We start from the raw sequence: 60948 nt of genomic DNA, 5'->3' as shown, positions 1-60948 counted from the left end.
CTCCCTCCCTTCCTCCGTCCTCCCCCCCAACCCCTCTCTCTCAGATGTATCTGTCTATTTATTATGTATGCAGTGTTCTGTCTGGGGCACCATGTGATTGCTGGGAATTGAACTCAGGTCCTCTGGAAGAGTAGTCAATGCTCTTAATCTGTGAGCCATCTCCCCAGCCTTCTCACTATCTTTCTTTTTTGTCCAGAGGATCCACACCAAGTGGGAATTTAAAAGATAAGCAGGTTCTCATTCCTAATGATTTGTCTCTGCTTTCATGGAACATACTTTCTGGATGGCATGAGTATGGCTGATGTTCCCAGGTAATCAGTGCTCACATTTTGGCCAAGTTATGGATTCCACATGGTGAACTGATCCTCTGGGGTATGCTCTGATGCTGTACTGACCATTGTATTCTATTTCCCTTGGATACCCAATGGGAAGAGCAGTTTGTGTGGCTCAGCCTCATACATGTAGTTTGTGAGCTGCTGTTCAGACATCGGGCAGGAAGTCTGTGACCCTCTCTGACCTCTTTGGTGACATTCCAGTGATAGTCATGTACAGTGGCATGACTAGGCCCCTCCATGTTAACTACTTCCTCCTCTCAAGTCTCTTCATTTTTCTTAGACAAGTAATTAATATTAATAAAATATTTATAGAATACCTGCCAAGTGCAGTGTACTGGATGAGTCAATGTGGAGGCCATAGAAAAGATTCATAGATACATTGTGTCTGTCAGGAAAAAAAGAGGATCTGTAAAGGGCTCTGAGATATGGTGGAACATAACTAGTATTTTTATCCATGAGTCACTACCTTACCAACTTTTTTAGTAGAATCTGATGTGATGTAATTTAATAGTCAGGATTGTGTTAGATTTGGGATTACTTACTCAGAGGATGGAATGTGTTGACTTGAGTCACTAGCAAATCTGAAGATAGTGAGGCAGATGGGATTGAAATTAGAGCTTCAGGATTCTCTGGTCAACCTGGTCTTCTTCCTTTGTGTATGACTTTCTTTTTAGGCAGATTCTGTCTATTTTTTGTTTGTTTGGTGTTTTCAAGACAGGGTTTCTCTATGTAATAGCTCTGGCTGTCCTGGAACTTGCTTTGTAGACCAGATTAACCAGATCCACCTGCCTCTGCCTCCTTAGTCCTGGGATTTTTTTTTGTTTGTTTTGTTTTGTTTTTTTGTTTGTTTTTTTAGTCCTGGGAATAAAGGCGTGCACCAACACTGCCTGGCCAGGCAGATTTCCCTTTAGTGACAGCAGCATGGACCCTACTAGCCACTTACATATTAATTAGGTCCAGGATGTACTCCACCCCAGATAAAGTTTCAGCTACTCTCCCCAGTCTGCATCAGTGTTTGGCTCTGCTGAAATTCTGCTCTCACCTGTACCAGTGTTTGTACCAGGGCATTAACATACTGTGGTGGGCCACTCTGGGTTACGTGCTCACTGTTGGTTGCATAGATGGAGACTCATGGTTGACACCCAAGCAAAACTATTTGGTATTTCAGAAGGAGCAGATTCTAGTGAAAAGGATGGAATTTGTTAGTAGGAGTCAAGGAGAAGGAATGGATATTGAAAGCAAGCAAATTAAAAGTAGGGGTTTATAACACAGTAATAGAGCATGTTCTTAGCATGCATAAGGCTGCGTTCAATTCCCAGTATTTAAGACAAAAAGGAAGTAAAATGTTTCCCATAACAAAATGCATAATTTTTCTGTGCATCATAATAGGTTTCTCTTCTGATGGAATAAGCCAGAGCAAGCCAAATTGAAAAAGTATGACAATAGGTTTATTTGAACAAAGCAACTCCTGAGCAGGTTCTCCAGTTCCAGAGATCAAGGCCAGAGAAGCCACACACCTGAACTAAAGCAGGGAGATTATACAGCTTGAAGGTGAGGGGTGATGATGTGTCTGCCACAAGCTGGATTTATGCCCAAGTGTGGGCAAAAGCTGAACACTTTAGGTGGTGACTTGGGCTGCTGGCAACTTCAGGGGAGGAGCTGCAGAACTGGCCTTTTTGTGCCTTCCGTTTGTTGGAAATTCCCTGAGTGGGCAGGGTTTGGAGAGACAGGAATGTGGCTTCTCAAACTGTGAAAGAGCTGCAGGAGTGAGGTAGAAGTTCTAACAGAACAAAAATTTTCTAAGCCTTGAGTCAAAAATACAAACAAACAACTCAATCATTCCTAACAGAGTATTAAAACTATAATGAATTGTTTCAGCAGTAATGAGCAGATGGTTTATAGATCACATTGTGCCTGCTCTCTCTAATTTTGTATGGCCTGCAAGCTAAGGATAGTTTTCAAAAACTTTGTGATATGTGACAGTTACGTATAATTCAAATTTTAATGTACATGACCAGGCATGGCGGCACATGCCTTTAATCCTACCTTAAGGGAGACGGGCAAGTAGAGCTCTGAGCAGGGCAGCCTGGTCTATATAGTGAACTTCAGGACAGTTAGGGCTATAGAGAGAAACCCTGCCTCAACCAAACATAAAGCTCAGTGTCCATAAATAAAGGTGTGTTGGAACACAGCCAAACTTAATTGCTTGAGTGTTGTCTGTGACTGCTTTGTGGTTAGATTGACATTTTTGAACATTTACTTGTGAAAGAAATTACTCAAATCCTAAAAATATTTACTTCCTAGTCCTTCACTAAAAAAGAGTCCTAAACCAAGTTAAGAAGAATCTAAGTACAAACCTTGGTTTTTAGCTTATCTCTGTAAGTTCTTGAAGAATGACAGCTTCCTATTATGAATAGAAAGGTGGCATAGGTGGGAGAGTAGATACTTTTCTTACCCTTGAGCTCTGAAAAGAATTCTTTTCAGACAAATCCTTTTGCTTTTTCAAGACAGGGTTTCTTTTTGTAGCCTGGCTGTCCCTGAAGTAGCTCTATAGAGCAGACTGGGCTCAAACTCAACAGAGATCCGCCTGCCTCTGCCACCCAAGTGCTGGGATTAAAGGCGTGTGCCACCACCACACAGCTTCATACCAAACTTTAGATGTGTCTTTTCATTTCACGTGACAGGCCCATTTTTCCAAAGCCTAGCCAAATGGCTCATAGGAGTTACAGGGATGGAGGTGGCCAAGGTACATCTCTTTCTCTGTTAGTGAGACTGATTTACATATCCATCAGCCATTCTTCTCAATCCACTCTCACTGCTCTCCCAGGCCTTATTTTTAATCAGGATTTTGAAGAAGCCTGGTTTAGATCTGTAGAGGTCATACAACTCAGTCTGTAACTTAATTCTGCTTTGGAGTTGCTTGCTGATAAAGAGTAATAAACACAACAAACTGTTCTACTTTATTTTTAAAAAGCTTAAATTAGGGGCTCGAGAGATGTCTCAGAGGTTAAGAGCCCTGGCTGCTCTTCCAGAGGTCCTGTGTTCAATTCCCAGCAACCACATGGTGGCTTACAACCATTTGTAATGAGATCTGGTGCCCTCTTCTGGCCTGTAGGGATACATGCAGACAGAACTCTGTATATATAATAAACTTTTTTTTAAAAAAAAGATTAAATTGGAGAGGTAGAGCAGGGTGGATCATAAGCTTACAGATCCTTTGCCTGTTGAGCAATCTCCCTGGCCTGGAGAACAGTTTCAGCCCATGCTTTAACCTGTTTTCTTCTCCATCTGTCAGATGATGCAGTTGGTGACTTGTTTGTCTTTATAAACCCAGTATTGCATACAAAGACTTGCTTAAGAAAACAAGCAGGAAGTTTTTGTTTGCTGGGATTTGGCTTTTTTGTTTTGTTTTATAAAGTCTTCTGTAGGAAGATAATGATTTAATTACAGAAGAGATGTTGCTGGGTTTTTTTTTGTTGTTGTTGTTGTTGTTTTTCTTTGTTTGTTTCAAGACAGGGTTTCTCTGGGTAGCCCTGGCTGTTTTAGAACTCATTCTGTAGAACAGGCTGGTCTTGAACTCACAGAGATCTGCCTGCCTCTGCCTCCAGAGCCCTGCAATTAAGTGTGTGCAATCATACCCCAGCATAAATTTTTAAGGAGACACAGAGTTGAGTGTAAGCAGTGGTGGTATGTCCTTGGCTGCTGCCCTATTGACATGCATTCTAAAGAGGTTCTGAATGCCTTGGCTAGTCAAGTTATGTGAAAGTGGGGTCTTCAGAGCCTTCATTTTCAGTTCCTAGTCCCCTATGGGTGCCAATATTCTCCAGAAAATCACAGAGATGCCAGCAACAGCTTGCAACAAAAAGGCCTTAGCAACAGTCAGGATTTCAGGCTCTAAACTCCTGTCACTTCAGATACGTCTATCCATATAGCCAAATTGGAAGTGGCTCAGGTCTGTTTTTGTCTTATCTTGTACGCTGTGTTTCTAGATGACTTTTGTCCCTTGTTGGGCACTGTCCTTACTGTCAGAGTTTTTAACACAGAAAGTTGGGGTGGCCTCTGCCTACCCAAACCACCTGGAATGAGAATGTACCCAGGCATTGTCCTGAGACTATCCTCTTGTCTTTGTGTACAGAGGCGCTTTTCCTGCTTGCTCCTTGAGTTCTTGGAGGCTGTCCTTCCTCCTTGTTTCAGCTATATGGGCAGGAGCTTAAAGAGGACAGTGGAATATAGGGAGAGGGACCTCTTCTTGCCTGTCTAGACTGTTGTTCCTTGCAGATGGAGGGATTTTATCTGGAATCCAGTGGGTTGGTTCCTTTGATAGAAATGTGAGTCTTATTCTCTCTGGAACTATCCTGTGGGTTAATCCCACAAGGATGGATTATGGCTGAATATGATTTCATATCTTAGTTCCTCAATATCCCTGCAGGACCAGATATTGGAAGAGGGGGAGTGTTTCCTACTTGGGAAGTGCCATGGATGGGGAGGTATTTGAGGTAGCTGTAAAGCTGAGGTCAAAGTGTACATGTGGTTGTGGCCTGCAAAGACTTTCCAGGTAGAAAGAGAAACAGTCACACAGAAACTTATTTCATACTAGAAATAAGTTTTCTAGAACATGTCAGAGTCAGGAACTGAAGTAAAAAGTGGTTCCAGTATTGGGAAGGGGCTTTCCTGATTGTCCTGGCACTGGAGCTTATTTTGGCTCCAGGAAGTAGTGGAAGGTTCCTGTACAGTGTGTAGGCCTGGTCTCTAAGGATAAGGACTCAGGTGCTGTGGTTAAGGCTATCTGGATAAGGGAGGACAGTTCTTCAGGAGTTAACATAGCCCAGTGACTCAATGTGAGTTAGTGAGGTGGTAACACTGTGAAGGGGCAGGAGGGGAGATGGGAAAGAGAGATGATAAGTTTTCTGAGAGTCCCTGGGGAACAGAGGGCAGGTACTGGCAGGGAGGGGTGGTGTCAGGAGGATTTGCTCTTGGCCCTATTGGAGGCAGTGTCACATTAAGAGAGGACTTGTGGCTGAACTTGCTAGTCCTGGAGAGTAATGTCCTGGTAAGAACCCTGGGACAGGACTGCCAGTCTCTTAAAGATAACATCCTGAGAGGATCCCATCCCCACAGACACTGGTTTGATCTGCAAGTCTCATTACCTGGTTATCACTCTAGAGGTGGTCTCATTAATGACCGCCAAAAGAAGATGGAAAGCAGCTCATAAGGCTTGACACCATGGAGGAACAACACTAGTCATTCTCAGCTTGAGGCTGGGAACCATGTTAATTACAGACAGCTGTTGTGGGATTTTCTTCTTCCTGGAGACAGCTGATTTCAAGTTCTCTTGCAGCAGGTAAGTGCTGACTGGCCCCACACAGTGCCTATCACTAGATAGTGGCTGCAGCACTGAATCTCCTGAGAGCTGCTGTCCATCAAGTGGCTTCCAAAACCTTGCCTTTTCCTTTAGCATCCTGGCTGCAGGTAAAACTTCATGGAGGGTCGGGCGTTGGTGGCATATGACTTTAATCCCAGCACTTGGGAGGCAGAGGCAGGCGGTTCTCTGTGAGTTCGAGGCTAGCCTGGTCTCCAGAGCGAGTGCCAGGATAGGCTCCAAAGCTACAGAGAAACCCTGTCTCAACCCCCCCCACCAAAAAAAATTCATGGGAGGTTGCTTCCAACTCTACCATTGGCTCCTCGAATGATCTCTGCAAAATTGTCAGCAATTTCTCAAGTCTCACATCCTCTATATCTTTGGACAGCCTAGGATCAGATGAAACTCTGGCCAATGATTGTCAAGGTAAAGGCATTTAATAAAAGTTCATTTAGAAGGGTGTGGTGGTGTATGCATTTGGGAGTCAGAAACAGACAGATCTTTCTGTGAGTTCAAGGCCAGCCTGGTTTACATGGCAAATTCCAGGCCAACCAGGGCTAAAAAGTGGGATTTTGTCTCCCTTCCCTCCAAATAAACCCCTCCCCCCACAAAAACTAAACATTGAACATAAAGTTCTGGACTATTATGAGAAGGTAGTTCCTGGCCTCACAGAGGTTCTGGTCCCAGTTGGAGAAACAAGATTACTGGAAAAATCAGATCAAAGATTGATGGATGAATTGATGTAAAAGGGTTGGAATTTGTATTGAGATGGTGGACTCCCTTTTATCCTGTTAAGAAAAGGCTAGGATTTTAGATGGAGCATATTTGACAGCAAGTGAACTGCAGCTGAAGCTGGGGATGAGTACATGGTTGCTAGTCACTAAACAAGGACTGAATTCTGTCCATAACTTGTCAGTCTCTCCTGTGTTCCTTTAAGTACCTGATCTTCCCCAGACTAAGAAGGGTTGGTGAGTAGCCTCTTGACATTTTGTCTGGACTTTTCTATGATTCCTGACTTTGGTGGAGCCTGGTCCACATAGTGAGATCACTAGTCCTTGTCCCCCTTTTCCAGTTAAGGCAAACAGATTTCCATAGGTCTGTCTCCTTATACCTTTTATTTTTCTTCTCCTCCTATTGAGCATGTTAGTCTGAGGAGGTCAAAACAAGGTTTTAGCTAATTTTCCTTCTTAGATAATGTATGATTAGTGTATAAGGTAGTAAGTTCTGTTCCTGTCAACAGGGGGCTGATTGGCTTTGAGATAGGCAGCAAGCCTGCTTTTCTTCTATTATAACACAAATACCACTTAATGTAGGTGTTCTGGTTGTTTTTTTGTTTGTCTTGTATTTTTTGGGGGGAGGTGTCTGTGCTTTGAGATAAGCTAAGGTTATCTGGAACGAGGAAATATCAGTTGAAAATTCCTCTGTAAGATTGACCTTTAGGCAAGTCTTGTTTTCTTGATTAGTGTTAGATGTAGGAGGGCCCAGCCCACTATGTATGGTACCACCCCTGAACTGGTGATCCTAGTGGTATAAGAAAGCAGGTTGAACAAACCATATGGAGCAAGTCAGTAAGCAAAGTGTGGCTTCTGTTTCAGTTTCTTCCTCCAGGTTCTGACTTCCTTTGGTGATAGACCTGAGAGTTGCTTTTGGTCATAGTGTTGTATCACGGCAGTAGAAACATAACTAAGGAAGGTTCTTCTTTTGTGTGGCTATGTACATGTGGGTGTGTGCATGTTGGTTTGTTTGTGTGTGTAGATCAGAAGTTGACACAGTATGTCTTCGTCACTTGCTCTCTGCTTTATTTTTTTTGAGACAAAGTCTCAGTGGACTTGGAACTCACTGTTTTGGCTAGCCTGGCTGAACATTGAACCCCAAGGATCCTTTTATCTCTGCCTCTGAAACACTGATATTACAAGTGTGTCCTACTGTGCTCCACTGTTTACATGGATGTTGGGGATCAAATATAGGTCCTTGTGCTTGTATACCTCCCTAACCCCAGTGAAGCTGTCTTTGATGGGAAGATTACTTTTTTATTTTTGGCAAGGAACTTCATTGTGAAGCTTCAGTTTCCATGTCTATGTCAGATGTTGCTATAGCATCATAGAAATGAGAAAGCAAGGACCCAGAGTCGGAAGGATTTCCCTTGCTGATCTCTTTCTGTCCTTCCTGGACTCCACTTACTATGCTGTCTATGTGTGACCCCTATACGTCTTGCTTTGCTTTTATGTTTCCAAAATCTGTACTAGTGCTCAAAATGACATGTGCTATAAAAATGGAACCCTGGACTCTGTAACATGTGTCATTGACAAGATTTGTGTGCCTATTACTGTCAGGCTGGGTGAACAGTGAGTTGGTGAGAGGGCACAGGAAGGGAGCATATGAAAACATTTAAAAACCTATTGTGTCTTGGATGGGAGAGAGAAAAAAAATCCTTTCAGTGTGGTTGCTGGGTGTGGCTGTAAAATCTTGAAAGTGGAGGGGATAAAAATAGTTGCTGGTTAGGACTCTGTGACTGCTTGCTGCTTGAACTCAGCTGCTAAATGACATCCCAGTTCTGAATATCTTTGCCCCAAATGTAAGTGAACCCACATTTGCAAACAAGCAATCAAAGCTAAAGCTTAAATCGCACACATCAAACTGGGAACAGTAATAGTGGGACACAATACCCTCACTATATGGAGGGTTTCCTAATATCATTGTCTCTGTCTTGAATTCCAGAACATCTGCACCTAGGCTTTGAACTACCTCTTGTGATTGCTACCCTTTATGTGAAGTGTTTGATTCTTATGTGAGTTCTTCCTGAAAGATTCAGAGCCTCTGCAAACATAGCTATGAGAGGAATTGGATAATCAAGATGTCTGATTGCTGAGAATTGCATGGACAGATGACGATTCCTTCAAATATCCCCAGATATGAAATTTTGGTATGTGCAAATTGAATTGCTAAGAGGTGTAAATTGTGTAACAACTTTGTATAAACGGTGTTTATGAAGCAACCAGCAGTCAGTTCACCAGAAGATGATTCTCCTGCTACATTGCAAAGCAAAAATTCAAACTGTGGTGACTAAAATTCTTCCAAGGACCCACACAAAACAAAATACTGACACCCCCACTCTCACCAATGGACAGTCCATCTTGAAAAAATATACAGATATATAATAGAGCTAACAGATATTATTAATCAAATAGGCCTAAGAGATATTGACAGAACATTTTACCAGAACACAAAATAATATACCTTGTTCTTAACACCTCACAGAACTTTCTCCAAAATTGACCATATACTACATCACAGAGAAAAGTCAAAACAAATACAATAAATTTGAAATAACACTCTGTATACTATCAAACAACCATAGAAAAAAAGCTGTATTTTAACAGAAACAGAAACAACAGAAAGTCTAGAAACTTATGGAAACTCTAAATGATCATTGAGTAAAAGAAAGAAATTAAAGACTTCCTAGAATTCAATGAAAATGATTACACAGCATATCCAAACTTATGGGACACAATTTAAGTAGTGCTATGAGGAAAGTAACTTCATAGAGAAACTAGAGATATATCAAGCTAGCAGTATAACTACACATGAAAACTCTATAACAAAAAGAAGCAAAGACACCCAAGAGGAGTAAATGGCAGGAAATAATCAAAATAGGGTTTGAAATCAACAAAACAGGAACAAAGAGAACACAGCAAAGAATCAGTGACACCAAGAGATGTAAACAAAAGGAACTTTCTAAGGCATCACTATCCCTGAATTCAAGCTCTATTAGAGGGCTATATTATTGAAAACAGCTTGGTATTGGCATAGACACAGACAAGTGGACTGATGTAATCAAATCAAACATGCTGATATTAACCTACACATCTATGAACACCTGATTTTTGGCAAAGACACTAAAATTATAAAACAGAAAAAGAAAGCATCTTCTGCAATTGGAGCTTGCATATGCAGATGTCAACATGCAGAAGAATGCAAATATGTCCATATCTATACCCAGGCACAAAACTCATGTCTAAATGGATAAAAGACATCAACACAAATCTAGCCACACTAAACCTCATAGGAAAGAAAGTGGGAAGTGGCCTTGAATTCATGGACATAGGAGACCACTTCCTAAATATAACACAAGCAGCACAAAAACTGAGAGCAACAATTAATAAATGGCACCTCCTGTAAAAGGAGAAACTTCGGTTAGGCAAAGGACACTATCAATAATACAAAATGGCAGTCTACAGAATGGGAGGATAATCTTACCAACCCCACTTCTGACAGAAGACTGATCTCCAAAATATATAAAGAACTCAAGAAACTAAATATCAAAATACCAAATAATCCAATGAACAATGGGGTACAGATCTAAACATAGAATTCTCAATAGAAGAATCTCAAATTGCTGAAAGACACTTAAGGAATGTTTAACTTCCTTATCCATTAGGGAAATAAAAATTAAAATGACTCTAAAGTACCATCTTACACTATTCAGAATGGCCAAGGGGAGGGAGAGGGAACTGGGATTGACATGTAAAACAATCTTGTTTCTCATTTAAATAAAAAGTGGAAAAATTAAAAACATATATTCTCAATAATAAAACCTACCAAAGATAAATCAAGATCAGATGATCAGTTACATAGACCTATAAACCTTAAGGAAGTAGAAGTAGTCATTAAAATTCTTCCCACCCAGTCCCTCCCTATCACCCTTACAAAAAAGATCCATGGGCAAGAAGGTTTTATTGCAGAATTCTATCAGACTTTCAAAGACTAGCTATAATTAATACTCATCAAACTGTTTTACAAAATGCAAGGAACACCCATCAATTCATTTTATGGCACTGTAATTGTCTGGATGTACAACCCACACAGATAGAACATAGAAAGATAATTACATACCAATTTCCCGTATAAAATTGATTCAGAAGTACTCCATTAAATACTTAAAGACCAAATCTGTGAACATCTATAAAAGATCATCTACCATGACCAAGTGGGCTTCATCCCCGAGATACAGGGATGGTTAAGCACACATAAATATGCCAATGCAATCCACCATATAACCCAACTAAAAGAAAACCACATGATCATTTCACTAAATACTGAAAAAGCCTTTGACAAAATCCAGTACACCTTTGTGAAAAGGCTTAGAGAGGTCAGGGATATAAGCAACATACCTAAATATAATAAAGGCAAATTACAGCAATCTTATAGTCAACATCAAATTAAATGGGGAGAAACTAAAAACAATTCCACTAAAATCAGCAACAAGACAAGATTGGCCACCTTCTCCATATGTATTCAAGATACTACTTGAAATTCTACATAGAGCAATAAGACAACTAAGTAGGCCAAAGTATTACAAATTGAAAGGAAGAAGTCAAAGTATCACTATTTGTGGAACATATGAATTTAATATATATTATATATTAAAATTCTATATGATTATACCAACACCTGATAAACACCTTTAGTAAAATGGATGGATATAAGATTAACTCACAAAATTACTAGCATTCATATTCAGAAATCACAAGTAGGCTGAGAAAGAAATCATGGAAACAACATCTTTCTCAAAAGTGATAAATAATGTAAAATATACTGGGGTAACTAACCAAGCAAATGAAAGACCTTTATGTCAAGAACTTCATCTTTGAAGAAAGAAATTGAAGAAGATATCAGAAGATGGAAATATTTCCCATGATCATGGATCAGTAGGATTAACATAGTAAAGATGCCTATTTTAACAAAAGCAATCTATATACTCAATGCAATCCCATCAAAATTCCAACACAATTCTTTTGGTTGTTGTTGTTTTTCAAGACAGTTTCTCTGTGTAACAGTCCTAGCAGAGATTTGCCTGTCTCAACCTCCCAAGTGCTGGGATTAAAGGCTTTTGCTACCACAGCCTGGCTCAACACAATTCTTTACAGACATTGAAAGAATAGTACTCAACTTAATATGGAAAAAACAAAAAAATTCAAAATAGTTAAATCAAACCTGTACATACAATAACTCCAGGATGTATCCACATGCCTGATTTCAAGCACTACTACAGAGGTATAGAAACCAAAACTACATGACATTGTAATAAAAACAGACATATTGATCAATGGAATCTCTCTGAAGGGAAAATTGTAAATCCACACACCTAGGGAAGCCTGATTTTGAAAAAGAAAACAGAAACGTACAATGGAAAAAAGAAAGCATCTTCAACAAATAGTGTTGATCTAAGTGAGTGCCCCCAGGTAGAAGAATGCAAATAGATCCATAACCATCATCCTGCTCAAAACTTAAGTCAAAGTGAATCACAGACATCAACATAAACTGAGATATGCTGAACCTGATAGAAGAGAAAGTGGGTAATAGCGTTGAAAACACTAGCATAGGGGACAATTTCATGAATGAATAGGACAAATATGGTATATACTCACTTATAAGTGGACATTAGTGTAAAGGATAATGATATGTTGAATATTATTTTAAGATGTCTTACATTTGATTACAATGTGAAACATTTGTTTAATAGTGCAAAGTTGTGTTGCATTCTTTTATCTTGCATTTGTTTAACTTGAGGAATCTGTGGTACTTTGCCTGACTAACACACCTGATTGGTCTAATAAAAAGCTGAATGGCCAATAGTAAATCAGGAGAAAGGATAGACAGAGCTACCAGGCAGAGAGAATAAATAGGAAGAGAAATCAGGAATCAAAAAGAATGAGAAAAGAAGGAGGAGGATACCAGTGTTCAGTGACCCAGCTACACAGCAAGCTGTGGAGGTAGAAATAATACAAGGCTTACAGAAATAGAGAAATTAAAAACCCAGAGGCAAAAGGTAGATGGGATAATTTAAGTTAAGAAACATTAGTTAGAAACAAGCCAAGCTCAGGCCAGGTATTCATATAAAACATCAAGCCTCCATGTACATCTATTTGGGAGTTATGTGGCAGCCCCAAAATAATAAAGAGTAATAAAACAACCAAAAAGATTTTGTTGTATAGTGTGAGGCTGGAATTTTCATAGTGCCTGAAAAGGCTTAAAAAACAAAACAAAACAAAAACAGATAATGCTTCTTTAAGAAATTCTGCCATAGAGAAATAGCCTTTTTCAAGCTAAATTTAAAGAAAAAGCTAAGTAAAAATTTCCTGAAGCAGTGCAAACATCAGCTCTAGGAAAGTTGAATGCAGTTCCTGGTCATGCACCACCAACCTGTGCCTGAGCTTTAGGCTTGACTTTCATGACCAGAGAAGTGGGTGGAGCCAGCTCACAGAGCACTGTGCAGTACCCAGTTGTAGCTTAACAGTTTAAAGTTTGCTCACTCAGTCAAAGAAGACTAGAGATATGCATGCAGTAAAAGAGGTCCAGAAGGGGAAAATAGTTTCCAGTGTGTTTTACAATGTGTGTAGACTTAAGAAAGAAAATAAAATGTTATGGAGAGTCATAGGAAGAAATAATTTAAAAATAACAAAGTCCTTAAAGAGAGAAGGAAAATAATACAAAAATAGTAAGCTATGTAGCAATGGAAAATGTGCAGGAAGTCTCAATCCTATATAATATTTTGTTGATATTGACATTTTTGTTTGCTGATAAGCAAAGGACAGCTGCTAAGAGACTGAAATTGAAAGAGAGCTGATGAAATAAGGCAGCCTATATACTTTAGGAATGTCTTCACTTTAAAATGGAAGTAAAAATGTGTTTATAAATGGGAAACTAAAAGATGCAATGCTGTGGAGAAGAGGTTTTGCTTTTGTTCTCAGAGGAAATGAAAGGCTGTGGTTTCATTCCAGGTTAATATGGTTTGATCTGTGAAGACCTCCTGAATCTTGACAGGTGATATATGTCAACAAAGGTAACTGCTGATCTTCCCAAAACTTGGCCATTATCTTAATTTTTCCAGGGACCCTAAAGATGCCTTCACACACAGAACACAGGAAGCAGTTTGGAGAACATGATACCCACATTCCCAAGAGGGGTGTGGAAGGTTATTGGTTATTTGGTGGGACTTGGTTGCTTTTCATCATTTAGGGGAATATATGGATATAGGATAAAAAGACAGCTATCAATCTCATATATTTTACATTGGCATGGATTTTAGTATATTGTTATAAATTTAAAGTTAATTTTGTTATACTGTATATGTTTCTACTCTTTTGGGGTATTATGCTTATGCAGTTCATATAAAAATGCAATATGTAAATAAGAAATGAGGTTAGTAGTTAATATATAATTGTTACGATAAATCTTCCTGCCAAAAGCCACCCGAACCCTACCGCCATGTAGGGCTGTCTCTGCCAGCCACCTGAGTTCTCCCTGCTGCGTGGATGGACAAAATAATACACAGACTTCTATTAGGTACAAATGCTGCTTGGCCAATGACTAGGATTCTCATCTGTTAGCTCAGTCTTAATTATCATAAATCTGTATATTTTATAAGACTTATCTTATCGGACACCTGCCATTGGTGTCCTCCCTTGCTGGTTGTTCACATCACGCCACTGGAGCAGGAGCTAAGGGGAAAAGGGTGTACTTCCTGGTTGTCCTTCCTTAAATGCGAGTCTCCCTGCTATGTCACTTCCTGCCTGGATCACTACTTCTCTACTACTTTTCCTCTTTGACTCCTAGTCCCGCCTAACTTGCTGTATCATTGGCCAAACAGTACTTTATTTCTCATCCAGTAAGACAAACACATACACAGAAGCATTTCCCCATCATATAATAATAAAAATTGTAGTCGTATTAGGAATGTTTTAAGGATAAATGCATGTATTTTAGACAAATAGAAGATTTTTCAAACACTTAAAAGACCTACAGAATATGACATCTGAAACATTTAATAACCTAAGGTTTTCAGTACAATGAGACACACCTGGCAGCACAAATTTACTTCATAAAAACATGATGGGAATCAAAGTAATTCCATAGGAATTTGCTTTCATTGTAGCAAGGTTAGCTATTTGGACAAGAAACTGCTTTTGCCTAACTTCTTGACTGTATGCTGTATAAACTGGATGTGCAGGACCCACCAGAAACTGACTGATGAACTTTGTCAAAATAAGGTGGGATGATCCTTAAGGGTTCTGCTTCACAGAAGAGTCTGCCAGACACTGTGCAGGACACAGGAAAGCAACTGATGAACTTTGGCAATACAAGGCAGGACAGAATTTTGTTACAGGCAGAGAGAGTAAATAGGAAGAGAAATCCTTCTAAAGCCTCCATATACCCATTCTTTTTTCCCATCCCTGCCCTCTCCTTTTCATATACCTGCTTGTATATATGAGCCTGTCTTTTTTATAATTCCCAGAAAGAGTTCATTGACAAGCCCACCCTCCTAATGTCGACCAGCATCATAATAGCTGTGTGCCATCAGGAACTTCCTAAACAACATATATAACCATATGTGATGTTTGCCTAGCATACTGAAGAACTGGTATGCTACATTTATCATGCTTTGTTGATGACCTCTAGATAATTGTGTGCTTAACACTTTTAAAATCTGTTTTTATATCAGTCCATATTAATATACTCAGAAAACTCTTTGAATCATTACAATTCATTACTATTTATGAGAATATCATATTAATTTAAGTTTTAACTACATTTAGATTGTAATTAAATTAGACTTTCCCTTCCCTTACATCCTCAAAACCCACCAAGATACTCCTCATACTCTTTCCAAATTCATGACATTATTCATTAATTGTTTAATAAACAGTTGTCCATTCATTTTATTCATTAATTTCATTAATTTTTCATGAATTGCATGCATATAATTTATACATTTATATCACTAAATATCAGTCATTTTTAGATGGAATAAATCAAGTTAAGTATATAGTGCTATTTTTAAGACAGAAGTATGAGATAAGAACTCAAAACTTTACACTTTATTACAAATATTGTGATACCCTCTGAGTTCATGTCACTGTAACATACAATGCTCAATAATCACCTATAACATTCAAATCTTCAATTAGATAAGTAACTAAAATTGGATTATTTCAGGTATCCTATTTTACTAGAGAATATCACATGGTAGAAAAAATTCTATATATATTATAATAGCTGAATAATTATGCTGCTTTCTTTTCCTAAAAACTCAACTTCACTACAAAGAAGTCATGATGATTGAAAAAGCATTTTAAATTGCCTACTTTTTCTCTATAAATTAAGAATTGTATGTTAAGGATTATGGCTTTTTTTAACCATGTATTATGTAGAAAGAGTCATTGTAGTAAACCCAAAGGTTTTCAGTCAAAATAGAATAGTTTTTGCTTGTTTGTTTTTTGCAGTGATAGAAATGCCTTATTATTTAAATAAATCATAATATTTGCTATAAATACAGAGGCATACAGCAGGCATAATTTTTGTGGAAATGACTGTGGAGGTTGTCAAAATAATGGATGGTGATGGAAACTCTTATGTGCTCATCATTACTACTTGGTTGGAGTTTTAATTGTATCACACACATAAACAAGTGAAACTGATATATTAAACATTATCCTGTCTCAAATGTACAATTGATTGATATTTAGTGTGCCCACAATCTTCATTAACCACCTCTGCATTCTAATTGTTGGTTATTCTCATCACCATTTCATGTAAAGCCCTGGCATCATTACCAGTGATAACTAGGACTTAATTTCCCTTAGCACCTTGAAGGCAGTAGTTGTTCTGTTTCTATGAATTTGCCTATTAGATATGCTTTATATCATTGGATCCTGCAACATGTGTCACTTTCTGTATAATTTGTTTTCCTTGGCATGAATAAATTTTTATTTTTTATTTTAGAAGCACTCTTATTTACATGTCAATCCCCCATGCCCTCCATCTTCCATCCTCCAGTGCTCCCTATCCATGCACCAACCCTCCCAACAAACCCTTCTTGTTTCTGCTTTGTTCAGCTACTTGATGAATCCTCTAGGACTGGCAAGCAAGGTAGACATCAGTCCCATTATAGGGGAAGGGCATCAAAGGCAGCATCTCCACTACTGCTTAGATTCTTAGTCGGGGTCATCCCCATAGATCCCCTAACATTTCACCTTTGCTAGACCTCTCTCCAAATCTATACTGGCTCACTATATCAAGGCATCTCTTTTCTTGTCCTCCCCCATTCTTCCCTTGTCTCAGTCCTTCTGTTCTCCTCCCCCGTCCCTTTCTCCCCTACCCACCTCCCTCCTCTCTTCCCACCGTGCTCCCCATTTGCTCAGGAGTACTTTCCCCCTCCCCTTCTTCAGGGGATCATATATTCTTTTCTTGGGGTCCCCTTGGTTTCCTAGTTTCTCTGGTGGTGTGGATTGTATAGGCTGGTAGTCCTTTGCTCTATGTCTAATATTTGTACCTGAGTGAGTACAAACCATGCTTGTCTTCTGTGATTAGGTAACCTCACTCCTGATGTTTTCTTCCAGTTCCATCCATTTGTCTGCAAATTTCAAGATTTCATTTTTTCTGGTGAGTAATACACCATTGTGTAAATATACCACATTTTCTCCATCCATTCTTCAGTTGAGGGGCATCTTAGTTGCTTCCAGGTTCTGGCTATTATAAACAATGCTTTTTTTCAGGCTGTAGCATATCCCTGTGCTTCTTTTCTCATTGTAGCATAGTAAGCCATTATAGCAATATGTGTATTTGCCAATGCATGGAAAACTACTGTGTTTCTTCTTCTCTGACCATTCCTTTACAGGGTTTCCTTGTGTGTGTGTGTGTGTGTGTGTGTGTGTGTGTGTGTGTGTGTGTGTGTGTGTGTTTGGGTGTTCATGTGCTTGTGTTTCTACATGTCTTTCATTCTTGTGCAAATGTACCTAGCATAAAATTACTTCGGTGAATCGATTTTTTCAATTTTAAACAACTGTCAAACCATTTTGCTAAAAATTCTTTACTATGAGTTTCCCAATTCCACCTGATACATCTATAACATTTATGGTCCAGAGAACATTGAAGAAGGAGGGAAAGCAACAGTGTAATATCCAGGGGACAAGGATGTTGGCTGTAGGAAAATCTCTTCTATATTTGAGAGGGAAGCTGCACATTTGAAATCTCAACACTATGTGACCTAAATTGAAATTGCACAGTGACAATTTCAGTTGACATGCTGACATGGATGAGGGAAATGTCATGAGGACTCATGCCTAGATGAAAAGCTACAGATAATTAGTGTCTGAAACATGGAGAATTAGGATCCTTGAATGGTGAGCCACCTTATAGTTTATCCACTGAAAAATGATCTGCTGTAAACATGTATGCATATTATATTAAATTGATCCAGCAACTAGCATTTTACACATACATAAATGCACACACACATGCACACATATAAATGCATATGTATTTGTGTTTGTCTTTGTCCACAATAATTTTAAAAAGGGCATTAATTTTAGAAAAAGTGGGGAACTAGAGTAGGAATTTGTGTTTGGAGAGGGATGACAGGAAATGGTGCAAATAGATTTCTATTATATGAAATTCTCAAAAAAGAAATTTGATAGAATACATAATAGAAAAATTAAAAAAGATAATGAAAAACAGAAAAAAATAGGAAAAATAAGGGTAACCTACTGTCTCTAGGCTTTCCAATGTATTCTGTCAGGTCCTCACTGGCAAAATTAAAAAAAAAAACTAAAGGAAGTAAAGGAGATACATAAGAATTAAATTTTATTTTTCTTTCTAGACAATAAGGTATTATAAATAAAAGATCATAATCAAACCACCAGAAAATTTCTACATTTGATGAACCATATAACCATTGTGTCAGGATACAAAATTAATTAACCAAAATCCTAACACTTTCTATAGATCAATAGCAAACACATTGAAAAAGAAATTATGTAAAGAAACCCACTTACCACAACCTCAAAAAAATATGAAGAAAAGAAAGAAAGAAATCAAACAACAATCCCCACCACTGAAAGTGAGATTTCTATAGCAAAATATTTAAATCTAGATTAAATAAATGAAAGAAAGCTTTACAAGTTGCAAGACACTCGGTGGTCATGAACTGCAAAGTTCATTTTGTGAAAGAACATCCTACTGAAAACCATTTACACATTCAATGTAGTGCCAATCACCATGACATTTGTCACAGAAATAGAGAAACAATTTTACAGTTCACCAAGAAGAATAAAGTATCCAAGGTAGCGAAAGCAATCCTGAATGAAAAAAGAATACTACTACAATAAATACCATGCCTGGTTTTAAGTTATACCACAGATCCACAGAAAAAAGATAGCTTTCATTGTTTATGTAAATCGTGTGATATTTCAATAAAGCAATTGTGAAAATCTTGTATTCTATTCTTATCTTATTATTTACTTCTAAGAAATATATTTAGCAGATTCTGGATTTTCTATAGACCCAATGATATTTATTGATTTATTCATAAGTAAAGATAGTTTTCCTTTTTGCTTTTTACTGTAATGTCTTTAAATTTCATTTAGCTTTTTGATTGCCCAGCTTAATATTCTAGGGTACTAGAACTATAGTGATAAGAAGAAAATCGTCATATTGATTATCTTAAGTGGAAAGTATTACTTTGTGGATACTGTTAACATTTTAACAACAAAAACAACAAAACATTTTTGCTTTAGTAGAGACAGTATTATGAACAAGTCAAGAGTTATTATTAGAATACTAAATCAGAGGTTGTGAGGGACTGGGTAGAATTGATAACAACTCTTAAAGCATAAGTAAAATTAATGTAAACTACTATGTGATGGTTTGTTTTGTTGATTCATCTTTTCTAGTACTACCTATTCATGACCTCTTTGCTATTGATCCATATCTTACTAGCAGTCTAGATGACTGGATTGATGGCAAAATAAGGCATATCTCAGTTATGCTTCTGTGCTTTTTGCTGTTGCAGAATGTTATTTGCTGGGGACAATGTCATATGACTACTGTGTTCATATCTGTAGTCATTTGGTTTACAATTCAAGTCTGTTCTTAAATTGTAACTAAAATATATGGTATGGGCTTACTCAGTACCACAGCTCATACTGTAATCCTGCTAAGATTGCTTTTCTGTAAGGCTGATATAATAAACCATTACTCTGTGATCTTTTGATGTTACTATAGATTTTTTGCTGTAGTATTTTCATCAAAGGTTATCAGCACTGTCCAGTGCAAGTAATATCATTGTCCCATATCTGATCTTTCTTAGCTCTCTCATCATCATCATTGTCTGCATCCTCCACAGTCTTCTACTAAGAACATATCCAAAGCCTCAAGAACCTGCATTTCTCACATTTTTGCTGTTGCTTTATTTTGTGTTGTTAGCATTCATGGGTCTACAATCATCCCCAGTGATATCTATAGACCAAGGGAAAGTGTTATCTCTGTTTTATAAATGGGTTGTGCCTATGCTGAATTCCACAATCCACAGCCTGAGAAACATGATGTCAATGTTGTTCACCAAAACTTACTACAGTGTTTCCTCTAAAGGAAGAAAACTGTCCTCTGTCTTTTATATCATGTTTTGGCCCATGCAGAGCCCAATGGCCTATAGTCTGGGAAATTTGCCACAAAAAAAGTTGCTGGAAAAAGGAAATATCTATCTTCTGATCAAAGAGTAATTTTTTGAAGTATGCAGAGAGACTATAAGTAAAAATATCACTAGTCATGAAATTATGACTAGTATATAGTCATTCGAAAGCCATGAGATACATGAAGATGAGTATTTTTAGATTAACACCTGGAAATCACTCTTGTCTGGGATGTGCCAGAGTCCATTCACCCATGGTTATTTTTATCATCTCTTAAAATTCTTCAGAATGCTCGTAATAGGTGGTTGTATTTAAGTAATATTCCTTGATAGTTTTAGACATTGCACAAGAATTAACAAGTGTGCATTTTGATTTGGTTGTCTTAATATTTTATTTAGCTGGAGTTCTTTACAACTTGCCTTAACAAACAAACCTCTACATTGACTTAACTAAGCAATCAGAACATAGAATTTTCACCCTATTATACCTAAGTATGTAGAGCTATATAAGGTAATGTGGAATCACAGGATGAGCTATAAGATAATTATTATCCACAAGAAGTTAAGGATATTTTGAAGGGCATTAAAATGAATAACCAGGCATGAATCCACTGTTCATATTTGCTGGTGATCCAACATGGCTGCGTATGTATACGAATATTTAGCTACTCTCTTTTGCTTTTCCCTATTTCATGAGAAGTCTATCTCTTTTTATGAAGCAGAGAGCATACTGAATGCCTTTACTCTCTTTTACCAATTAACTCCTTATTGTTATTCTTCCAAACAGGAAGGAGTTTAAATATCTTACTGCTCTTGGGATGAAATCAGTTTCTTTAGTAAGATTCTGTTGTTCATGATGGCATCTGCTTTAATCAGCACCCTATCCTCACTTCTCCTCTTAGTTTTCCCTGATTAGTCTTATTTGACACTTCTTGGGGATTTGTTTAAAATATTTAATTATTATAGCTTGGGTGGGCAGAAAACTGTTTTTATTCAATTCTAAGTAAATTTCCAAATATAATGATTTTGCAACTATCTGAGTACATTTGGGAGATATCAGTGAAAGTAAAAAGTTCAAGTTTAGTTGCTTACCTTGCTCATTATTAAGTTTTCCTTTTGAGGAAATTTTTCTAAATATTTTTAGAAAATTCCTTTAGTGTATATCATTTAATTTCCAGGAATATTTCAGTGATTCTTAGACACATTTATGAAGTCTATACTTAAAAAAAGCTAGGAATCCTACTGCTGACTACATTCCACACTTGAGTACCACTGGGGAATACAGATTAATTCTGCTTCTTGATTTCCCTAGAGGTGAAACTTGAGTGATGAGACTCTAGAAGGAGATAATTCCCTCTATTCTTTTCATGACCAATCTCTTGTTATCTGTCCCCAACATATAAAATATTTATAAAACCTGACATTGTGTAATAGGATAAAAAACAAACTTGAGAAACATCATTGAGGAATAGTGGCTGAACAGATAATTCTGTATACTCTGCCACTCACATACTCAAGGATACTTTTATTCATAGGGTAAAGGTGGATAAGAGCAGCCCACTCCCACTGCCTGTGAAGGAGGAGATGTATATACAGTTATAAGTCCTTGGCTGCCAAAAATCTTAGACACTCTAAGTGTGTTCTATGTTCTCTTGTTTGTAGACATGTTTGAAATTTGTATCTCAAGACTTGTTTTCAGTCCAAGATCCTCCTTTCCATTTAAAAATAGGATTTATGGTACTGTTTTATTAATGTTTGTTTTAATTTAAAATTATTGTGGGAATTTAACACATGAAAATTGTACTTACATTACTTAAACATTCCCTCTCTGCTCTACTACTTCTGTACTCATTCCCAACTACTCTTAAACTAATATGTTCTCCCTTAATTGTTGTTCTATATATTTGAAAATTGAGATCTCTGTTGGTGAACTATTTATGAAGAATTAGGAGTTGTGACATTTTTGGGAGAGATATGGCCTTGTTGGAGGATGTCACTAGGGATGGACTTTGTAGTATTATTAGCCCATGCCTGATCTAGTCTCCTTCTCTCTGCCCCTTTCTGTGTATTAGAATGTTGTCCTCAGCTACTGCCCAATGACATGCCTGCCTGTCTGCCTGATGCCAAATTATGGACCATGAAGAGCATGGATTTATCCTCTGGGACTCTAGTCAAGCCACTAAGTAAATTCTTGGTTCTGTAACTTGTTTGATCATAATGTTTCTTCATACCAACATACCAGAAAACTGACTGTAACTAATTATCTATGTGTGTGGTCTTAAGAGATTTTCCTCATTTCTTTGATGCCATTTACCCTGAAAACAGTTCAGATTCAGACTTCTAAATTTGCACAGCTTCCATTAGCATTTTCCAATTCTCTACTAAATAAAATCACAATAAGCATTTCTGTGTACACTAATTTAAACAAAGTATGGTTGTTTATAGTTATTTCAAAGCTACTTACTAAGTTAAGGGTAGAATGATTTTTAATTTGTATCTTCCAGTCATGGCATTAATTAAACCAGATGTAACTTAATGTGGCAGAAAATGTGGTTTATGGCTTATAAACCTACTAACATTTTAGGTCATTTGTTCAGATTGATTTTCCTAGGCAAATATCTGGATTAAAGTAAAGATGTAGATAATTATCTTGTTCATATTTTTAATGTAAATGTTTTATTGTTTACAATTAACTAGAGTTTGGCTATGGATCTCTTGAATATAGTGTTTTTTCTTTACAATGTGTAAAACATTTTCCACCAAAAGAGTGGTGCTATTATTAAGACATGAGAAATTCTTGAAACACTCAATAAGGGATGCTAGAATGGCTTGCATGTGGGAGTAAATAGGAACTAGTCCAAATAATTCATATGATAAAGTCACAGGTATGTAATCATCTGTAAGTTTATTACTTTGCATATCTCCCTTTCCAGGACTACTCTGTCTGCTTAGATAGAAAGAGGATGACAGAGGAATGGAATAAATGAAAATATTTGAATTCTGTTTCAAGACTCACTTAGTGATAGAAGAATAGATTTAAAAAGTCCCCTCACCACATAATCAAATGTTTTTAATATAAAAATTTCTTCTTACATAGAGTTTCCAGAAGAGAATGGAAGAAGTAAATCAAACCATGGTGACTGAGTTCATCCTAGCTGGGTTAACAGAGAATCCACAGCTCCAGTTGTCACTATTCCTCATCTTCCTAGGAGTCTATTTGTTACAGTTGTTGGAAACCTGGGCATGATCATGTTAATTCTGTTTAGTTCTCAGTTGCACACACCCATGTATTATTTACTCAGCAGCCTGTCTTTTATTGATTGTTGTCAGTCCACTGTCATTACACCTAAAATGCTGGTGAACTTTGTGACAGAGAAGAATGTCATCTCCTACCCAGAATGTATTGCTCAGTTCTACTTCTTCTGTGCATTTGCTGTTGCAGAATGTCACGTGTTAGCTGCAATGGCATATGACAGCTATGAGGCTATCTCTAACCCTTTGCTTTACAATGTAACTATGTCCTATCAAGTCTGTTTTTGGATGGTAGCTGGGGTGTATGGTCTGTGCTTACTGAGTGCCACAGTTCACACTGTCTTCCTGCTAAGATTGCTTTTCTGTAATGCTAATATAATAAATCATTACTTCTGTGATCTTTTTCCATTACTGGAGCTCTCTTGTTCTAGCACTTTTATCAATGAGGTACTAGCACTGCCCTTCTGTGTATTTAACATTGTTCTACCAGCTGTGACCATCCTTAGTTCTTACATCTTCATTATTGTCAGCATCCTCCACATTCAATTTGCTGGGGGCAGATATAAGGCCTTAAGCACCTGCAGCTCCCACACCTTGGCTGTTGATATCTTCTTTGGTTCTACAGGTTTCATGTACCTTCAGCCATCATCAGTCAGCTCCTTGGGTCAAAGTAAATTGTCATCTGTGTTTTAGACCATTGTTGTTCCTATGTTGAATCCCATGGTCTACAGTCTAAGAAACAAAGATGTCAAAATTGCCCTTACAAAGTTAATACAAAAGGTAAGTTTCAACTAAACAAAAAATAGTTTTCATTATCAAAAGAGCATAACTACTGAAATTTGTGGGTGGATATAGTCTACAAACTGGAATTAATAATGATAGCTATGGGGTATTATTGGTACATGATTATTTGTAAGAAATGTCCCAAAGGTAAAAGTGGATTCTCACCTTCATACCCATGGAGAAGTGCTACTTTCTTTTATACCAGACTTCATTCACAGATAGTAACCCATATAACCTGCTGGAAATTATACAGCCCTCTTTGTGGTTCGTTATATTTGCAAATATGAACCAAACCCTGCTTAGGGAAGTCTCACATCACTTATATTAAGTTGGGAATACATAAGTTTCTTCAATATGCCTCTGTTGTCTCAATGTTTTATAGATGACCTTCTTGATCAATTGGCAAATGATTCAAAAATACCCTTGCAATTCTGTAAGTTAAGCAATTGGAATAAAGTAAGTTACACAACAGGAATACTGTTTAACACTGATTATTGAGAAGACCACAGCACTATATTAGTATACACTTAGACAGAGGACAATTTTATCATACTCCCACCCACAAAGTATTTACACTGTCTTAACTAGATTGGCTATGGTAAACAGGAAGGGAGGAGTTATTCAATTTTATGGTTACCTGCACATTATTCTTAATACTACTGTATGAGTCCTCAATTTCCTCTAATTCTATACTCATATTACTTCTTTTTATCTTCCTTTTATTTGTTCTTTGTGTCCTTCATGTCATGTCATGCATCTTGATCCCAATCATTTCCTTTCCATATGTGTCTGCCCTATGCCTTTGAAGCCCTTCCTCTAGATAAAATTTAAGAGAAAGTAATGAAAGGAAATAAAGAAGAAAAGAAAAGGAGAAAATCTACATATTGAAAAATCAATATGTGGAGTGACATATTGAGTCATGAAATAAATCATTTTGTCCATTTATCTTTACTTGCAAAAATGGTATTGTTCATATTTCTTTTTAATGTAGAGTTATGGTATCTTTTAAAACCTTTCTGAGTTTCAAACTCCAAAGCTTTATTCTTTCACTGTACCATGTCTTGTATCATTATTAATATGGGAATAAGATAAAATTGACAATTTTTTCATGACTAAGGATCAGTCTAATTCATAAACTTATGATTAATTTGTATTGACAAATAGGGTGCAGACCAGGAGACCACCAACTATGGAATGTTCTTGCTTTTCTTTCCTTAATTAAGACTTTACATTTTTAAGGGAAAAATAGCATGTTTTACTCTTAATATGCTTGATATGCTTTTATCCAATTATATGATAAGAAAAAGCTTCAAAGACATGGCCAGAGATCCATTTGCTCTTTTGAGGTTCCCTCTTTGCAGGTGACTGTAGGCATGAGTCAAGTTGTCAGCTGAAGCCTACTTTATGAATGTATTACACAATGAGTGCATTGCTTTATTATATTGCTTTTAGAAAAATATTAAGATCAACAAGAAGCCACAAATTAAATTACATAATCCCACAATCAAAATCAGAATATTAAAAGTAATTTAGAAATGGGGCTAGAGAATGAGTTCATTTGCTAAAGTGCTTGCTTTACAAGCATCAAGATCCAAGTTTGATCTCATAAGTATATTTTAAAATGTAGTGGTAGTGACTGGCAATTGCAGCATGGCACTGGGAGATAAAGTCAGGTAAATTGCTAGGGCAATCTAGTCACCTAGACTAGCATACTTGGCTAACACCAGGCTAGTGAGAAACCTTGCATCAAAAAAAGTGGACAGCCTAGGGACACCACCAGAGTTTGTCCTTTGTCCTTCAAATGCTCATGTATATACATGCACACACAACTTCCTTAGATGCATACATTTACACAGACTAATAATTCTTCATATATCTATGCATGCCTATAATTCCACCTACTTGGGTAGGTGAGGCATGAGTCCTCAAATATACAAAGTACAGATTTAGATATGATATAACCAAAAGGAAATTGGTTTATTATTTTAAATTTTCAAGAAGTTTTTTTACAGGAAGATATAAGTGTCAGAATGTCTTCTGGCTTTTTACATAAGTTCCCACAATAATACTATAGTGTGTGCTCAGTATGGTGTGGTGTGGAACCAACAACATTTTCTAATAGTGTCTAAGAAATGTTGAATCTCAAATTCTACTCAGATTTCATTTGATAAATACTGCTTTTTAATACAGATGGTATTGCTAAATTAATGTTTTCAGACAATATAGAATTGTTTTGTGACTGAAAATGATTAACCGGCTGAGATGTGGCATTTCATTCTCTTTCAAGTGTTTTCTCCCTGAGACATGAAATCCTTGGAGATTGAAGCAACATGCTATTTAGAGTTGGCATATATATTTCTAAGGTACACCTTCAGAGTAGAACTTCTTAGGTGACTGTAAAAGATGAGACTTTGTAACTCTAGAGCTAAAGAAGCTCTTGGGGTTGTTAACCTATCATTAGATCAACTTCAAAAATATCTCTGAGACTGAGGACTAGGACCTGGTCTCACAGTACTGAGGGCTGCAGAATGCTGAGCACATCAGTGTTAGTTATTTTGAGAGTGGGAAGTAAAACAGGGTGCTGAGACTGTTGGAGAGAAAGAGGGTGAGTCATGAATCTAGAAGTACCACTGTGAATATACACTACTTATTACAGTCATTTATTGAATTATTCACACATTAATTTTTAAAGATTATATCATGCACCAACTACTTTCAGGTTCTGAAAGTACAGACTAAGTCCACTAACTGCATTCTGCTGTGGCTCATGGTGTAATAAAATGCTGGTTAGAAGTTAATTTTCTAATATTCAGTAGGAAGGTCCCATCGGTTGTGATGAATTGGATAATATTGTAGGATCTCTTCAAATTTAAAGGAGATTTAAAATGAGGGAAACCATTAACAGAAAATTAGGTAGACGAATTGAAATGATCTATCTGCATTCCTGACTGAACAAATTTTATTCCAAGTTTCCAATTTCTTTATTTCAATTAATAATAATGTAGTAAATGGCTTAAATTGCTTAAATGTCATACCCTAAATGAAGTTCTTTCCTTTTTGCATCTCTTAGCATACATTAAAATTCTAAGAAGTCACCTTTTTCCTTCTCTTAGCATATATTAAAATAAATCCCAAAGAAATCATCACATTACTTAAGAAAAACTATTTTCTGGATGAATTTTGTACTGTTGGTGTCCCTCTTTAAATGGGGCATTTACTATTGGCTTCACCACACAGAGGCCATGCATCCATGTGTAACAGAGCTTCCAAATTTAATGGCATTATCAGTACAACATAATGGGGTGAGTGGAAGAGAGCTGTTGGTGATTTGTCAGGAAAATGGGATTCAGTCTACCATAAGAACCAGCAATTAAACTCTTAGGCATATACCCAAATGGTGCACATTCATAAAACAAAACATCTATTCACTTATGTTTATAGCAGCATTATTTGTAAAGCCAGAAGCTGGAAGCAAACTTGATACCCCTCCACTGAAGAATGGATAAAAAGTGTGGTGCATTTACAAAATGGAGTATTATTCAGTGGAAAACAAAACAACAACAACAAAAAACCCAAGAACAATGGAATTTTGAAATTCCCAGGCAAATGGATAGAACTAGAAGAAACCATCCTGAGTGAGGTAACCTTGTCACAAAAAGACAAACACTAAATGTAGTCACTCATATACGGATTTAAGACATAGAGCAATGGATTGCCTTCCTACAATCCACACCATCCGAGAAGCTAGGAAACAAGGAGGACCCTAAGAGAGACATACATGGTCCCCCAGAGAAGAGGAAAGGAAGAAGATCTCCTAGATAATTGGGAGCATGGGGGAGGGGAGAGGGAGTTAGGAGAAAGAGAAGGAGAGAAGTAGAGGGGAGATGAGGACATGAGGGAACAGGAAGTTTGAGTTGGGGAAAGAATAGAGGAGAGTGAAAAAAGTGATACCATATTAGAAGGAGCCATTGTAAGTTTAAAGAGAAATCTGGCACTAGGGAAATGTCCAGAGTTCTACAAGGATGGCCCCAACTAATACACCAAGTAATAGTGGAGAGACTACCTTAAATGCCCTTCCCTTATAATGAGATTAATAACTACCTTGTATGCCATTTTAGAGCCTTCATCCAGAAGCTGATGTAAGCAGAAGCAGACACCCACAGCTAAGCATTGAGCTGAACTCCTGGAATCCAGTTGCAGAGATACTGGAGTGGTGAGCAAAGGGGTCAAGACCATGTTGGAAAAACCCACAGAATCAGCTGACCAGAACAAGGGGGAGCTCATGGACACCAGACTGATAGCTGGAAAACTAGCATAGGACCTAACCAGACCCCCTAAACATGATTGTCAGTTAGGAGGCCTGGGAAGTGTATGGGGTCTCTGGTAGTAGATCAGTATTTTTCCCTAGTATACAAATGGACTTTAGGATCCCATTCCACATAGAGGGATACTCTCTCAGCCTAGACACATAGGGGAGAGTCTAGGCCCTGCTGCAAATGATATGACAGACCTTGAACATACCCATGGAAGGTCTCAGCCTCTCTGTGGATCAGAAAGGGGATGGTATAGTGGGTCACTTGGGGTCAGGGGAGGAGGGGAGGGAGAGGGAACTGGTATTGACATGTAAAACAAACTTTTTTCTAATAAAAAAGGAGAAAAATATTATTACAAAAGATACATTTCCACTCAGTAATTTTCATTAGTATTAAAGCATAAGTACTGGAATATGTGGGATAAATACTCTACCAGCAGCTATTTTACATTAGACATGGGACTGTTGTTGGTGTATGATTGTTTGGAAGAAATGTACCAAATGGAAAAATGGATTCTCACCTCCATATCCTTGGAGAAGTACTACCCCCGTGTAACTAGATTTCATTCAAGATAGCATCCTATACCACCTGCAGAAAAATTTCAAATTCTTTTCATGTTTGATTATATTTGTATACATGAAACCAGGTCTGTTCAGGCAAGCCTCACATATCACTAATGTTAAGTTCAGAATGAATAAATTTCTTCAGTATTCCTTTGTTCAATGTTGTGTATATGACCTTGACAAATTGGCAAATGATTCACATATACTTTTCCAAATTCTGTAACTTAAACGAATGGAATAAGATTAGTTATGCAATAGGAATATCGTGTTAGTCTGACATTTGAAAAGTATACAGCACTATATTAATGTATATATAAGGTAAGGACAAGTTCTATCTTAGTGCCACCCACAAGGTATTTGTACTATCCTAAATTAGACTGCATTGATAAACAGTAATGGATGAACCATGCATTTTTAACAGTTATCTGTACAAGTTTCTTCACACTGTTATGAATCTCCTCAGTTTGGTGTAATTTTTGTTAATATCTTATTATTAATTTTCTTTCTCTTTAAATAACTTATTTAGTTTTATTTTATGTGTGTAGATGTTTTGCCTGCATGTATGTCTGTGTAAGGGTGTGATATATCAGAGTTACAGACAGTTGTGAACTGCCTTGTGGGTTCTAGTAATTGAACCTGGGTACCCTGGGAGAACAGTCAGTCCTCTTAACCACCTAGATATCTCTCCAGTCCCTTCTTTTTAGCTTTCTTTCTTTCTTTTTATCTTTTCTTTGTGTCCTTCACATGTGTCATCTCAGTCCCATTTATGTTCTGTTCCTGTGTATATCTGCCCTCTGCCCTTGCTGCCTTCCTACTCCAGGTAAAATTTCTTAAAGGAAAAAAGGGAGAAATACCTCATCATGGAAGATATAGTTTAATATAGTGATTCGCACATTAACTCTTTTTTCCATTTATCTTTATTTGCCAGCTTTCATTACAAAGTCCTTGGTCTGGTTTATATTTCTTTTTTAATGTATAGTATTTTTCTTTCTTAACACTCTGAGTTTCATACTCAGAAGTTATATTCTTTCACTATAGCATTGATTTGTATCATCATTCATATGGAGAAAAGAGTGAATTGGAAAATGGTTTTATGACTAATGATAAGTCCCATTCACAAAATTATGATCAACTTTAAATAAAAAATGGGGTTCAGGTAAAGAGACCACTAAATAAGGGATGCTCTTGATTTCCTCTGCTCAATTAAGGCTTTATATTATTTGAAGGAAGAAAACCATGGTTTACTCTAAATGGGTTTGCCATAGTTTTGTCCAATTAGATGTTAAGAAAAAGCTTCACCTACATGGCTGGATCTTTTAATGTCCAGTCTGCTCTTTTGATGTCCCCTATTTCCAGGTCACTCTAGGTATGTGTCAAGTTGTCACCTGAAGACAACTTTAAAAGTCTATTGACAAAGTGAGTGTACATTTTGTATTTTTGGTTTTAAAAACAATATGTAGATCAACTAGAAGGCACAAATTATATTACATAATTCCTCAAACATAAATTCAGGATATTAAAAAGTCATTTAAAAGTAGGCCTGGAAAATTAATTTATTTTCTAAAGTTCTTGCTTTACAAGCATAAGAACCCAAGTTGGATCTCAAAAATCAATTTTCAAAAGTAGAGATGTTGACTGGCAGTTACATGCACAGAACTGGAGGTAGAGACAAGATGATTGCTCGGGCAATCTAGTCATCCAGACTAGCCTACTGCTGATTGCAGACCAGTGAGAGACTTCCAATCAGAGAAAGTGGAAGCCTATGGAAACAACTCCAGTGTTTGTCCTTTGCCCTTCTCATGCTCATACATATATACACATAACTTCATTACATGTATACACATACACAGCCAAATACTTAAAGATTCTTCTTTCATTGATGCACGCCTATAATCCCACATACTTCGATATATGAGGTCTGAGTCCTTAAATACACAAATTACAGAGTTTTATAGGATATAATTCAAAGTTTTTGTGAAAAGAAAATTGTTTTTTTTAATTTTAAATTCTCTAGCCATTTTCAGTAAGTTGTAAACATCAGATGGTCTTTTGAATTTCTAAGACCACCTCACTATACTGTGCTCTGGAACCAACAACACTATCTTATAGCTTATAAGAAATCTAAAATCTTAAATTCTATTCAGATATCATTTGTAAAAATAATGGTTTTAATTATTACAGTATCTCTAAATAAACCTTTACCACCAATGTTGGCTATTTTGATGACAGAAAAAGATTAACCAGATGGGAAATGGAATTTGTTTTCCTTTCAATGATTTTCTCCCTGAGAGCTGGAAATCCTTGGAGAGTATGTTATACAATTTGAGCTGGCATGTGTAAGTCCAGGGTACACCTTCAGAGTATAGCAGGCAGAACCACTTAGGTTACTGTAAAAGGTGAGACTTTTTCTAACTCTGGAACTGAAGAAGCACTTGGGAATATTAACCTATCATTACATGAACTTCTAAAATAGCTCTGAAGGCTGAGTACTAGATTCTGGGCTCTCAGCACTGATGATTGCAGAACAGTGAATTCATCAGTGTTAGTGATTTTGAGAGTAGGAAGTAAAATTTGGAGCTGAGACTGTTCAAAAAATCCAGGTGAGTCATGAGTCTAGAGGTATCATTGTAAAAGTCAATATTATACTACTTACTACATTTATTTATTCATTCATTCATATAGCATTTATTTATTTTTGGTTTTTCAAGACAGGGTTTCTCTGTATTGTTTTGGAGGCTGTCTTGGAACTCGCTCTCTAGACCAGGCACATCTCTAACTCACAGAGATACATCTGCCTCTGCCTCCTGAATGCTGGGATTAAAGGTGTGTGCCACCAAACCTGGCTCATTTAGTAATTTTTAAGATTATATAATGCACCAACCACTTTCCTGTCTTGAAATTACAGACTTAGTTCAATCTGTTGTCACTCCCAGTACAATAATAATATGCTGTTTATAAATCAATTTCCTAATATTTGGTAGCAAGGTCCCATCAGGTATGATGAATTGAATGATATTGGAGGTTCTCTTCAAATTTAAAGGAAATTAGAATGAGGTAAAACTTTAACAGAAAATTGAGTGGACAACTTGAAATTGTTTGCATCTCTGATTGAACATATTTTATGCCCAGAAATAAGTTTCCAATTTCTTTATTTCAATTAATATTAATGTAGCTAAATACCTTAAATATTATACACTAAATGAAGCTCTTTCTTTGTGCTTCTCTTATTGAAATTCCAGAATCCATCAGATTACTTAAGAAAAAGTATATTCTGGATGAATTTTGTTCTGTCACTGTCTGTTTATATATTCCTAGCTAAATCTTAATATTTAAAAACTTTTCTTGATCTGTGGATATATTTCCATGATTCCTTTTGTCTTTGTAGTATCTTTGAAGGACTGCTGGCCACAATATGTATATGTTTCTCTGGGAAATGGGTGATATCTTGCTCATGTTTAACTTCCAAAGGAAAAAGCTTCATAGTGATAGAATTCATTGAACCCTTTTAATCTCTGATTCCTACTATGCTGACTGTAATTAAAGTGATTAAGTTCAATGATAAGATTATACCTTCTCTTCTACATTACAGGATATGTAGCCCTACTAAAACTAGCTTTGGTTATGTGACTAATTTGAAACAACTATGCTTAATTATAACATGTTTTGCATTTTCAGTTTATCCTGATGATCAATGGGTAACATAAGCTCTTTTTCAAGCAAAGGAAATTTTTAGAGAACCATAGTGAATATTGAATAATATATTAAACGCATTCTATGAAAGATATAAATACAAAATAATTAGCATCATATTTATTAAATGGAGTGATGTAATTAAATATTGTATGGTTGTGCATTAACTCAAATTTTTGTGTATTGTGCAACAATTTGTGAATATTGGTAAATTTCTGCATTTAGAGTAATCCCATTAGTCTGCAGTATTAATCCATTCAATTACAAAATTTATTGAATTTTCCTCAATTTTTATTTTATCTGCAAATTTTACCAAATATTTCAAGCCTAAGTATAATTAATATATGCTAATATGACATATTTAAAGCAGAGTGATAATCTACTTTACTTTTTTACTGCTTCAGTTGCATGCAGTCATTGAAATTTCTTTTGTATTTCACCAATATTTAGAGGGAGATGGAGAGTAAGAGATACATAGGACTGTGGTGATATATTATTAAGATTTATTCAAGCTTGCCTGAGGAATCAGAAAGCAGTCAGTCATAATTTGTAGAAGATAGGCACACATCTTTAATATCAGCACTAGATGAGTATAAAAGATAGAAGGAGAGTCTTCAGGGTTCTCTAGGAGGCATTCATTGTCCAGCCACGCTGAGGAGAGGTTATAGTCTTTGACTTGGTGAAAGATAGTAGGGACAGGTTCACTTCTTTCAGTCTGAGGTAGAGGTAAGAAGCTAGTGGCAAGCTGGTTTGCTTTTTCAGATATTCAGCTTGAAGTTTGAACCCAATATCAGTCTCTGGGTCTTTATTTATTTGTGCTGCACAGGACAAAGTAAAAAGAGATTGGAGAGAAAGATGACCGAAACTCTCTTCAAAGCATGGCATTAGACAGATTTTACTTAATTTAGTGCCTCTGAATGCACAACTACTTTTATTTTTCTTATACTTTTACATTATTATTCATGTTTTTTCAGGCAGTTCAGATGTACATGATAGCTGAAGAGATTTACATTCATAATGTTTGTCATAGGACTAAGAACTCTGCATTCAATAAATTTTAAGAGATGAACAAATAGTTTTGTGAACATTTTAATGTTTGTCTAAGTTACCAGTCTATCTACAATATAACATAATTCCAAATACAATGAGAAAGGAGGCAATGGCACTGGCTTATTTAATGCAACTGAATATAGAATGCAGAAAGTTAATAATAATATTAATAGTCAATAATTCTAGATATAACATAGGAACAAATTATTTACAGCTGTGAAGATGACCTTGAGATGAGCCAGAAGTTAAATTGGAGTTGTTCTGCAGAGATTCTGTTTTCTCTTAGGGATAAGGCTAAGACTATAAACAGAAAATGCAATAAATTTTGCTATTCTTAATCAACATGTTTATGAATTTCATTCGGTAAATTTTTATTAGTGCTATAATTATCTTAGGTAATTTTGATGGATAACAGCATTGGAAAATAAATCAATGTATACTTCATATTCATATGTGTTTTATATATGATTGAAAAAACATCTATGTACATGACTGTCTTAGAAATTAAGACACTCACTGGGCAGATAAGATGACTGAGAGTGTTAATGTACCTGCTACACAGTTCTGATGACCTGAAATCTATCCTCAGAATTTCCATTCTGGAAGGATAAAACAGGATCTCCAAATTTGTCTCTATCCTTCACATGGGTGCAATGACCTACACCTGTGAACACACATATCCTACAGACAAACACAATAATAACAATAAGTATACCATCTAAAAAGTAAGCTAAGTACTTACCAATAGTGTATGTGCATTTTAGATATAGAGAGATGGAAGAAGAAACTTTGTACTGAGCATTGTGTATCCAGAGTTGTCAGATTCCATTATTTGTAATGTTTTAAGATGCATACTTTTAACACCAGGCTATCCTGATTTTTCCTGCAAATTATGAAATGACCAAGTTTGCTTTAAGTACTGCATTTGTGCCTTAAGTTCTCTTACTTTATATGTGAAATCCACTAATTGGATTATTAACCTCTCCAAATGTTGTGAGATTTGATTTCTTTGCCATATTGAGTATTTAAAATATTTCTATGGTGAGTTCTTTTCTTTTTAAAATTTTCTTCAAGTTCTCTCAGGGCAACTTAAGACATGCAGTTTGTATGGATTGTTGATATTTTTGTTGGATTGACTTCTAAATAATTGGTGCTAACTTGTTCATATTTTATATCATATCTATTTAAATTTTAAATAAAATTCAATTAAAATATTTTAGTATAGGGATATGTAATACTAAAATATATATACAGAGTTAATGTTTGACATACAAAGACTAGCAAATATAAAGCTTGTGATGATGCACAAATATCAAACAAGCAGTTTCAAACAGTACAACAACAAATAGCAAATATGTCATAGTTTAGTGTGAAATGGTGTGACTCCAGTTTCAAAAATTAAAGTAAGTAAAATATAATCAGAATTTTTAGAGTAAAGACTATTGTTCTTGGCTCAGTATGTATTAGAACAATACCCAAAAATTATTTTGGATATGCAATATGTTTTAAAAAATTAAAAAATAAACAACAAAAATATGCATGCAATGCTGCAACATAAGCAGTGCATTATTTGGGGACATAATCTTTAACATGCTTTGCTTATACTTTTAAAAAGTTTAGAAAACAATAGGTCCTGTGGAGTACAACCAATATCTTTGAGTAGAGTTTGTGACAATTTTAGGGATAAAGGCAACTCGCTGACAAACAACTTGAAAAGAGAACACCCATTTACCCAAGATGTTTGATGTACATAACATTACAAAGTCCTCCAGACACAATAGGATAGCTGCACACATGAAGTCACAGTGATTGCCATATCATATGTAAGTTCAGGGCAGGCTCAATCCAGACCAAATTTCTTCCTGGAGAGGAGGGGTTGGTATGAAGTTTCTCCTCTAGCTGAGCAGCTGCTCTCAATTGAAGGCTGCAGAGAAAGGAAGACTAATTTTCTTTAAGAACAATGCCCCCGGTAAGTCAACCACACTCCTGTGGAAGGCCACATACATGGGCAGCATAAACTGGGCATTGTGGGTGAAAACAAGGAAACAAAAGTGACTAGATCTTTGATGATTACAGAGAGGGATTGTCTATGCACAAAACACATTGTAGGAAATCTCAACAAACAAATTAAAAAGAAAATTTAAAGAACCTTATCAAAGGTAGTTACTAAGAGAATTTCTGGAAAGCAAAACATTATAATTTGGAGACCATTCACTAAATATGATAGAATCAGGGCACATTTCAAGATAAGAAGACATCATGAGAAGCACAAAACTTGTTAAGTTGCCGCATCTATTGAATGATGAACAGCATATGAAATATTTTCATGGGATAATATAACTTTAACATATAAATTGTTGTAAGATTTGTTTCAATGGAGTGAGATATTTATCATAGTAAAATGCTAAAATGAATAAATTTAAGTCCTGGCTAAATATTTATTTTAAGTAGTACCCTGTGTGGTGGCACAATCAAAGTTTCTGAGAAATTAAGTTGAATAGGGAAGAAGATTGTAAGTTTTAGGCCAGTCTGAGCTACAGAGTGAGCTCATGTGTGAAACAAACAATAAGCTACAAAGAGCAGAAAACCATATCAAGGAAGCATAGAATGAAAAAATAATTTAACATAACAAACTACAGAAATATATCTTGGAAAATTAGCACAGCTATGTAAGCTTATTTATTGATTAATGAAATTAGACTACTTCTAAAATGTGAAGTCTGGCAAGAATTCCTTTTTTACTGATACAAGGTATGAAAAGATAAATTACTGCTTAAAATAAATCTCACATGTTCTCAAACACACACACACACACACACACACACACACACACACACACACACACACACACATTCTGATTATTATCAACCTCACACATCTTATATCCCTTATTACCCTATTTCACTCCCTTCTCAGGGCCTAGACCTTCCCCCATGTGTCTAGGCTGAGAGAGTATCACTCTATGTGGAGTGAGCTCCCAAAGTGCATTCGTGTATTAGGAATAAATACTTATCCACTTCCAGAAGCCCCATAGATTAACCAGACCTACAAACTTGCTTCCAGGGGGTCTGGACATTCAGGGGGTCTGGAACAGTCTTATGATAGTTTCCCAGCTATCACTCTGGGGTCCATGAGCTCCCCCTTGTTCAGGTCAGTGGTTTCTGTGGGTTTTTCCAGCCTGGTCTTGACCCCTTTGCTCATCACTCCTCCCTCTCTGCAACTGAATTCCAGGAGTTCATCTCAATGTTTAGCTGTGGGTGTCTGCTTCTGCTTCCATCATTTACTGGATGAAGGCTGTACAATGGCATATAAGGTAGTCATCAATCACATTATCTGGAAAGGGCATTTAATGCAGCCTCTCAACTATTGCTTAGATTTTTAGTTGGAGTCATCCTTGTAGATCTCTGGACATTTACCTAGTCTCTTTAAACCTACAATGGCTCCATCTATTATGGTATCTCTTTTCTTGCTCTCTTCTATTCTTCCCCTGACTCCTTCATGTCCTCCTCTCCCCACTTCTTCTCACCTTCTCTTTCTCATAACTCCCTCTCCCCTCCTCCCATGCTCCAATTATCTCAGGAGATCTTATCCCTTTCACATTCACTGGGGTACCATATATGTCTCCCATAGGGTTTCTGTTTTGTAGCTTCTCTGCAGGTATGGATTTTAGGCTGGAAATCCTTTGCTCTATGTCTATAATTCGTATATGAGTTAATACATATCATGTTTGTCTTTCTGTGACTGGGTTACCTCACTCAGGATGGTTTCTTCTAGTTCAATCCATTTACTTGTAAATTTGAAGATTGCATTTGTTTTTCTACTAAGTAGTACTTCATTGTGCAAATGCAGCATATTTTTTGTATCCAGTCTTGGTTGAGGGGCATCTAGGTTGCTTCCAGGTTCTGGATGTTACAAATAATGCTGCTATGAACATAGTTGAACAGATGTCCTTGTTGTATGAATGTGGATCTTTTGGGTATATGCCTAAGTGTGGAATTGCTGGATCTTGAGGTAAACTGTTTCCCATCTTCTCAAGAAACCACCACACTGATTTCCAAAATTACTGTACAAGTTTGCAATCCCATCAGCAATGTGGAAGTGTTCCTCCTTCTCCACATCCTCTCTAGGATAAACTGTCACTAGCTTTTTTTATTTTAGCCATTCTGGCATGTGTATGATGGCATCTCAGAGTTGTTTTGATTTGCATTTCTCTGATGGTAAAGAATGTTGAGCAATATCATAAATGTCTTCCCAGCCATTTTAGATGCCTCTATTGAGAATTCTCTGTTTAGTTCTGCACTGCCCTTTTTAATTATATTGTTTGGTGTTTTGGTGACTAGATTCTTGAGTTCTTTGTATATTTTGGAAATCAGCCATCTGTCAGTTGTGGGGTTGGTGAAGATTTTTTCCCAGTCTGTGGCCTGCTGTTTTGTCATGTTGACTGTGTCTTTTGCCTTACATAAGCTTCTCAGTTTCAGGAGGTCCCATTTACTAATTGTAAATCTCAGTGTATGTGCTACTGGATTTATGTTCAGGAAGCAGTATTATGTTCCAATTCATTTAAGGGTACTTCCCATTTTCTCTTTTAAGAGGCTCAGTGTGGCTGGATTTATATTGAGGTATTCTATTCATTTGTACTAAGTTTTATGCATTGGGATAGATATGGATCTATCTGCAGTCTTCTACATGTCCACTTCCAGTTATGCCAGCACAATTTGTTGAATTTGCTTTCTTTTTTCCATTGTTTTATTTTAGCTTCTTTGTCAAAAATCAGGCGTTCATAGGTGTGTGGGTTAATATCAGGGTTTTTAATTGATTCCATTGGTCTGCTCGTCTATTTTGTGCCAATACCATGTTGTTTTCATTATAATAGCTCTATAGTAGGTCATGAAGTCAGTGATGGTGATGCCTCAAGAAGTTCCTTTATTCTACAGGGTTGTTTTGGCTATCTTTTTTTTTTCACAGAGCTTACTTTTTTGGCTCTTACATTCTTTCTTTCATCTCCAGTTATATGATTAGCATCATTGTATATTTTGTCTTTTCTTTGTGTGAGAGAGTTTCTAATAAATCTTAAAGTTGAAAATCCATGCAAGATCAGAATATTGACATTTTATAAACATTTCTACTTTTGCCCTTTAATGACTGAACTCTTACTCAATTAGGGATTCAATATTTGGACACTGTGACTTATTTTTCTTAATTCAATAGTATAGAGGATAGTCATTGTATATTCCCCTCAATGTATGTGCTTTTTGCATTACAGTCCTTCTTAGTTCAGATGAAATGAAGGGAAAAATGAGAACAGTAATAAACTATTTCTATAAATTTAATATGTAGAAATCCATGTTTTTCATTTATAGAAATGTCAATATGAATTAACAACATAAAATTATATTGCATATTTTCTTAGTTGTAAAGTGCCAGTAATACTTATTTCTTTACATGGTAACAAAAATACATTGTACTAGCCAAGTGTGTCACTAGTAAGTGAGTGGGAATGAGCATGGGCCCTTTGTCTGTTTGGCTTCACTGTTTAACCACTGTGGACTGCCTCTGTTCCTCTCAAGAACTGGGTCCAAACAGAAACATATTCTGAGAATCACCATGCATCCAGGTGTTAATCCTGGGATCACCATGTATCCAGTATATAATCCTAGAAGGAACATGACTCTAGTACCTAATCCTACGAATACCATGCATCTAGGACACAATCTTAAAGCACCTTGTATCCAGTACCTCATGCAATAGTTGCTCAAGATGTCATTTAATTTTTACATAAAATTAAAAGAATTTATATAACTTGAGAATTAGAAAACAATTAGAAAATTCTGAAAAAGATGTCCATAATTTCTCTGGAGAAATTCGTTGTGGATAATAATTCACAGTTTTCAGGGAAATTTGCTTTCTCAGGAGTATCTGTCACTTTTCCTTACTGATCCCCACTCTACTTCTAAACTTAGGGACATTGTTTTGAATCATAAAAATTATAGAAACTTAAACTGAATAATAGAATTTTATAGGAAATTCATTCTTAATATTTAAGGATATGTTTTATAATAATAAAATACAATTATTATTTTAATAAATAAAATGTTATCCATACATTTATTTATTTTAATGATTCATTAAGGGAATTACATAGAGAGCAAAAGTATTCTACAGCATAAGTAATTTATATGTAGAATTTGTGTATATGGAAATGAACATTGTTACCCAGAGAAATCTGGGCACTGTCTCATATATATATATGTGTGTGTGTGTGTGTGTGTGTGTGTGTGTGTGTGTGTGTGTGTGTGTGACTTTTTGTGTGTAGCATTGTCTCTCATAGAACTAGCTCTGTTAAACAAACTGGTCTGATTCACAGAAATCTGACTGCTTTTGCATCCCTAGTGATGGGACTAAATACTTGATCTACTACCACCTGGCTAAACTAATTGTTTACTCCTTCAGAATATGAATTCAGAACATGTCAGCAGGAAACAACTGTACAGTGACTGAGTTCATCTTGGCTGGGCTCTCAGAGAAGCCCGAAGTCCAGATGCCCCTCTTCCTTCTCTTCATTGGAATCTATGTGGTCACTGTGGTGGGGAATCTGGGCATGATCACACTGATTGTGCTCAGTTCCCACCTGCACAACCCCATGTACTATTTCCTCTGCAGTCTGTCCTTCATTGACTTCTGTCAGTCCACAGTTGTTACCCCAAAATTGCTGGTGAGCTTTGTGACAGAGAAGAATCTCATCTCTTATCCTTCATGCATGACTCAGCTCTACTTCTTCACCATTTTTGGCATTGCAGAGTGTTACACTTTAGCTGCAATGGCATATGACCGCTATGTTGCCATCTGTAAACCCTTGCTTTACAGTGTCACCATGTCCTATCAGATTTACAGTTCCATGATTGCAGGAGTGTATATTTTTAGTGTGTTCAATGCATCAGTTCACACAGGCTTCATGATAAGGATTCAGTTCTGTCAATTAGATGTGATCAACCACTATTTTTGTGATCTTCTTCCCCTCTTGAAGCTTGCACACTCTAATACCCATATCGATGAATTGTTGATTCTATTGTTTGGTACATTGAACATCTGTGTCCCAGTCTTTACCATCATTACTTCCTACACCTCCATCATTGCCAGCATCCTCCACATTCGCTCCACTGAAGGAAGGACCAAAGCCTTCAGTACGTGTAGTTCTCACATCTCTGCTGTTGCTATCTTCTTTGGTTCTGGTACATTCATGTACTTACAGCCATCATCAATGAATTCGATGGGCCAAGGAAAAGTGTCATCTGTGTTTTATACTATTGTTGTTCCCATGCTAAACCCCTTGATCTATAGCCTGAGGAATAAGGATGTCAGTACTGCCCGGAAGAAAATATGTCAAAGAAAAACATTCATATAATCAGAGCAACATGAGCATTAATAGAGAAATTATCCATAAATACATAGTTTGAATTTATGTTATTTATTTTATTTACTTTTAAGAATACTCATTTGCTAGGATACTTCGTTAAATTGTAGAAGTCTACATTCAAAATTCAATTTTCTATGCATATGTTCTCACTTTTATTTCATAGACTAAACAATGTAAGCCAATAATAAGGATGACATTAATCTTTATACACATAATGGATAGCTCATCACATTTTATATATAAACATATATATAATATATATTCTCATTTTTATCAATAGTACTTTAAAAATATAAAACTTCATTCTGAATTCCAACAAACCAAAAAACTGGTATTTAATTATAATTCATTTTTGGGAATTTAATATGTATGTGCTCTAATTATATCATTCCCTTTCTCCTTCTAATTACTCCCAAGTTCCCCCTGCTCTCTGTCAGATCAATTGCCTCCTTTCATTTTATTAATGTATATTTGAAATATATATATATATATATATATATATATATATATGTTTATTCATAGGAACACTGAGTCTAACTCAACCATCATTAATTGACTATAGCTGTTAATCTATGGGTTGAGTCCCCTGAGATTTTACTCTTCCACATTGGTGTGCCAACTGCTATCATTTTTGTATCTTGTTAAGCACCCTGTATTGTTCAGAACCATAGGGCCATTTTTCTGTCATACATAGAAGACACAATCCCACCACAGCCTTCCTTACCTCCTGACTCTCAGAACATCTTTCTTTTTCTTCCAAATGTTCCCCAAGTCTTATGTGGAGTCATTGTATCATAGATGGATTAACAGTGGTTCTTTACCACATCATCAATTGTTCCCTCTGTTTAGACCAGTTATGGATTTCTGTAATGGTGTCCATTTGCTTCAAGGAGACTTACACTTATCAGTCAGCAAGACGATGAATACTAAGTATGTGATTAGAGATGATACTAGTTTAAAGTAGTGTCACTATTAGACTCTCCTCTATGTTCCATGGGCTCATCATTGGTCAGAGTTGACTGTATTTATAGAACCAGTCATGAAGTATCTCCTTTTGAGGGAACCTGAAATATAATTTTATAGATACTGATTATTGTTATGATGTAACTGACACTATTGTCCTTTAAGAATAGCTTGCTTTGCTGGTTATTACTGTGGTTCTTAGGTGTCACAGATGGGTAGATTTATTAACTGTTTTACTTACCTGGCACCTTGGGAGATATATAACATTTTCCACAATGAGAAAGACAGTCCTCCTTTCCTTCTCTGAGTCCACTGACCTGTAGAGGCCTTCAGACCCTTCCTGCAACCAAATCCTGCAAAGGGACCTGGAGGCATTCCAAAGCAGCCATCGTCAGCCACAATCCCTGCCTTCCCCCTCCACCCTCCAGTAGAGGGAGCAAGCAAGGAACAAGTGAGCATACAGATCCTTGAACCCATACCCACCAGAAGAGGGCGAGACCCCAACTATACCCACTGGAAGAAGAGATGGGAAGACAACAGTATAAGAGCATATCCAACAACAGAAAGACTTATCGGACACCACCAGAGTCTAGGAACACCACACCACCAAACCTGACCATCCCAACGCAGATGAAACAGAAAAGAATGACCTTAAAAACAGCTTCATGAAAATGATAGAGGCCACAATCCACACCACTAGGGAAGTTAGGAAACAGGGAGGACTCTAAGAGAGATATACATCATCCCCTGGAAAAGGGGAAAGGGACAAGATCCCCTGATCAAATTGGGAGCATGGGGGGGGGAGAGGGAGCTAGGAGAATGAGAAGGGGAGAAGAGGAGGGGAGAGAAACCATAATAGAGGGAGCAATTAGAGGTTTAAGGAGAAATTAGGCACCAGGGAAATGTTCAGAGATCTACAAGGTGACACCAACTAACCATCTAAGTTGATGATAGTGAGATTGATGACTAACTTATATGCCATCCTAGAGGTTTCATCCAGCAGCTGATGGAAGTAGATGCAGATACCCACAGCTAAACTTTGAATGGAACTGGAATATAGTTGCCAAGAAGGAGGAGTGATGAGCTAAGGGGTCAAGACAAGGATTGTGAAACCCACAGAAGCAGCTGACCTGAACAAGTGGGAGCTCTTAGTCCCCAGACTGAACACTCAGAAACCAGCATGGAACTGATCCAGACCCCATGGATGTGGGTGTCAGTGAGAAAGTCTTGGGAATCTATGGGGCCTCTTGTAGTACATCAGTACTTATTCCTAGCATAGGAATGGACTTTGGGAGCCCATTCCACATATACTCCCTCAGCCTAGAGACACTGGGGACAGCCTAGGCCCTATCCCAAAAGATATGACAGACTCTGAAGACCTCCCATGGAAGACCTCACTCTCCCTGGGGAGCAGAAATGATATGGGATAGGTAGGGTGTTAGTGGGGGGCAGGGAATGAGAGGAGGGAGTGGGAACTGGGATTGGCATGTAAGGCAATCTTGTTTCTAATTTAAATAACAAATGGTGGAAAATTGGGAAAAAGATAGGGATGGTGACTAGCAATTGCTTGCACCACATTGGGAGGTGGAGACATATAAATTGCTATAGTAAACTATTCACCCAGACTAGGCTACTTGGCTAATTTCATGCTAATAAGAGACCTCGCATCAAAAAAGTAGACAACCTAAGGAACATCACCAGAAATTTTCCTTTGCCCTTCATGGGCTTATACATACGTATGCACATGCATCTTCATTGGTACATATATACATGCAAATTAATAAGTTGTTTTCATATATTGATGCATGCCTATAATTCCATCCATGGGAGTAAATGAGGCATGAGTCCTCAAATATACAAATTACAGATATGATATATGATATAAAAGGAGACTGGTTTATTATTTTAAATCTCTAGCTGGTTTTTTTCAGTAAGATATAAGTTTCAGACTGTTTTTCTGACTTTCTAAGACCAGCTCATTAGATTGTGGTCTGGAACAACTCCACTGTCTCTTAGCTTAAAGAAATGCAGAATCTTAAATTCTACTAAAATATCATTTGTCAAAATAACGATTTTAATTCAGATAGTATCTCTAAATAAATATTTACTACCAATGTTGTATATTTGGATAACAGAAAAATGATTAGCCAGATGGGAAATGGTATTTTCTTGCCTTTCAGGAGTTTTTTCCCTGACAGCTGGAAATCCTTGGAGAGTGTGTAATGCCATTTGGAGCTGGCATATAACCAACAGGCTTAAAGGACACCAGCATAAAGGAAAAAACTGTGGTTCCACATGTGCTGAAACTTTTCTGATGTTCTGATTGCATCCTTTGAACCTGCATTGGTATTGCATATCTTATTTGGATATTATCACAGTGAAGCCACTGCTTATTTATAAATGGTGTCTCAGATGTCCATTTCTTTAGGCATCATCCAGGGATGTTTGAATTCCCTGAGCTAGGAAGGATTTATGCTTTGTTGTTTTAATAGATTTTGCATTAAATCACTTATCCTAGACATGAAGAAATGTTTTCCATCCCATAGTTTATATATTCCTAGTTAAATCTTAAAATTTTAAAGAATTTTCTTGGTCTGTGGATACATTTCCCTAGTTTGCTTCATCTTTGTAGTAAATTTAAAGGTGGGCCACAAGTAGTGTACCTCACCCAGGGAAATGGATGATATCTAACTCTTTTTTTTTTTCAAAAGGAAAAGCTTTTGTAGTGTTAGAATCTATTGGACCCTCCTAATGTGTGATTCCTTCTATGATGACTATGATTTATGTGATTAAGCTCAATGATAAGATTAGACCTTCTCTTCTGTATTACAGAATACATAGGCCCATTAAATTAGGTAACTAATTTGAAACAACTATGTTTAAGTATTACATGCTTTGCATTTCCAATTCATCCTGATGATCATTAAGGACTATAAATTGTTTTACAAGCAAAATAAATTTCTGGAGAATGATATTAAATCTATAGACATGTGAATAATTAATAAAAACCTTTTATGAAACATAAATATAAAATAATGAGGAGCATCATATTTATTAAATTAATAGAGGTGATGCATTTCAAAGTTTTTTTAATCATTTTTATTTGAATTGGAAACAAGATTGTTTTACATGAAAATCCCAGTTCCTTTCTCCCTTCCCGACTCCCCTAGCATCCTCCCAACTAAAACCCTACCTATCACATAGCCTTTATTCTATTCTTCCCCTGAATCAAGCTTTCTGTTCCCTCATGACCTCTGCATCCTTCCTCTTCTACCCTTCTCATTCTCATAGCTCCCTCCCCACTCTTCCCCTGCTCTCAATTTGCTCAGGGGATCTTGACCCTTTCCCCTTCTCCAGGGAACCATGAATGTCTCTCTTAGGGTCTTCCTTGTTTACTAGCTTCTCTGGTAGTGTGAATTGTAGGCTGGTAATCCTTTACTCTATGTCTAAAATCCACATATGACTGAGTACATATCATGTTTGTATTTTTGTGATTGGGTTACCTCTCTCAGAATGGTTTCTTCTAATTCCATCCATTTTCCTTTAAATTTCAAGATTCAATTGTTTTTTTTTTCTGCAGAGTTGTACTTCATTGTATAAATGTAACACATTTTTTTCTATCCATTCCTCAATTGAGGGGCAACTAGGCAGCTTCTACTTTCTGGCTATTAAAAAAAAAGGCTGCTATGACCATTGATTGTTCATTCTTGTTTGTTTTTGATTTGGTGATGGTGAAATTATGTGTGGGAGTCTATCCCTTTTTCCTTTTGTCTGTTGGTAAAAAAGATTACTTATTGCCTATATTTTTCTGGTTGTAGTTAACTTCCTTGTGTTGCAGTTTTCCTTCCAGAACTTGACATTTTTCCTTTGCTGCTCTTAATATTTTTTTCCTCTGTATGTTTGGTGTTTTGATTATTATGTGGCAAGGAGGCCTTTTATTTTGGTCCAGTCTATTTGGTGTTCTATAGGCTTCTTGCATTTTTATTGGCATGTCTTTCTTTAGGTTGGGAATGTTTTTTTCTATTATTTTGTTGAATATATTTTCTGTGCTTTTGAGTTGTATTTCTTCACCTTCTTCTATACCTAGTATTCTTATGTTTTGTCTTTTCATGGTATCCCATATTTCGTGGATATTTTGTGTTAGGGATTTGTTGGACTTAAGATTTTCTTTGGTTGATGAATCTATTTCTGCTAGTGTGTCTTCAACTCCTGAGATTCTCTCTTCCATCTCTTGTATTCTGTTGGTTATACTTATGTCTGTTGTTCCTGATCATTTACCCAGCATTTCTGTTTCCGGAATTCCCTCAGATTGTGCTTTCTTTATTTTTTTTTCAGTTTTTAGGTCCTGAACTGTTTCCTTTAGAGATTTGTTGATATCTTGTGCTTTTTGGTTTGTTTTTTCTTCCATTTCCTTAAGGAATTTTCTCATGTCCCCTTTGAGGTCCTCTATCATTTTCATGAAGAAGTTTTTAAGGTCATTCTCTTCTTCATCTACTTCATCTGCATTGTGATTTTCAGGTCTTGCTGGTATATGGTTCCTAGTCTCTGGTGGTGTCATATTGGGTTTTCTGTTTTTGAATGTGCTTTTAGCTTGACCTCTTCTCATCCTTTCTTCTGGTGGATGTAGCAGGAGTCTCTTCCTCTCCTGGTGGGTATGGGAACAAGGTTCCCTTCTGGTAAATGCAAATAGTTCCAATACTCTGATGTCTGTCCTCTTGGGGATGGAGGCAGAACTGCCACCAGGGCCTTGGCAGAGTTCGGGTGTGTTGGATCTCGCTGCCAATCTCGGGTGCAGTGAGCAAACTGCCTTTCAAAGTTTTAGGGCTATGAATTAACCAACTTTTCCAGTTATTGTGCAATATTACTGTAAATTTTGGTACATTTTTGTACTTAGTGAAAGTCCATCAGGTTGTAGTATTAATCAATTCAATAACAAATTTTATTGCTTTGCCCTCCCATCTTTATTTTATTTGTAAATTTTATCACATATTTAGAGCACCATCCTGATATGGCAGATTTAGGTTGTGTATTCCTTAATGTAGTGTATATGTCACTTTATCCTTTGTTGCTACAATGACCTAACATTTCTTCTGTATTTCAGCCATATTCAGAGATAGATAAAGAGTAAGAGAGAGAGAGAGAGAGAGAGAGACAGAGAGAGATAGATAGAGAGAGCTAGATCAAAGGAGAAAGATGGTTTGAGGGGAAAGATGTCAGAATCTGTCTTTGAAGCATGGGATTTTATTTAATTCAATGGCTCCCAATTGAACAACTATTTTGACTTTTTTCACACTAACAGTATTGTTCTTATTTTTTAAACAGTTAACATCTAAATGCTACCTGAAAAGATTCATATTCATGATGCTTGGTATAGGAATTAGAGCTTAATATTCACTAACTCATAAAAGATAGTTTTGTGAACATTGCATTTGTTGTAAAATCTACCAATCTATCTACAATACAGCATAACTTCTAAATAAATAATAATAAAAGAAATAATGGCACTGGTTTATTAAAGGCAACCAAGTATGGAATGTGGATAGCGGATATAATATTAAGGCTCAATAATTCTAGAAATAGAATAGGAACAAATTATTTAGGACTGTATATATGATTTGAGATGCGCTAGAAACTATTTTGGAAGTATTCTGTGGAGACCCTTTTTGTCTTGAGAATGAGACTAAGACTATAAACAGAAAATATAATAAATCTTACTTTTCTTCATCAAAATGTTTTCATTTTTTATATTGGCAAATTTTTATTAATGCTGTAATCATCTTAGGTACATTTGATGGATAACAGCATTGCAAAATAAATAACTCAATGCATACCCGTATATGTTTTACATTACATTTAAAAGAAACTACTACATACACTACTCTCTTGGAAATTAAGGCACTTACTGGACAGACAAGATAACTAAGTGTAACTGCACTTGTCACACAATCCTGATTACCTGACATCTATTTTCAGAATCTACATGGTTGGAGGAGAGAACAGGCTCTTGAAATTTAATCTCCGATTTCACATGTATGTCATGGCATGCACCCATGAACACACACACACACACACACACACACACACACACACACACACACACACACCATACAGACAAACACCATACAGACAATAAGTATAACATCTAAGAAAGAAATTAAGTACTTGCCAATAGCATATGTGCATCTTAAATATAGAGAAATGAAAGAAATAAGCTTTGTACTAGCATTAATTACATTGAGAGTTGTCAGTTTCCATTATTTATAACATACTAAGATGCATACTTTTAATATCATGCAATGCTGAGTTTTCCTGTAAAGTCTCAAATGGCCCAAAATATACATTATGGTTTAAGTATTCCATTGGTGTCTTGTTTTTTTGTTTTTGTTTTTGTTTTTTGTTTTTTCGAGACAGGGTTTCTCTGTGGCTTTGGAGGCTGTCCTGGAACTAGCTCTTGTAGACCAGGCTTGTCTCGAACTCACAGAGATCCGCCTGCCTCTGCCTCCCGAGAGCCGGGATTAAAGGCATGCACCACCAACTCCTGGCTTTCCATTGGTGTCTTAAATGCTCTTATTTCATATGTGAAATCTCCTAATTGAATGGTTAACCTCTCCATATATCTCTGAGATATGATTTCTTTACCATATTGAGTATTAAAAATAGTTTTATGGTGAGTTCTTTTCCTAATAAAATTTTCTTCAAGTTTTCTCAGGACTACTTAAAATATCCAGTATATACATGTTGTTGATGTTTTTATTAGATTGACATCCAGATATTTTGTGCTAATTTGTTCATATTTTATATCATTCCTGTTTAATTTTAATTAAAAATTCAATAGAAATATGTTTTAATATAGGATATACAATTGGGAAATAGAAATCCCTCAGTTGACATATAAAGGCTAGAAAATGTGGTGATGCACAAATATTAGACAAGCAGCTTCAAAAAGTATAACAAAAATACAAAATATATCATAACTTATTGTGAAATGATGTAACTCGAGTTTGAAACATTAAAGTGAGAAAAACATAATCAGAATTTTTAGTGCAGAGACTACTGTTCTTCGCTGGATATCTATCAGAACAGCACCCCAAGAAGTCAATGAGCATATGTAATATTTTTCTTAAAAAATTAAAAATTAAAGCACCAAAATATTTGTGCAATTTTTAAATAATCAGTGTATTATTTGGGGGCAGTATATTGTTTAACATGGTTTCCTAATACTTTTAAAAATTTAAAAAGCAACATTTGCTTGTTCTGACAACAGTTGTCAAGTACAGATTTGATCTTGGGGAGCAGAAAATGATTCATGCTTCCATGTCATTCATGGCACCACTGTACCATTGAGAATGTCTTGCCATTGCAGATGTTATCAGAGCTCACAGGGATCACGGCTAGTTAAGACTGTTGAATACATCTCTCCTCAGTGGTGCCTATAGGAACCTCCTGCACTCTGAAAGATAGAATTTAGGAATAAAACTTCCAGGGCATTGCCATCTTGATACCTCCATGCTCTGTGATTAATACAGTGTACCTTCAGGAGCAAGGTCTTTCCATTGACCTGAGGAGTTTAACTAATAGCATGAGAAGAGTTTGTGATTTTTTTCAGGCATGGATGACAACTTACTGACCAACACCTCAAATAGAGGGAACCTATTAATCAAAGGGGATGGATAAAAATAAGGGAAAAATGTCCTCCAGACACAATAGGACAGCTGCACATATGAAGAAACAGTGATTGTCATATTATACATAAATCCTATGCAAGGTTACTCTAGACCAAATTGTTGTATGGAGAGGGGAGGTGAGTATGAAGTTTCTCCTCTAGCTGAACAGCCACTATTAATTAAAGGCTATGGAGAGAAGGAGAATAATTTTCCTTAAGAAATAATGCCCAAGGTAAGTCAGCCACACTCCTGTGGAAGGCCACATATCCAAAAATACATGAGCAGTAAGAACTGGGCATTAGGGATGAAAACAAGGACACAAAAGGGCTAGATCTTTGGTGATTTCAGAGAGGGATTGTCTATTCTTCAAACACATTGTAGTAAATTCTCAATGAAGAAATTAAAATAAAAAGAGCCTTATGAAAGGAAGCTACTAAGAGAATCTCTACAATGCAAAACTTTATAATTTTGGAGTGTAATCAATAAATATGATAGAACCAGGACACATTTCAAGATAAGAAAACATCAAAAGAAGCACAAAACTTGTAAGGTTATGACATCTATGGAATTATGAACACCATATGAAATATTTTCAAAGGGATATTGTGGTAATTAACACATAAAGTATTGCAATATTTATTTGAATGGAGTTATTGGATCATTTTGGAAATTAAAATTCTAAAATGAATAAATTATGAAGTACTGGCTAAAGCTTCACTTAAAATTAAGTAGTTTCATGTGTTGTGGCACAGTCTAATGTGCTAGCAATTAGTATGAATAGGCAACAGGATTGTGAGTTCTAGGTCAGCCTAGAGCTACAGAGTGAGCCCTTGTGCCAAAGAAACAATAAGAGATGAAGAACAGAAACCTATATCAAAGAAGCACAGGTACAAAGCACTAATTTGGCAGAACAAATAAACTACAAAAATGCAACTTGGAATGCCAACATATCTAAGAAAGTTATTTATTGATTAATGATATTGGACTACTTCTAGAATGTGAAATCTGACAAAAATTCATACTTTACTGATATAACATGAAAAGACAAATCACTGATTAAATGAATACACATGCACACAAACACAATCATGCACATATTCAGATTACTACCAATCACACATATCTTATGTTCTATATTTACATATTACACTCCTTCCTCACTACAAGTCTCTTTCCTACAGTCATAACATTTTTCCTGTGTTTTCTGATATGTTTATCTTAACCATATCATCTTTATTATCGTAAGATTAGAGCTATCTGCTGGAATATGAGGACCATGTTGGTAAGTACACAACTGAAGATAATGTTTCCCCCATTCCAGAATCTATGAGTAACCCAAAGATCAGTGGGAGTGGAAGTATCAGATACCTGCTCACCCCCACCAATTATAAGATGAACGATTTACGGGCTCAGCCTTATGTGGGCCATCATAATTGGTCTTGATGAATACATCAAGAGAGTTTTTCTTGGATTTTACTGTTTTGGCTCTTACATTATTTTTGACTCCTCACATTTTGTGATTATCATTATTGTGTGTTTTGTTTCTTCTTTTTCTGTGTGAGATTTTAAGAAATCTTGAAGTTGAAAATCTATACAAGACATAAATGCTTACATTTTAACACATTTCAATTTTTGGCCTTTTAATGACTAGACATTAATTCAATTAGGAATTCACTGTTTGGACACACTGATTTTTTTTACAATTCAATAGCATATTGGATAATTATTATATTTGTCTGTCAATATACCTCGATCTGCATTACAGTCCTAGGTTCAGAAGAAATAAAAAAGGAAAATATGAACTGATTTGAGACTATTTCTCTAATTTTAATATGCAGAAATGCAGGTTTTTATTTGCAAAAATGTCAGTATCAACTAACAACATAAAATAATACTGCAGGCTTTTTGAGTGATAAGATCCCTATAAAACTTATATTTTCATCTATTAAGTAACAAACAAACATTTTATTAGCCAAGGGTGTTACTGGTAAGTGTGTAGAAGACAGTTTGCCTTCATGTCCTCACTGTTTAAGCACTGCTGACTGACTCTGTTCCTCTCAAGACGTGGGTCACAGACAGAAACCTATTCCTAAGAGCATCATGTTTCCGCCACATAATCCTAGAAGTACCATTTATGCAGTACCTCATGAAATTATTGCTTAAGATACCATTTAATTATCACATTTGGGAATTTAAAGACATCATGTGTCTTAAGAATTTAAAAAATGAAATAATTTCAAAAAAGCTCCTTAAATGCTCTGGGAGAAGTGGATTTGGGAAAATAATTTACTACTTTTAGGGAAATTTGCTTTCTCAAGTGTGTCTTTCATAGTGGGCATCCTCACTGGTAATCACTCTACTTCTCAAGTTAGAGATTACTTTTAAATCACAAAAATTATCAAAGCTTGGAAAGGGTAGTAACATTTTATATGAAAGGCATTATCATTTTTTAAGGATAAGCTTTAAAATAATAATAAAAGATATTTAAGTTGCTTATATGTTCTTGATTCAACTTTGGTAAGTGATAACTGTCCAGAAAATTGTCCATTTCCTTTAAATTTTCAAATTTTGTGGAGTACAGGTTTTCAAAGTATGACCTGAAGATTCTCTGGAGTTCCTCAGTGTCCGTTAATATGTCGCCCTTTTCATTTCTGATTTTGTTAAATTGCATGATCTCTCTCTGCCTTTTGGTTAGTTTGGATAACGGTTTGCCTATCTTGTTGATTTTCTCGAAGAACCAACTCTTTGTTATATTGATTATATGAATTGTATTTTTGTTTTGACTTTATTGATTTCCTCCCTCAGTTTGATTATTTCCTGGAGTCTGCTCCTTCGGGGTGAATTTGCTTCCATTTTTTCTAGAGCTTTCAGCTGTGATATCAAATCTCTGGTGTGGCTAATCTCTAGTTTCTTCATGTGAGCATTTAAGGTATGAACTTTCCTCTTAGTACTGCTTTCAAAGTGTCCCATAAGTTTGGGTATGTTGTGTCAACATTTCACTGAATTCTAGGAAATCTTTAATTTCTTTCTTCATTTGTTCCTTGACCCAGGAATGTTGCAGTTGTGTATTGTTCAATTTCCATGAGTTGGCAGGTTTTTTTTTGCACTTTGATTTGTTTTTGATTTCTAACTTTAAAGCATGGTGGTCTGATAAGACACAGGGGGTTATTCCAATTATTTTGTACCTGTTGAGGTTTGCTATGTTGCCAAGAATGTAGTCGATTTTTGAGAAGGTTCCATGTGATGCTGAAAAGAAGGTATATTCTTTTGTGTTTGGATAGAAAGTTCTATAAATATCTGTTAATCCCAGTTGGGTCATAACTTCTGCTAGTTCCTTTGTCTCTTTGTTAAGTTTCTGTCTGGTGGTCCTGTCCAGTGGTAAGAGTGGGGTGTTGAAGTCTCCCACTATAACTGTGTGAGGCCTTATTTGTGATTTGAGTTTTAATAATGTTGCTTTTAGGAATGTGGGTGCCTTTGTATTTGGGGCATAAATGTTTAGAATTGAGACTTCTTCCTCATGGATTTTTCCTGTGATGAATATGAAATGACCTTCTTCATCTCTTTTGATTGATTTTAGTTTGAAGTCTATCTTGTTAGATACTAAGATAGTTACCCCAGCTCGTTTCTTGGGTCCATTTGATTACAATATCATATCCCAACCTTTTACTCTGAGGTAATGTCTGTCTTTGAATTTGAGGTGTGTTTCTTGTATGCAGCAGAAGGATGGATTCTGTCTTCGTATCCAATCTGTTAGCCTGTGTCTTTTTATAGGTGGTTTAAGACCATTAATATTGAGGGAAATTAAGGTCCATTGAGTGTTTATACTTGTTTGTTTTTGGTTTGTTGTTGGTACTGGTATTGTATGTGGATTTACCCTGCCTTTTATTTTGTGTTTTTGTAGAGTGGGATTATCTATTGCCTATGTATATGCGAATGTAGTTAATTTCCTTAGGTAGGCGTTTTCCTTCCAGTACTTTCTGTAGGGCTGGATTAGTGGTTACATATTTTTTAAATCTGGTTTTGTCATGGAATATCTTGTTTTCTCCATTTATAGTGATTGAAATCTTTGCTGGGTATAGTAGTCTGGGCTGGCATCCATGTTCTCTCAGAGTTGGTAGATTATCTATCCAGGTCCTTCTACCTTTCAGAGTTTCCATGGAGAAGTCTGGTGTAATTCTGATAGGTTTGCCTTTATATGTTACTTGGCCTTTTTCCCTTGCTGCTCTTAATATTTTTTCTTTATTCTGTATGTTTGGTGTTTCAATTATTATGTGACGAGGGGACTTTCTTTTGTGGTCCACTCTATTTGGTGTTCTGTATGCTTCTTGTACTTTCATTGGCATGTCTTTCTTTAGGTTGGGAAAGTTTTCTTCTATGACTTTGTTGAATATGTTTTCTGCACCTTTGAGTTGGGTATCTTCACCTTCTTTTATAACTATTATCCTTAGTTTTGGTCTTTTCACGGTGTCTCATATTTCCTGGATATTTTGTGTTATGGATTTGTTAGACTTCAGATTTTCTTTGCTTGACAAGTTTATTTCCTCTAGTTTGTCTTCAGCATCTGAGATTCTGACTTCCATCTCTTGTATTCGATTGGTTATGCTTGCATCTGTGGTTCCCGATTGTTTACTCAGCCTTTCCACTTCCAGCATTCCCTCAGTTTGTGTTTTCTTTGTGGTCTCTAATTCAGTTTTCAGGTCCTGAATTCTTTCCTTCAGCTGTTTAATTGTATTTTCTTGGCTTTTTTGGCTTTCCTTGATTTCTTGCATCTTTTGGGTTGTCTTTTCTTCCATTTCTCTCAAGGATTTTCTGATTTCCTCTCTTAGGTTCTCTATCATCTGCATGAAGTTGTTTTTAAGGTTGCTCTCTTCTGCTTCTTCTGTGTTGGGATGTTCATGTCTTGCTGGTGTAGAGTCCCTAGACTCTGCTGGTGTCATATTTGTTTTCCTGTTGTTGGATGTGTTCTTATATTGTTGTCTTCCCATCACGTGTTCCAGTGGGTACAGTTGGTGTCACTTCCTTTCCTGGTGTGTATGGGTCCGGTGTTCTCTTCACGTGTGTACAATTGACTTTGATACTCTGATGGGTTTCAAGTTGGGTGCAGGCAGGTCTGAGGCACTCGCTCTCCAGGTTGGTGAGAGCAGCACTGGCACAGAGATGTCAGCAGACTCTGGGTTGCTTGGTCCTCAGGGGTCGAGTGGTCCTGTTGAAGATCCCTGGGCAGGGTTTGCCAGGGTGGCCAGATGGAAGTTTGGCCCTAGGCAGGGGCTGAAGCAGCTCCCTTCTGCACTCTGTGTGGGCCTGAATAGCCCAGTGATCTCAGCAGTGTCAGGATCCCATGGTCCTCAGGGACCGATTCAGTCTGCCTGCTGATCCTGTGGAGGATGTGCCTAATAAAAGATATTTTTATTCATCTAAATGATCCACTTAAGGTAAATTTATAGAGAGCCAATGTACTCTAAGGCAGAAACAATTTACATGTGGACCTTGTAGAACTGCATAAAACAAAGAATAATGAAGTTATTATTATTATTTACAACCTCACAATGCTCTCTCACTATATATATGTATTTGTATATAAATGTATGTATATACTGGGGAAAGTGTTTCTTCGTATAGCCTTGCCTCTTCTAGATCTAGCTCTGTTGACCAGGCTGACTTAGAACTCACAGAAATCTCTCTGCTTCTGCCTCCCTAATGATGTGCTTAAAGATTTGAGCTACCACCACCTGTATCTACTAATTGTTTTACTCTTTCAGAATCAGAATGAAGAACATGGGAGCAGGAAAGAACTGCACAGTGACTGAGTTCATCTTGGCTGGGCTCTCAGAGAAGCCAGAACTCCAGATGCCCCTCTTCCTTCTCTTCATAGGAATCTATGTGGTCACCATGGTGGGGAATCTTGTCATGATCACACTGATTTTGCTCAGTTCCCACCTGCACAACCCCATGTACTATTTCCTCAGCAGTCTGTCCTTCATTGACTTCTGTCAGTCCACAGTTGTTATCCCTGAAATGCTGGTTGGCTTTGTGACAGAGAAGAATCTCATCTCCTACCATGCCTGCATGACTCAGCTCTATTTCTTCATCATTTTTTGGCATTGCAGAGTGTTACACATTAGCTGCAATGGCATATGACCACTATGTTGCCATCTGTAAACCCTTGCTTTACAGTGTCACCATGTCCTATCAGATTTACAGTTCCCTGATTGCAGGAGTGTATATTTTTAGTGTGTTCAGTGCATCAGTTCACACAGGCTTCATGATAAGGATTCAGTTCTGCCAAGTAGATGTGATCAACCACTATTTCTGTGACATTCTTCCCCTCTTGAAGCTTTCACACTCTAATACCCATATCAATGAATTGTTGATTCTAATTTTTGGTTCATTGAACTTTTGTGTCCCAGTCCTCACTATTATTACTTCTTACACCTCCATCATTGCCAGCATCCTCTGCATTCACTCCACATTAGGCACGACCAAAGCCTTCAGTACATGCAGTTCTCACATCTCTGCTGTTGCTATCTTCTTTGTTTCTGCTCTGCGTTCATGTACTTACAGCCATCATCAGTGAATATGATGGACCAAGGGAAAGTGTTGTCTGTGTTTTATTCTACTATTGTTCCTATGCTGAACCCATTGTTCTACAGCCTGAGAAATAAGGATGTCAGTGCTGCCCTAAAGAACATACTTCAAAGAAAAACATTCATGTAGTCAGAAGTAATGTATGGGTTATCTATTTATTTATTTAATTTTTCCCATTGCTTTTATTAGAAACAAGCTTCTTTTACATGTCAATCCCAGTTCCCTTTCCCTTCTATCCTCCCCTTCTTCCTCACCCCCATCCCAACCACTTTCAACTCCCCTGGGAGGATGAGGCCTTGCATGGGGATCTTCAAAGCCTGTCATATCATTTGGAGTAGGGCCTAGACCCTCTGAATGAGTCTAGGCTGAGAGAGTATCCCTCTATGTGGAGAGCATTAGAAAAGTCCATTTGTATACTAGGGATAAATACAGATCCACTACCAGAGGCCCCAGAGTTTGCTTAGACCTCATAACTAACATCCTCTGGAACAGTCTTGTGCTGATTTCCCAACTATCAGTCTGGAGCCCATGAGCAACCCTTTGTTCATGTCAGCTATCCTTGTGAGTTTCTCCAGTCTGGTCCTGACCCTTTTGCTCATCACTCATCCCCCTCTGGATTTTTTTTTTTTTTTTTGGTTTTTCGAGACAGGGTTTCTCTGTGTAGCTTTAGAGCCTATCCTGGCACTTGCTCTGGAGACCAGGCTGGCCTTGAACTCATGGAATCTACCTGCCTCTGCTTCCCAAGTGCTAGGATTAACTGTGTGGGCCACCAACGCCCGGCCACAACTGGGTTTTAGAATCAAGATTGTTTTATATGTCAATCCGAGTTCCCTCTCCCTCCCCTCCCCTCCTCATCTGCTCCCCACTAACACCCTACTTATCCCACACTTTTTCTGATCTCCAGGAAGGGTGAGGCCTTCCATGGGGTATCTTCAGAGTCTGTCATATCTTTTGGGATAGAGCCTAGAGCCACCCTGGGAGTCTAGGCTGAGAGAGTATCCCTCTATTTGGAATGGGCTCCCCAAGTCCATTCCTATGAGAGGGATAAGTACTGATCTACTACCAGAAGACCTATAGATTTCCAAGGCTTTCCAACTGACATCCATGTTCTAGATGTATGCAGCTTTCCCAGCTATCAGTCTGGGGTCCATGAGCTCCACCTTTTTCAGGTCAGCTGCTTCTGTGTGTTTCACCAGCCTGCTCTTGAGCCCTTTGCTTATCACGTCTCCCTCTCTGCAAGTGGATTACAGTTCAGTTCAGTTCAGTGTTTTGCTGTGGGTGTCTGCTTCTACTTCCATCAGCTGCTGGATGAAGGCTCTAGGATAGCATACAAAATAGTTATCAATCTCATTATCATGGGAGGGCATTTAAGGTAGCCTCTCCACTGTTGCTTAAATGGTTAGTTGGTGTCATCCTTGTATATTTCTGGACATTTCCCGCATGCCTGATTTCTCTTTAACCCTATAATGGCTCCCTCTATTATGGTATCTCTTATCTTTCTCTCCTCTATTCTTCCCCTGACTGAAACATCCTGCTCCCTCAAGTCCTCCTCTCCCTTCCCCTTCTCCCCTTCACATTCTCCTAGCTAACTCTCCCTTCCCCCCATGCTTCCAATTTGCTCCAGGGTATCAGGGATGTCCTCCTTAGGGTCCTCCTTGTTTCCAAGCTTCTCTGGCAGTGCAGATTGTAGGCTGGTAATCCTCTGCTCTAGTTCTAAAATACACATATGAATGAGTATATACCATGTTTGTCTTTTTGTGACTGGGTTACCTCACTTGGATTGCTTTCTTCTAGTTCCATCCATTTCCCTGGGGATTTCAAGATTCCATTGTGGGGTTTTGTTTTTGTTTTTATTTTCTGCTGAGTACTACTCGATTGTGTAAATGTACCACATTTTCTCTATCCACTCTTCTGTTGAGGGGCATCCAGGTTGCTTCCAGGTTCTGATTATTACAAATAATGCTGCTATGAACATAGTTGAGCAGATGTTCTTATATGAATATGATTCTTTTGAGTATATGCCTAAGAGTGGAATTGCTGGATCTTGTGGTAGACTGATTCCCATTTTCCTGAGGAGGCTAACTGAAGTCATGAGAACAGGAAATATGTAATCTCATAACAGCAAGCTCAAAAGAAGAGAAGAGCACACACACACACACATACACACACACACACACACACACACACACACACACACTTAGACAAACACCAACAACAAGAAAACAACAGGAGTTAACAATCCTTTGTCATTAATATCTCACAATATCAATGAACTCAATTCACTAATAAAAAGTCACAGGTCAACAGAATAGATACCCGACAAGATTCATCCTTCTGCTGCATACCACAAACTTATCCTAACATCAAAGACAGACATCACCTCAGAGTAAAGGTTTGGAAAAGATTTTGCAAGCAATGGGTTCCAGAGGCTAGCTGGTGTAGCCATTCTAATATTTAGCAAAATAGACTTGGAACCAAAATTAATAAAAATAAATGGAGAAGGACACTTCATATTCATCAAAGGAAAAATATCCACTGAGATGGGATCCCAGTTCTGAACATCTTTGCCTAAATGTAAGTGAACCCACATTTGCAAACAAACAAACAAAGCTAAAGCTTAAATCACACATGAAACTGTGCACATTAATAGTGGGAGACAATATTCCCACTATATGGAGGGTTTTCTAATATCATTGTCTCTATCTTGAATTCCAGAACATCTGCACCTAGGCTTTGAACTACCTCTTGTGATTGCTACCCTTTATGTGAAGTGTTTGATTCTTATGTGAGTTCTTCTTGAAGGATTCAGAGCCTCTTCAAACTTAGCTATGAGAGGACTTGGATAACCAAGATGTCTCATTGCTGGGAATTTCTTGGGCAGATGACACTTCCTTCAAACACCTCCAGATATGAAATTTTGGTATGTGCAAATTGACTTTCTAAGAGGTGTAAATTGTGTAGCAACTTTGCAAAAAAGGTGTTTGTGAAGCAACCAACAGTCAGTTCACCAGAAGATGATTCTCCTGCTACATTGCAAAGACAAAATTCACATTGTGGTGATCAAAATTCTTCCAAGGACCCACACAAAACAGAATCCTAACACGCCACTCTCCCCATTGACAGGCCATCTAGAAAAAAACTAAACGGAGATATAATAGACCTAATAGACATTATTAATCAAATAGGCCTAAGAGATAACCATAGAACATAAAAGTATATACCTTGTTCTTTGCAGCTTCACAGTACTTTCTCCAAAATTGACCACATATTTCATCACAGAGCAAGTCAAAACAAATACAATAAAATTGAAGTAACCCTCTGTATACTATCAAACCACCATAGAAAAAAGCTGTATTTTAACAGAAACAGAAACAACAGAAAGTCTAGAAACTCATAGAAACTAAACAACTCCCTACTAAATGATCATTCGGTAAAGGAAAGAAATTAAAGACTTCCCAGAATTCAATGAAAATGAATGCACAGCATATCCAAACTTATGGGACACAATTTAAATACTGTTATGAGGAAAGTACCTTCATAGAGAAATTAGAGATATATCAAACTAGCAGTATAACACATATGAGATCTAGAACAAAAATAAGCGAAGACACCCAAGAGGAGTAGATGGCAGGAAATTATCAAAATAGGGTTTGAAATCAGCAAATAGGAACAAAAAGAACATAGCAAAGAATCAGTGACACCAGAAGATGTACACAAAAGGAACTTTCTAAGGCACCACCATCCCTGAATTTGAGCCCTATTAGCTGGCTATAGTACTGAAAACAGCTTGATATTGGCATAAAAAGAGACAAGTGGACCTATGTAATCAAATCAAACATGCTGATATTAATCTACACATCTGTGAACATCTGATTTTTGCAAAGAAGCTGAAATTATACAACAAAAAAGAAAGCATCTTCCACAAATGGTGCTCGCATAACCAGATGTCAACATGCAGAAGAATGCAAATATACGCACATCTATACCCAGGCACAAAACTCATGTCTAAATGGATAAAAAACATCAACACAAATCCAGCCACACTAAACCTCATGGGAAAGAAAGTGGGAAGTGGCCTTGAATGCATGGACACAGGAGATCACTTCCTAAATATAACACAAGCAACACAGAAACTGAGAGCAAAAATTAATAAATGGCACCTCCTGTAAAAGGAGAAACTTTGGTAAGGCAAACGACACTATCAATAATACAAAATGGCAGTCTACAGAATGGGAGGATAATCTTACCAACCCCACTTCTGACAGAGGACTGATCTCCAAAATATATAAATAACTCAAGAAACTAAACATCAAAATAACAAATAATCCAATGAACAATGGGATACAGATCTAAACACAGAATTCTCAGTAGAAGAATCTCAAGTGGCTGAAAGACACTTAAGGAATGTTTAACTGCGTTAAGATTGGGGAAATGAAAATTAAAATGACTCTGAGGTACCATATTACACCATTCAGAATGGCTAAGATAAAAAAAAAAAAAAAACCCACTG

At 36.8% G+C, this 60948-nt stretch overlaps 1 protein-coding gene and 3 pseudogenes across 1 annotated transcript; all 4 read left to right on the top strand.

Annotated features, from left to right (window-relative positions):
* The first annotated feature begins 18750 nt into the window (after positions 1-18750).
* On the top strand, positions 18751-20252 carry LOC113835297 (annotated as a pseudogene).
* A 3021-nt stretch (positions 20253-23273) lies between these two features.
* On the top strand, positions 23274-24208 carry LOC100771523 (annotated as a pseudogene).
* A 16067-nt stretch (positions 24209-40275) lies between these two features.
* Positions 40276-41214, top strand: LOC100751683 (olfactory receptor 1537). Its single transcript, XM_027412278.1, has one exon. It carries the CDS (start codon positions 40279-40281, stop codon positions 41212-41214), a length of 936 nt encoding a protein of 311 aa, XP_027268079.1. The 5' UTR covers positions 40276-40278.
* Positions 41215-55619: 14405 nt separating this feature from the next.
* Positions 55620-56567, top strand: LOC100771814 (annotated as a pseudogene).
* The last annotated feature ends 4381 nt before the right edge of the window (positions 56568-60948 follow it).

Source organism: Cricetulus griseus, chromosome 4, assembly GCF_003668045.3.
Source record: "Cricetulus griseus strain 17A/GY chromosome 4, alternate assembly CriGri-PICRH-1.0, whole genome shotgun sequence".
NCBI classification, from domain to species: domain Eukaryota; kingdom Metazoa; phylum Chordata; class Mammalia; order Rodentia; family Cricetidae; genus Cricetulus; species Cricetulus griseus.
Note: the sequence above shows the minus strand (reverse complement) of the source record. Positions and strands in the feature narration are given on the sequence as shown.

What these genes read in the sequence shown, in the direction of transcription:
- LOC100751683 (XM_027412278.1), top strand. Translation starts at nt 40,279, where the DNA reads ATGTCAGCAGGAAACAACTGTACAGTGACTGAGTTCATCTTGGCTGGG.